The sequence below is a fragment of the Cynocephalus volans genome, chromosome 6, assembly GCF_027409185.1.
Source record: "Cynocephalus volans isolate mCynVol1 chromosome 6, mCynVol1.pri, whole genome shotgun sequence".
NCBI lineage: Eukaryota > Metazoa > Chordata > Mammalia > Dermoptera > Cynocephalidae > Cynocephalus > Cynocephalus volans.
In genome coordinates this window covers 114,214,681-114,284,141 of record NC_084465.1, presented here as the reverse complement: position 1 = coordinate 114,284,141, position 69,461 = coordinate 114,214,681, and the positions used below count along the sequence as shown (strand labels likewise).

The 69,461-nt window shown below is 45.1% G+C and overlaps 5 protein-coding genes across 8 annotated transcripts; 1 reads left to right on the top strand and 4 right to left on the bottom strand.

Moving 5' to 3' along the window:
* Positions 1-13,124: 13,124 nt before the first annotated feature.
* Positions 13,125-14,347, bottom strand: LOC134379568 (voltage-dependent anion-selective channel protein 3). The gene has a single exon (XM_063098527.1). It carries the CDS (start codon positions 14,254-14,256, stop codon positions 13,405-13,407), a length of 852 nt encoding a protein of 283 aa, XP_062954597.1. The 5' UTR covers positions 14,257-14,347; the 3' UTR covers positions 13,125-13,404.
* Positions 14,348-15,824: 1,477 nt separating this feature from the next.
* LOC134379567 (eukaryotic translation initiation factor 3 subunit C) lies at positions 15,825-36,121 on the bottom strand. 2 transcript variants are annotated; one of them, XM_063098525.1, is made up of 21 exons: positions 36,066-36,121; positions 35,787-35,926; positions 33,904-33,969; positions 33,613-33,802; positions 33,092-33,217; positions 32,842-32,896; positions 32,604-32,713; positions 32,077-32,204; positions 26,008-26,167; positions 25,767-25,870; positions 25,160-25,301; positions 24,869-24,994; positions 24,641-24,734; positions 23,362-23,552; positions 22,896-23,120; positions 18,489-18,852; positions 16,696-16,855; positions 16,527-16,592; positions 16,357-16,444; positions 16,095-16,257; positions 15,825-15,993 (listed from the first exon to the last, which is right to left on the bottom strand). In XM_063098525.1, exons 2-21 carry the CDS (start codon positions 35,885-35,887, stop codon positions 15,911-15,913), a joined length of 2,742 nt encoding a protein of 913 aa, XP_062954595.1. In that variant the 5' UTR covers positions 35,888-35,926; positions 36,066-36,121; the 3' UTR covers positions 15,825-15,910. The 2 variants fall into 2 exon arrangements, with proteins under 2 accessions (XP_062954595.1, XP_062954596.1); XM_063098526.1 differs by having other exon boundaries at positions 36,036-36,117.
* Positions 36,122-46,190: 10,069 nt separating this feature from the next.
* Positions 46,191-56,353, bottom strand: CLN3 (CLN3 lysosomal/endosomal transmembrane protein, battenin). Of its 3 annotated transcripts, XM_063099708.1 has the most exons (16): positions 56,257-56,353; positions 55,955-56,080; positions 55,723-55,801; positions 54,485-54,581; positions 52,991-53,062; positions 52,500-52,579; positions 52,291-52,376; positions 51,732-51,804; positions 51,506-51,649; positions 50,575-50,687; positions 49,587-49,633; positions 49,436-49,504; positions 49,284-49,339; positions 49,047-49,140; positions 46,658-46,798; positions 46,191-46,556 (listed from the first exon to the last, which is right to left on the bottom strand). In XM_063099708.1, exons 2-16 carry the CDS (start codon positions 56,001-56,003, stop codon positions 46,437-46,439), a joined length of 1,320 nt encoding a protein of 439 aa, XP_062955778.1. In that variant the 5' UTR covers positions 56,004-56,080; positions 56,257-56,353; the 3' UTR covers positions 46,191-46,436. The 3 variants fall into 3 exon arrangements, with proteins under 3 accessions (XP_062955778.1, XP_062955777.1, XP_062955779.1); XM_063099707.1 differs by lacking the exon at positions 56,257-56,353 and having other exon boundaries at positions 55,955-56,216; XM_063099709.1 differs by lacking the exons at positions 55,723-55,801; positions 56,257-56,353 and having other exon boundaries at positions 55,955-56,216.
* Positions 56,354-58,011: 1,658 nt separating this feature from the next.
* On the top strand, positions 58,012-61,557 carry APOBR (apolipoprotein B receptor). Its single transcript, XM_063098548.1, has 4 exons — positions 58,012-58,068; positions 58,410-61,055; positions 61,138-61,403; positions 61,488-61,557. Exons 1-4 carry the CDS (start codon positions 58,012-58,014, stop codon positions 61,555-61,557), a joined length of 3,039 nt encoding a protein of 1,012 aa, XP_062954618.1.
* A 1,007-nt stretch (positions 61,558-62,564) lies between these two features.
* Positions 62,565-66,879, bottom strand: IL27 (interleukin 27). The gene is made up of 5 exons (XM_063101115.1): positions 66,849-66,879; positions 64,714-64,886; positions 64,532-64,630; positions 63,587-63,745; positions 62,565-62,834 (listed from the first exon to the last, which is right to left on the bottom strand). Exons 1-5 carry the CDS (start codon positions 66,877-66,879, stop codon positions 62,565-62,567), a joined length of 732 nt encoding a protein of 243 aa, XP_062957185.1.
* Between the last annotated feature and the right edge of the window lie 2,582 nt (positions 66,880-69,461).

The window sequence follows — 69,461 nt, the reverse complement described above, 5'->3', positions numbered from 1 at the left end:
TATAGGGATGGCTGGTTCACTCACTGGCTGAGTGTGATGCTGACAACACCAAGCCAAGGGTTAAGATCCCCTTACCAGTCATCTTTTTAAAAAAAAAAAAAAGAAAGAAAGAAAATATGACATCACCAAAAGAATACAGTAATTCTCAAATACCAGATCCTATAGAGCAGGAAACCCTTTTTTCTCTCTCTCTCATTTAAAAAATTGTTATTTATTTATTTATTTATTCATTTATTTAGAGCAGGAAACCCTTGAAATTACTGAAAAGGAATTCTGAGCAACAATCTTAAGGAAACTCACTAAGGTATGGGAAGAATCAGTTAGAAAAGGTAATGAAACAAGAAAAAAAATCCAGGATATGAAGGAGGAAATTTACAAAAAGATTAATCCCTTAAAAAAGAAGGTAGCAGAACTCATGGAACTGAAAGATTCACTTGATGAAATAAAAAAACAGAACTGATACCTTAAGCAGCAGGCTAGAACAAGCAGAAGAAAGAATTTCTTTTTTTTTTCTTGGCAGCTGGCCAGTATGGGGATCTGACCCTTGACCTTGGTGTTACAAGGCTGGGCTCTAACCAACTGAGCTAACCAGCCAGCCCCCAGAAGAAAGAATTTCTGATCTTGAAGACTGCCTTTTCAAAATAACTCAGGTAGGAAAAAGAAAAAAAAGGAAAAAAGAATTTATTTTAAAAAATGAAGGAAATCTAGGAGAGCTATCAGACTAATTTAAGCACACAAGTATTTTCAATCATGGGTATTCCAGAAGGGGAAGAGAAAGGAAAAGGCATGGAAAACCTATTCAATAAAATAATAATAGAAAACTTACCATGTATAGGGAGAGACATGGACCTTCAGATCCAAGATCCCCAAACATATTCAAACCAGAAGATCCTCTCCAAGACACATTATAGTCAGACTAGCAAAATTCAAAGTCAAAGAGAGAAACTTAAAAGAAACATGAGAAAAGCGTCAAATCACCTATAAGGGAGCCCCTATGAGAGTAACAGCAGACTTCTGAACAGAAACTCTACAGGCCAGAAGAAAATGGGATGATATATTCTAAATACTAAAAGGAAAAAACCGCCAGCCAAAAATACTATACCCAGCAAAGCTATCCTTCATAAATGAGGGGAAAATAGTATATTTTCCAGACAGACAAAAAATGTGGGACTTCATCACCACACAACCAGCCCGACAAGAAATCCTCAAGGAAGTCCTGCATCTGGAATCTGAAAAATGATAATCACTACCACAAACACACAAGAAAGAACAAAATCCACAGGTAGAACAAAAATGCAAATGAGAAAGAGAAAGAAACTAAATCTTACCACCACAAATTAACATGACAATGTAATAATGCCCCTGCTTTATTTTTGATTTTAGTAATTTTGGTCTTCTCTCTTTTTTTCTTGGTCAGTCTATATAAAGGTTTGCAAATTTTGTTGATCGTTTTTTAAAAAAATAATAAATAAATAAATTATTTTTTCTGTTTGCACTGTTTGGGAAGTTTCTATTCACATACTCAAGCTCACTGATTCTTTCCTTGGCTGTGCCCACTTTACTGATGAGCCCATCAAAAGCAATCTTCATTTCTGTTATACTGTTATTTTGTTTTCTAGTATTTTTTTCTTCTATAGGTTAGTCTGTAGTAAAGTAGTTTACCTTGAGGGCAGATGGAAAACAGGATGCTCTGGACATATTTCAAAATGCTTATTTTTCTCCTGCCCCTGCTGGAAGCATGAGTGAATTTTTCTCTAACCTTCACCTTAAGAACCTGGTAAGGCTCCTAGAGGTGAAACTCACAAAAATGTGGGTGTTTCCCCAAGACTGAGCTACCTAGGAGTTTTTAACTCTCAAGCTTGTCCACACTCAGCCTCTAGCAGTTCATCAATTACAGTTTAGGTTTTCCTACCACTTTTTGGTTCCAATGCTTCCACTCTTGGTAAACTGTGATTCTCTGTGTTTGCCTTCTTTCCACCTTTCAAGGTGTTGATCAGCTTTATGGCCTCCATTCTCTGGTGAATCTTACAAGAGTTGTTGATTTTCAGTTTGTTCAGCTTTTTTCTTGTTGTGAGGATGAAAGCAATTACTTCCAAGCTCTTTATATATCAGAGTAGAATATAATCTTTTTTATATGGGGCTGGATTGCTTGCTGATATTGTTGAAGATTTTTTCATCTACATTAATAAAAGATACTGGTCTGTAGTTTTCTTTTCTTGTAATGTCTTTGCCTAGTTTTGGTATCAGGGTAATACTAGCCTCAAAGCATGCATTTGAAAATGTTCCTTTTTTTTGTTTGTTTTTAAACCACCTTAACCATTTTTAAGTGTACAGCTCAGCATTATTAAGTACATTCATAATGTGGAACTATCACCACTATACATCTCCAGAACTCTTTTCATCTTGTTAAACAAATTCTACCCTTGCTAAACAATGACTCCGCATTCTTCCCTCCCCCAACCCCTGGAAACCACCATACATTCTGTCTCTTTGATTTTGACTATTCTAGGTACCTTATATAAGTGGAATCATATAGTATTTGTCTTTTTTGACTGTCTTATTTCACTTAGCATAATGCCCTCAATGTTTATCCATGTCATAGCATATATGCCACATTTTGTTTATCCATTTATCCATCTGTGGAGAGTTGGATTGTTTCCATGTTTTGACTGTCGTGAATAATGCTGCTATAATCGTGGGTGCATGCACATCTCTTTGAGACCCTGCTTTCAGTTGTTCTGGCTATATACTTAGAAATGGAATTGCTGGATCATATGCTAATTCTATCTTTAATTTTTTGAGGAACCACCATACTGTTTTCTACAGTGGCTGTACCATTTTACATTTCCACCAACAATGCACAAGGGTTCCAATTTCTCCATGTCCTCACCAGTGCTTGTTATTTTCTGGGTTTTTTTTTGACGGTAGCCATCCTAATGGATGTGAGGTGATATTTCATTGTGGTTTTGATTTGCATTTTTCTAGTGATTAGTGATGTTGAGCATCTTTTCATGTGCTTTTTGGCCATTTGTGAAGCTTCTTTGGAGAAATGTCTATTTAAGTCCTTTGCCCATATTTAAATTGGATTGGTTTTTTTAAAAAAATAGTTGTTCAGGGCTGGCCCGTGGCTCTGAACCCTTGACCTTGGTGTTATAATAGCTCACTCTAACTAACTGAACTAACTGGCTAGTCCCCCACTACACTGCTTTTTTTTTTTTTTTTGTCCTTTTCGTGACCGGCACTCAGCCAGTGAGTGCACCGGCCAGTCCTATATAGGATCCGAACCCGCGGCGGGAGCGTGGCAGCGCTCCCAGCGCCGCACTCTACCAAGTGCGCCACGGGCTTGGCCCCCCACTACACTGTTTTGATTGCTGAAGTTAAGTTGTGAAATCAGAAAGTGTGAATACTCCAACTTTTTTTTCTTTTTTAAGATTGTTTTTGCTATTTGGGATTCCTTGAGATTCCATATGAATTTTAGGGTGGGTTTTTCTGTTTCTGCAAAACATTTTTGGGATATTGATAGGGATTACATTAAATCTGTAGATCACTTTGGGTAATATTGACATATTAACAATGTTATCCCTGAATACAGATGTCTTTTCATTTATTTATGTCTTCTTTCATTTCTTTCAGCTTTTTTAGTTTTCTGTACACAAGTCTTTTCCTTCCTTGATTTAGTTCATTCCTGAGTATTTTATTATTTTTGATGCTATTATAAATAAAATTGTTCTCAATTTCCTTTTTGGATTATTCATTGTTAGTGTACAGAAATGCAACTGATTTTTGTGTGTTGACTTTGTATCCTGATACTTTGCTGAATTGTTTTATTAGGTCTAATATTTGTGTGTGTGTGGAATCTTTAGTGTTTTCTCTAGTTAGAACTGCCATCATCCAGTAATTTGCCAAAATGACAAAAACAAAGGGTAAGAGGGGAGGCACCCCCTATATGTTCTCTAGACCTTTTAGAAAACATGGTGGTGTTCTTTTGGCCACAAACAAGGTACTTCAAAAGTTCATGGATGGGCCGGCCCGTGGCTCACTTGGGAGAGTGCCGTGCTGATAGCACCAGGGCCACGGGTTCGGATCCCATGTAGGGATGGCCGATTAGCTCACTGGGTGAGCGTGGTGCTGACAACACCAAGCTAAGGGTTAAGATCCCCTTACCGGTCATCTTTAAAAAAAAAAAAAAAAAAAAAAAAATTCATGGAAAGGGCCAGCCCCGTGTCTCACTCAGAAGAGTGTGGCGCTGGAGAGCGCAAGAGGCTGCGAGTTCGGATCCTATGTAGGGATGGCCGGTGTGCTCACTGGCTGAGCGTGGTGTGGACGACACCAAGCCAAGGGTTGCAATCCCCTTACCGGTCCAAAAAAAAAAAAAAAGGGTTCATGGCAAAATAGAATTAAAGGATAATACAAATATTTCCAATGACGTTTTGAAGTACCCTTGTATATGTGAATCAATAAGAATGGTGATATCGTAGATATCAGTGGAATGGGGACTACTCAAAAAGAAATGCCCTGTTAGTTACCATGGTACAAATACTAAGTCATATGATACAAATGTTAGTTACCATGACAAAACTGAAGGTGCTACAATGCATGCTATTGGCATTGTTTTAAACTAACAAAGGGCAAGGTTCTTGCCAAAGCAATTAATGTACATATCGAGCATATTAAGTACTCTAAGAGCCAAAATAGCTTCCTGAAACTCGTAAAGGAAAATGATCAGAAAAAGAAGGAAGCCAAGAGGAAGGTTTACTTGGGTTCAGTTGAAGCACCAGCTCGCTCCACCTGGAGAAACACACCTCATGAGAACCAGTGGAAAGGATCCTGGGCTGCTGGAACCTATTTCCTGTGAATTCATAGCATAATAAGTGTAAAAAGAAAGACTTCTGATTGTTAAAAAAAAAAAAAAAATCATACCACCTACCAACAGAGATAATTTTACTTCTTCCTTTTTCTTTTTCGTGCTAGAACTTCTTTTTCTGGCTAGAACTTTTGGTGCTATATTGAATAGAAGTGGTATAAGTAGGCATCCTTACCTTGTTCCTGATCTTAGAAGAAAAACTTTTCGCCTTTTATCATTGAGTATGATGTTTGATGTGGGTTATTGACATACGTGTACGGATTTTATTATGTTGAGGTAGTTTCCATCTATTCTGCTTGTTGAGTGTTTTTAATTATGAAAATAATTTTGTCCAATACTTTTTCTGCATCCATTGAGATGATGATGCGGATTTTTTCCTTAATTCTGTTAATGTGGTGTATTACATTGATCAGTTTTCAGTTATTCAATCATCCTTTCATTCCAATAAGTCCCACTTGGTCATAGTTTACAACCCTTTTTATATGCTGCTGAATTTGGTCTTCTAGTGTACTGTTGAGAATTTTTGCATCAATGTTCACAAGGGATATTGTTGCTTTGCATTGCTTCGCCCCCCAAGGATTTGTCACCCCACTTCCCCTGGGTGACGGAGATGCAAAGGATTACTCAAAGCCCATCTCTTCTGAGCAGTGAGAGGCCCCGAAGTGGTTAATCTCCCACAGGAACCCTCAAGCAAGAGGCAACCCTTCCTTGGGAAATTAATGCTGAATTGGGGTTCTCTTCCTGCATTTATTTTCCAGACCAGGAAATTACAGGAAGAGAACAAAGGTGGGGTTATAGTTTAACAATATAGGCTGGTACCTTTCAGTGAAACAAGCCCGATGGCATTCCAGTAAGGCAATTAAGTGGTCTTATCAACAAGTTTGATCTTAGCAAACATTCCTTCTTATGGCAATTTCTCAGTATCTTTACATAACAATCAGTAACTAGTCTGTCTCTGAGCCAGCAGCCTGCTGTGCCACAATCCTTATCTTGCAACAGAGACTTATATAGCCTGAGGGAAATTTCCTGTCCTTGCAAGGTCAATATTTGAAACTGCAAGGCTTTGGAAAACCAGGCCCTGTGAAGTACATATGTTTTTTAGTATATTCCACAGGATATTAGTTCGTATTTTTTGTTTGTTTGTTTTTTTCTTGCAGTGTCTTTGGCTTTGACATCAGGACAATGCTGGCCTCATACAATTAGGTAGAAAGTGTTCTCTCCTCTTTAATTTTTTTAGAAAATTTTGAGGATTGGTGCTCGTTCTTCTCTAAATGTTTGGTAGAATATACCAGTGAAGCCATCAGATCTGGAGCTTTTTTTTTTTGTTGGGAGATTTTAAGTTTCTAATTCAACCTACTAATTATAGGTCTATTCAGATTTTTTATTTCTTCACGATTCAGTCTTGGTACGTTTTGTGTTTCTAGGAATTTGTCAATTTCATATAGGTTACCCAATTTGTTGCCATGCAATTGTTCATACTGCTCTAATATAATCTCTTTTATTTCTGCAGAATCAATAGTAATGTCTCCATTTTCATTTCTGGTTTTAGTAATTTGAGTCTTCTCTTTTTTCTTAGTCCATTTAGCTAAAGGTTTGTCGATTTTGTCGCTCTTTTCAAGAAACCAACTTTTGGTTTTGTTGATTTTCTCAATTGTTTTTCTATTCTTTATTTCATTTATCTTTGCCCTAATCTCTTTTTTTCGTGACTGGCTGGTATGGAAATCCAAAGAACCCTTGGCCTTACTGTTGATCAGCACCACACTCTACCCTGTGAGCTAACTGGTCATCACCACCCCAATCTTCACTATTTTTGCTAACTTCGGGTTTATTCTGTTCTTTTTCTAGTGCCTTAAGTTGTAAAGTTAGGTTGTTACTTTAAGATTTTTTTTTAATGTAAATGTTTATAGCTGTCAATTTCCTCCTTAGCAGTGCTTTCACTGTGTCCCAGAAGTTTTGGTATGTTATGTTTTCATCTGAATTAGTCTCTAAGTATTTTCTAATTTCCCTTGTGATCTCTTCTTAAACCCATGGGTTAAGAGTGTGTTGATTAACTTTCACAATTTTGTGAATTTTCCAGTTTTCCTTCTGTTATTGATTTCTAACTTAACCCTGTTGTAGTCAGAGAAGATACTTTGTATGATAGTTATATTTTAAAAAATCTATTGAGTCTTAATTTGTGACCTAAAATAGTTTATTTTGGAAAATATCCCATGTGCACTGGAGAAGAATGTATATTCTGTCTGTTAGATCTAGTTGGTTTATTGCGTTGTTCAAATCTTCTATTTCCTTATTTGCTGTCTGCCTGATTCTTCTATTCATTATTGAAAGGATATTAAAGTCTCCAACTATTATTTGTAGAACTGCCTATTTCTCCCTCCAATTCTGTTAGTTTTTGCTTCATATGTTTTTATGGTCTACTATTAGGTATGTAAATGTTTTGTTATATCTTCTTGTTGCACTGACAAATATTAATGTTTAATGTCCTTGTCTCTTCTAACTTTTCTTCATTTAAAGTCTATTTTTATATATACATATATATTTTAATTCAATTTTATTTATTTCTGTGGGGTACAGTGTGTTGTTTCAATACATGCATATCCTGCACAATGACTCACTTATGGTAGATAGCATAATTTTGTTCCCATTAGTTCACTCTTAATCTTCCACCCACGCCCACCCCTCCTAGCCTCTGGTAATCTTTATTCTCTTTATACTCTATTTTAAAATTTATTTTTAATATATTTTATATATTATTTATTTATTATCCTCTTTATTTTTATTTTTTACTTTTTTATTTTTTATTTTATTTTTTTTCTTCTCATCCTCTCTTTAATATAGACTCAAAATACTTTTTTTTTTTTTAAGGAAACATTTCGTTTGAGATTCAGCTTGAACTGGCAGCTAAAAAGTACAAATTCAAACATGGAAGACAAAGTTTGTTTTCTACTGGACATTGGCAAAATTAAGAGAAATCTCATCAGTTAGAATAAGGCACAACTTTATCATGTTAGCCTGTTGTCTTATTCCTGCTTGTAATTCTTCTGTCCTGTCCCCCAGCCCAGTTTCTGAGGCCAGGAAGTCCAAAGTCCATCTGGTGGTGGCAATAGTGACCAAGGGGTCTCACATTGCAAGATGGTGGAAGCAGAGAGAGCAGAGAGCATCTTCTTGTTTAAAAACACCCAAAGATTAACATCCTTACTGAAAAAAGAACTCTTAAAAATGAATTAGAAAAATCTAAGCAGAAATTTGGTGAAGGACATGAGCAGATAAGTCACACACCCCAAAGAAACATGCATGGTTAATTAGTACGTTCTAGGATCCAGTTGTGGGTGGGAGCAGGGCTCTGTTGCTGGCCTGGATGTGTGGCAGGGGCGGGGCTAAGGTCCACAGCACCTGTCTCAGGACCTGGGGCTGGCATCAGGCAGGCTCTGATGCTGGCCTAGACTTGCACTTCTCTAATGATTAGTGATCTTGAGCATCTTTTCATGTGTGCTTATTGACTAGTAGTAGAGCTTCTTTGGAGAAATATCAGGTCCTTTGCACATTTCTTAACTGGGTTGGTTTCTTTACTGCTGAGTTCTCTATATATTCTGGATATTAATCCCTTAGACATATTTTACAAAGTTTTCTTCCCACTCTGCCAGTTGCCTTTTTGCTTTGATAACATCCTTTGATGCATGCACAACTGATTTTTTGTGTGATCTTGTACTCTGTAGCTTTGCTGAACTTGTTTCTTAGCTTTAGTAGCTTTCTTATGAATTCTTTGGGATTTTCTATACTGTGAATAGTTTACTTCTTCCTTTCTTATTTGGATGCCTTTTATTTCTTTTTCTTGTCTAATTACTCTGGCTCAAACTTCCAGAACTATGTTAAATAGTAATGGTGAAAGCAGGCATCTGTCCTGTTCTTGACTTTAGGGTCTTTCACCATTGGGTTTGATGTTACCTGTTTATTATAAATGTCTTCCTTCATACTAAGAACATTTCCTTCTATTTCTAGTTTTCTTGTGTTTTTATCACAAAAGGGCATTGAATTTTGTCAAATGCCTTTTTTTTTTTTTTTTTGCATCAATTGAACTAATCATGTGTTTCCTCTTTGTTCTATTAGTGTGATCTGTCTACACTGATTTCCTGTTGAACTATTCTTGCATTCCAGGGATAAATCCTATGTGGTCACAGTGTACAATCATTTTTTTTTTTTTTTTTTAAATAGATGACTGGTAAGGGGATCTTAACTCTTGACAACCTGTGACGTTGTCAGCACCATGCTCTTCCCAAGTGAGCTAATCAGCCATCCCTATATAGGGATCCGAAACCATGGCCTTGGTTTTATCAGCACCACACTCTCCCGAGTGAGCCATGGGCCGGCCCATCATTTTAACATGCTGTTAGATTTAGTTTGCTAAGCATTTTGTCAATGATCTAAGAACTTCTATCCTTCCATTCATTTCAAGTGTGATTGTATTTATTTTATGGAGTGTTGTTATAATAGCTACGTTATAGGCTTTGATATGGGTTCATATCTGTCAATACATTTTCCCTTAAGAACTGGTCACATGGAGAGTAGTTACAGATTGCATCCTGGACATTTTGAATATTATGTTGTCTCTAGATTCTGTTAGAATCCCCTGATGAATATTTCTTTCAGCAGGCAATTAACTTTTAGCCAGAAAGACAGGTTCTTTAGAAAGTTTAGCTGCCTGTGCCAGCACAACAGTTAAAGCCCTGTGATGACAGCCCACCCTCAGGCCAGCCCAGGAAGAGAAAAATAAACTGGTGATTACCCCACTTCAAACCAGTGTCCCCTTTCCTGGTTCCTCTGCCTAGAGTTTTAGTTACTAGAGCCGCCTGCTGTAGCCTTGCAACTATTCCCTGCCCTCAGGGGAAAGCGGGGGGGGGGGGGGGGGGGCGGGAAGGAAAAAGAATCTTCTACCATGTTCTCCAACTCACAGGACCCTTTTTCCTATGGCCACATCCAAGATGGGTTTTCTTTAGGGTTTTTTGCAGCCCAATCTCAGAGGTAAACACCACGAAAAAGGAAAAATACCAGGAAAAGCACTCCTGTATGGGTTGCTTCTTCTTCAAGTTTTGACTCTCCTCCCCAATCTGTTTTTTTTAATTATTTTTGGCAGCTGGTTGCTAAGGGGATTGGAACTCTTAACCTTGGTGTCATCAGGACCACACTCTAACCAAGTGTAGGCCAGCCCCCAATCTATCTGCTTTTATTTCTCAGTTCTCAGGTAGCTTTTTGTAATTTTTCTAATTTTTAGTTATAACCAGTGGGAAAGACAGGCTGTAGTGGGCTTAAATCTTGGTGAGCACCATAAGCTGGGAAGCAACTTTTGAGAACTCATGAAGCTGTGATTATTTTCACAAAAGCCATGCTGCTGTCTTCTAAATTTGCTCAAACTGATGTTGGGAAGTTACATTTGCGAATCTATGAATTTGAGCCTGTTTTCACAAAAAACAGCTGTATCTCAGCTACATTTGCTCAAATTCATGGTGGGAAGTTAGTTTTGCAAATTGATGAATCTGAGCTTTATTTTCACAATTTGTCTGAACATTTTTAAGATGATCTTTTATTGGTGGCAGCTGGCTGGATCCAAACCCTTGACCTTATTATTTCTTTAAATACTATCTTAGCCCCAGTCTATTCTTATAAAATTGTGATTAGATTTCTGTTAGACCTTTTCACTCTGTTCTCTATTTCTCTTAACCTCTCTTTCATATTTACAATTTTTTAAAATCTCTGTACTGCTTTCTGGATAATTTTTTCACTATAGCTTCCAGTTTTCTAATTCTTTCTTCTATTGTATCTAACATATTATCTCTTGAGAATCGTTTCCTGTACTATTTTTATTGTGACTTTAATTTTCTTTGAAAAATTAATTGTAAGAATTATTTGATCCTATTACAGGGGTGCATTCCATCAAAAAGGATTTGTGTTTGCTATGATAAAGTCCCTAGGCATTACTAATCCTAACCACTTTAAACTACATTCACAACTTGAAGGTTTTTAGATCACATAGGTGTTACGAATTTAGGCTGTAAATCTGCCTAACGACCTTTTCATAGTTGTAATACCTCCAAGACAGGCAATTATCCGCCCTCCTCATCCCCTTCCCTTTTCTCAATATTAAGGCAAATATTCTTGTAGTCCTCTGGGGCAGGACTGGTTGAGTCTCCTTCTGGCTCTGGCTTTGTATAGGAAGAATCTCCCTTTAGAGATTCTTAGATTTTGACTTTCAAACCCTAGACTTTGACTTCTGAACTTTGAGTCCTGGAAGGGCAACAAAACAGATAAATTCACCTTATTTGGAAATGGCCCTCTTACAGCAGCAACTTCAGTGTGCTGCTTTTTTTATTTTGAGAATTTGAAACTGGTATCATTTTCTCAAAAGGCTGCTGTTTCAGCTAGATTTCTACAAACTCATCTTGAGAAAGTTAATTTTAAGAACTCTTGAATTTGAGGTTATTTGCACAGTAATTATTGGGTTTCAGCTACAATTGCTTAAACTCCTGCTGGGAGGTTACTTTTCAGAGATCATTTTCAAAGCACTATTCTTTTTTCAACTAAATTTGCTTAAACTCAGATACTTTTAAGAATGTGCATCTGAGCTTGTTTTTACAAAAAATGCTGCATCTCTTCTAAGATGTGCTCAAATTCACACTTCTAAGTTTTTTTGAAAAAAATGTGTGAATCTGCATTTTGTTTACAAAAACTGTTACTTTCTCAGAACATGCTGAAGTTTCATGAGAAAAACTTCTGTATGTAAACTTTTCACAAAAATGAAGGGTGTGAATTGGGAGAGGCCATCTCTTTTGCTTCCTCCCAAAAGGCCACAGCTGAGGCAAAATCTTGTACAATATGTTCTAGGCCTGTCAGTATTGCCATGTTATACAATTCCAGGGGATACCTACCACTTGTAATTAGGGCAGGGTTCAGCAAATTATGGTCTATGGGCCAAATCTAAACTGTGAATTGTTTTTGTACAATCAGTAAGCCAAGAATGAATTTTACACTTTTAAAGAGTTGTTAGAAAGAAAAGAAATATGTGACAGTCCATATGTGGCCTACAAAGCTTAATATTTACCATCTAGCCCTGGACAGAAAAGGCTTTGAAGACACTATGCAAAGGTCACTATTTGTAGACTGGAAAATGAAAGGCACCCCCCTGGAATTGGGCAACGCAATGGCTCTGCCTTCTGCCAAGGAATGCTAAACTGGCCAAATTTGGTACAAGGCAGCCTAGCAGAGATATACAAGCTCTTTAGCCTTTCCATCACCTCTTCTCCCTGGTTCCACTACCTCTCGGACCACTCCACCCTCAGGCTTCCCTTCTACCAACCACCCACATATTGAGAATTCAGTTCTCAGCCCTCTCCTCCTCTATGCTGCCCACTCCAGAAATTTAAGTAGCACTAAGGTCGGCCCGTGGCTCACCTGGGAGAGTGGGGTGCTGATGACACCAAGTCAAGGGTTAAGATCCCCTTACCAGTCATCTTTAAAAAAAAAAAAAAAAAGAAATATAAGTAGCACTAAGTACAATGTTCAGAGCCAGAATCACAGCCAGGATGCCTTGGTGAGCATCTAACTCCCTTACTTCATAGTTGTGTGATCTCAAGCAAATCACTTAAGCTCGTTGGGCCTCAGTTTCCCCATCTATAAAATGGAAATAATAGGGTTACTCTAAGAAAATTAAATGAGATATGGCATGTAAAGCATGTAAATAGTCAATAATGCTGGCTCTGATGTTACCCACTTCCATATTTTGAACAACCATTTGTAAGTCAGTCACTTTAAAATCTTAATCTCTGTGCTTTCCCTTCTGTGGGAAGACTAACTGTGCCCCTCCCTCTGCTTCTTTCTTTTAGTAATGACATGCCCCAAGTTTTTTTTTTTTTTTTATGTTCCAAATGTGATGGGTTTATTTTATTTTACTCTGATGCAAAACCAAAGATTCCACTATAGCACAGAGACCAATATATTAAAAGGTCATGAAAAAGGTGTGGGACATGCAGGACATGATGTACAACTGGAGAGTCGGGTTGTTTCCTTTAACATGACACTACATTGTTGCTGAGGAACACATTTATTTATTTATTTTTTTTTTTATTTTATTTTTTTTAAAAGATGACCGGTAAGGGGATCTTAACCCTTGACTTGGTGTTGTCAGCACCACGCTCAGCCAGTGAGCGAACCGGCCATCCGTATATGGGATCCGAACCCGTGGCCTTGGTGTTATCAGCACCGCACTCACCCGAGTGAGCCACGGCCCGGCCCTGAGGAACACATTTAAATTAACACTGCAGAACTGAACTGAAATGTGGCACAAACATGACAACTTCCAGGCAGCCTTCAAGTACCTCCCTTAGGATGGACTTGCAATCTCTAGACTTCAGTGTGGGGAGGATTACAATTCTTTGGAAGAATAAAAAGTTCACACTTTTGAAATTTCACAGAAGAATTTTAAGGCTAAAACAGTGGGTTCATTTCTCTTCACTTCCAGGGACAAACCTGATGCTTTACTCAAAACCACATTAAGCTTCCAGTTCAAATCCCAACCCAACTTTGTGGCCTCCTGCATTGAAGTTCTTTCCATCAATTAAAGCTGATAAGGTCAGTTTGACTCCTGGTCGAAGGGTCTGAGTATAACCCAGTCCAATCAGGCTGGCATTATTTACTTTAGCAGATAGAGAAGTTCTACAGTCCAGCTTGTATTTAGCAGCAATGCCAAAACGGGTGTTGTTACTGCCAGCTGTCCAAGCAAGGTTTATTGATGTTTCAATCTTCTCATTCACCTTCTGGTAGATAGAACCTCCAAATTCAGTGCCATCATTCACATGAGTGTGCAGCTGGAAGTCTGCAGCCTTGTAACCCAGGGCAAAATTATTCTGTGACAGTTTGGATTTGGCCGTGTCAAAACTCATCTGATATCCTGCAAGCCAACCTTCAAAGGCCAACACAGCCCAACCATAGATGGTTGGTCCTGCAAAATCTATATCAACGTTACTGCCAAGACTGAAACAATCCCTTCTATAGGAGGCCTTCAATTTCCCACTCTTCTTTCCTGTATTCGGTACAAATATGGTATCAAGAGTCAGTTTCAACCCTTCAGCCAACTTATTCTCCCAAGAGATTTCTGTCCCAAGAGTATTGTCTGTGTTCCATTTTTGGGTGAAGGTAAGTCCATAGTTACAGATCTTATATTTGGTCTCTAGGTTGCCTGATGCTTTTCCTGTATCAGTGTAAGCATGACCAGACGTAGAAAATTCCACTCCACTACAAGACTTGGTTCTCAGATCTATTTTGACCATGCCAAACCCATATCCTTTGTTGAAGACATCCTTGGCAGCCTTTCCTAGGTCACAGTAAGTCGGTGTGTTACACATAGCTCCAGTCGCAGGGCCCGCGTCCGATCCGCCCCGGCGCCGCCGAAGGTCTCCTCCACCGACATGCCCCAAGTTTAAATGAACACAGTTATCTACCTACAGGGCTTTTAGTCTCCCCTCCAGGATGGTAAGAATATGAAGACTACATTCTGGCCAATGGGATAGGTGTAGTTTCCAGCCCCTCTGCTTCCTCTCCCTCTTCCCCTTCCCGTGGGCTTGAATAAGGCGGGCTGGTTATCAGATGATAACAACACAGAGGATGGTGGAGCCACACTGACAGCAGGGCCTGGGATCCCCAGATGATCTTGTGAAACAGTTGTTGCCTAAACACAAGCCTGGACCACTCACCTACCTCTGAACTGTCACATGAGAAATAAACTACTTTGTTTAAATCACTTTTTTTGGGGTCTCTGTCAAACCCTTATCTCCAATTGCCTTGCCTGTCCCAAAGGCACAGATGCCTCAAACTCAACACTTGTATTGACAAACCTCATCAGCCCATCCTGTCTACATGCTGTTCTTATATTTCTGAACAGAAAGAATGTTCCAGCTATTTCTTGATAACAGCCCTATTATCTGTTTATCCTCCAGAGAGAAGAATGTTCTTCTTGGTTCCTTCCACTCCAAGATCTAACTGGTGACAGAAGCCCCATAGCTTGTTATGTAAGTACCTCTTTAATTCCTCTCCACCCATCCACATTCTAACTCCCCTGGCTTTAGATACTTTTTGCTTTCTAGTTTGACTCCCTGCCTCCAATTTCATACTCTACCATGCTCCTTCATTATCCTTCTCAAAACTGGATCCATTCATGTTATTTTGTATACAAAAGTCCAAAGCATTTAACACCTTCCTGAGATGGCCCCAGCTGAAGTCTCTAGTCTATCTCCTGCACATACCCCACACACTTTACACCAAGCACACTACTCCTTTACTCCTCTAATCCTATGCACTTGCTTTTTTTTCCTTTGCCTACATCAATGCTTCTCAAATATGGTAAAGGATATATATTTTTTTAAATTTACAATCTATTGCAGGCTGATACATTTGTAAAATTTAATAAACACAAATTATACAAATTACTAGAAAAACAATCACATGCTTAAATGTCACAGCAATGGCAAAGTTTCTCATGCTTACAGTTCATTGTGGTAACTGTCTTATCGTGGACAGGTCAGAGAATCCACGCTGGTCCACGGACCACACTCCACACTGGTCTAGATTAACACTCCCTTCTCCCTACCTGGTGAGCCACCACCCACCCACCCCTCAAGGTCGAACTATCACTACTGGCTCCCTTATGCCTTCCCTGACATTGCGCCCCAAAGTCACATCCCGTTCAGTGTACTTACCACCCTTTTTCACACCTCTGTTGTAACTTAACATGTTATTACACTTTTCTGTTAAGTGTCAAAGAGCAACAAGCTCTTTGAAGTTAGGGATGTGTACGATTCATCTCTGCCTCTTGAGCCTTGTGACTGTCATGAGGTAGAAGGGCAGAAATATAATTGGCAAATGAATGGGTCCAACACACTTCTGTGGCGACATGCAGACAATCAGGGACTATAACAACTCTAAATAGACCTTTAATGACTGTGGTATGGTTTAGGACTTAAAGGTTGAATGGTCTAGGCCACGGGGACAGAAGTGGAGAGCTCAGTAGGCTGTCTGAGACTGCTGCTGGCGGTAGCCACCCCGGCGCATGTAGCCTTCGTTTTTGCGATAGCCATCCTTCTGGTCTGCAGGAGAGAGACAGGAAAGAAAGGAAGGAGGTGAGTGCCGGGGGAGAGGCAACAAGGGGCCAGGACCCTGGGAAAGTAGAGGAGATAGACCCACTCACCTCGGAAGTAGCCACCATAGGTGCCCTGCTTGTGGTCAAACACCCGCTCGTTATTCTCCACCAGGCTGCCCAGCTTCTCAGCCAGCTGCAGAGCCAGGTTCTGCTGGGCAGTGGGCTCAGTGCGGTGCATCACCACTGTCTGCGTTGGTTGGTCCAGGGAGGCCTGACAGGAGGAGGCAGAGGAAGGGGCATGACACAGATTGGACCCCCCATCCTAATCTCTCCATGACTCCCCTGCCCATTGACCACCCCTGGCCCTCACCATCAACTCCTCATTAATGATCATCTTGCTGATGATAGAGTGCACAGTGGGCAGATCCAGCTCAAACATGTCAGATAGTGTCTCCATGCTGGGAAGAAGGCAGAGAACAGGGGCAGTTAGAACGCTTGACTGCCAAGTTGAGCCCCTCTGCATTCCCAGGCCCAATCTACCTGATGGAGTCATAGACGCTGCTATAGGTGAAGAGGTAGGTCCTCAGAGACTCTTCCTGGATCTTCCTGGCGGGAGAGGAGAGAAAAGGAGAAAAGAGAGAGGTATTCAGGGAAGGAGACCAGCCAGTCTTTTCTTCCCCCACCCACCATGGCCTCCCTCTCTGCTCACCTAACCAGCATGCTGCGAACTTTGTCAGCCTCTGGGAAGAGGTCCCACACTTTCCCATTCATCTTCTCGTTGATGATAAAACTGTGGCAGGTCTTCCAGTCACCCATCTTCATGGCCTTAGAGGCAGCGACCACATGTTCCCTCATTGATTCAGGAGGACCTGAAAGATCGGGAATGAGGCAGGGCCTAGGGAAACCTGGGACCAGGGGTAACTGTGCCCATTAGCACTGTTCAAGGAGGAACAGAGGCCAGAAGATCAAACAACCAGACTAGAGACTCTCGCAGCCTAATATTAAGTCACTTAATACCTGAATAAATTTATTTAGGTTTGGACTAAATCAGTCCATACATGTGCTTCAGGCGATTGGCGAACCCTTGAAAATGTTGACAATCTGTTGTGTGCCCAGGCTTTCCTCAGGTTCTCACAGGTTCCTGGACCTAAAAAAAAAAAGTCTAACATCTCAACTGGAATGGTTTTTACTAAATTTCACTCATTCTTATATCACCTTCATGATCTTTGCCATATCCACAGATCAGTTACACTGTTATCAGCTTATTATTCTTCAAAGTGGCTCACTTCTTCTCCTTTAAAAATTTAGCCTCGGTCTAAATTATCCTTGCGAAATCATAGGCTGATTATGGACGTAGGCCCCCAAATACCATCACAGAGACAAACCGGAAGCTAGGACATGGCAAACAAGAGTAACTGGAATTCAGGGTAGACAGAGTGCAAAAGCTCTGAGACTAGATATGGGTGGCAGATGTAGAGAAACATGAACATGGCCGACCCTAGAACAGGCACAGCAAGCTCAAATGTGTGTATAGATCAAGCCCAGGTAGAAATGTGTGAACAGGGCTAAGTGTAAGGAAAAGCGCACAATCCTTTTGGATTAGCCTCCCTTTTAACACTTTTGAAAGAGCCAAAGTTAAGGCTCAAAGAATATTTCTCTACAAACAATTCAGTGCAAGGCTGAATAGAAATGGGCTTTTGGCCCCATTGCAGGGAGTAACTAAGAGAGGCAAAAACTGGTGAGCAGAGAGCCTTTCCCCACAGCTGCTACTTCAGCTCTAGCCACGGCTAGCTCTGTGGGAAGGCAGGCCCAGGTTTGCCAGATCCACCAAAACTCTAAGTCATGGAAATTCAGATTTTCATCAGAAATTGTCCCACAAAATAAAACATCACTATGTAAGCCAAACACAATTTGTCTAAGGGGCACCTGCACTTTAACATAACCACAAGCAGTGGAGGACAAATCTGTAAGGGGATATGGCTGTGGACAATAAGCTTGTCAAGTTCTTCTATGCACCAGCCTGACTGGACAGGCACAATGCAAATGCTTGAATCACAACTCACTCAACTCCTGCATGATCAGGTCTTCCAAAAGCAATCAAAGGAACCACTGTCAGGTTCTTGAATGATAAGGCTCTATTATAACTGGTTTGGCTTGACTATAATATGAATGAAGAGGAGAAATAGGAAAAAAAAGGTTAGAGGCACATATTAGCTGTGTTAAAGTTGGGCAAGTCACTTAACTTCTCTGTGCCTCAGTTTCTTCATTAGGAAAAAGGAGGTAAGTAATAATTGTACTTACATCACAGGATTATTTTTAATGTAGATTAAATGAACTATTATTTGTAAAACATTTAGAACAGCGCCAGAGAAGGTGTCATTAAATCAAATGGAATTACCTGGTGGGAGAGATATTCCCTTTAACTTCTCTTAATCCTTAATCTTAATTAGCCTAAATTAAGGAGAAAAGGATATTTGCTGCACTACAGAGCCCCACACTCACCCAGCAAGGGCTGTCGCTCGCCCACCCGCAGCTGGTGGTGGAACTGCTTGCTGATCATGCGCCGGCGGGCATCACTCTCATGGGCAGCCATGTAGGGGATCTCCAGGAGCATGGCAGACACTAGATAGACACATTCCAGCAGCTCCAGGTTGATGTGCAGATGGAAGGGTACCTGCCGGCGCCGCTCCACCTTCTCCTGCTCCTGGTTGCGCTCCTGCAGGCTGCGGAGCAGCAGACCCTGGCCCAGAAGCTCCTTGGCCCGGCCACTCGACTGGATGTCCAGCAGGGCGTTGTGTGCATCCTTGGTCAGGCCTTGGCGGAAGGCACAGATGCCCAGCTGCACCATGGTGCGGTTGTACAGGATCTGGGGGCAAAGGGTAACGCACTCTGAGGTGATGGCCAAGAGGCAAGTCACTCACTTATTCAACAAATATATGTGGAGCACCTACTATGTGCTGAGCATTAGTCTATGGGCTAGGGACACAGAATGAATCAGACAAGTCCCTTCCCTCCGTGGAGCTTATGTTCTAGGGGTGGGTGTATGGAGGACAAAATAACCTCACTTTGCACATGGTGATTCATGCTAAGGAGAAAAATAGGGCAGGAGAGGAAGTTAGGAAGGGAGTTCGCGTGGTGGTGGTGGCTCACCCACAATTTTATATAACTAGGGAAGGCCTCATTTTGAAGGGAATGTTTAAATAAAGACCTAAAACAGAAGAGGGAGAAAGTCATACAGGTATCTGAGGAAAAAGCATTCTAGAAAAAAGGAAAAGTGAATGCAAGGGTTCTGTGGAAGAACTGTGCCAGGTATATTGGAAGAATAGGGAGGGCAATGTGGTTGGGCTGGTAAAAGAGGTCATCATGGACTGGGGGATAGGCAAGTGTAAGCCATGTTAAGGATTCTAAAATGGGAAACCATGGGAAGATTTTGAGCAAGTAGGTATTATAGCTTGACTTAATTTAACAGGGTGACTCCAGCTGCTGTATTTAACAGCACAAAGGGACTGAAGGGATACAAAGGCAGAAGCAAAGAGAGATCAGAAGGAAGATGATGGTGGCTCAGAGGGTAGGAGGGGAAGTCTAAGGAGTGGTTGGTCAGATATGGATTTTGAACAGAAATGGCTGGGGAATCAGAGGTGGCATGTGAAGAAAAAATAAGAATCAAGGATGACTCCAAGGTTTCCAGTTTAAGCAACTGGAAAGATAGACTTGCCGCTAATTAAGATATGGGAGACTATACGTAGTACAAATTTTGAGGGAAAAAACTAAATCTTTATTAACAACAAGAACAAAAATATAGAGATCAATACCAGTCATGAACACAGATGCAAAAAGCCTTTAAAAAAAATTAGCAAATAAAATCCAGCAATATGGATATATCTCAGGTATGAAAGGTTGGTATAAAAACCTAAAATCATGGTTACTCATTATATGAACAGGATAAAGGAGAAATAACTGTGTGTCATTTCACCAGATGCAGATAATTATTTGACAAAATTCAAGATTTATTTATGACAAAAATTCTCGGCCAACCAGGATTAGAAGAGAGCTTCCTCAATCTGAGGAAGGGCATCTACAAGAAACCTACAGCTCACACCATAATGGTGGTGAAATGTTGACTGCTTTCCCCACTCAGCCTGGGAACAAGGCAAGATGTCTTCTCTTACTACTTCTATTCAGTACTGCCCTGGAGAATTAAATCATTGCAATATAGCACAAAAGGGAAATAAGATACAGATTGGAATAATAATAAAACTGCTTCTATATGCAGATGATATAATTATTTAAGTAGAAAATCCTAAGGAATCTATAAAATAACTAGAATAAATGAATTTACAAAATGGCAGGATGCAAAACCAATACACAAAAATTGTTTTTATATACTGGGAGTTAATAATTAGAAAATGAAATTTAAAAATGCATTTACATTAGCACAAAATAAACAGGAATAATTTTCTACACTGAAAACTACAAAACATTGTAGTCTTTCCGGCCAGTCGCCACCACGGCCACCACCAAAACATTGTAGGGGCTGGCCAGTTAACTCAGTTGGTTAGAGTGTGGCGTTATAACACCAAGGTCAAGGGTTCAGATCTCCATACCAGCCAGCTGCCAAAAATAAACATTGTACAGAGAAATTAAAGAAAAAATTAAATAAAGAGAAGGATTAAAAGCTTCAATATTGTTAAGATGTTAATTCTCCTTATATTTGATTAACAGATTCACCATAATCCCAGCAGGCTTTTTTGCAGAAATTGACAAGCTGATTCTAAATTTTTTTGTCGCTGGCTAGCTCTGATTCTAAAATTTATGTGGAAACAAAAAGGACACAGAATATTCAAAGCAATCCTGAAAAAGAACAAAGTTGGAGGATTCATGACAGTGTGGAGGCTGGCTGGTTAGCTCACTCAGAGTGGGGTACTGATAATACTGAGGTCAAGGGTTCAGACCCTGTACCGGCCAGCTGCCAAAAAAAATAAAGACAGTGTGGGACCCGCATAAGGATAGACAAAAAGATGAATGAATGGAATTGAATGGAGAGCCCAGAAATATACCCACCCTCATAAGGTCATGTTGTTTTTCATGTGGTTTTCCACAAAGGCACCAAAGTAATACAATGGGGAAAGAAAATCTTTTCTACAAATGATGCTGGAACAACTAGGTATCTGTGTGTGTGAATAAAAGAATTCTTTTTTTTTTTTTTTTTTTTTTTAAAAAAGATGACCGGTAAGGGGATCTTAACCCTTGACTTGGTGTTGTGAGCACCACGCTCAGCCAGTGAGCGAACCGGCCATCTGTATATGGGATCCGAACCCGGGGCCTTGGTGTTCTCAGCACCACACTCTCCCGAGTGAGCCACAGGCCGGCCCAAAATAAAAGAATTCTGATCCCAATCTCACACCATATGCAATAATTAAACAAAGATGAATCATAAGTCTAAATGTAAAAGCTAAAAGCATAAAAGCTTACAAAAAAAATAGAAAAAAGAACATCTTCATAAATAGTGAGTAGAAAAGTTTCTTTAGACAGAACCCAGAAAATAAATGTAAGAGAAAAAAACTGATAAATTAGACTTCATCAAAAGGCATGGTTAAGAAAATGAACAGAAAAACCACAGACTGTTAAGAAAATATTTGCAAGTGCCAGCCCATGGCTCACTTGGGAGAGTGTGGTACTGATTAACACCAAGGCCACAGGTTTGGATCCCTATATAGGGATGGCTGGTTAGCTCACTTGAGAGAGTGTGGTGCTGACAACACCAAGTCAAGGGTTAAGATCCCTTTATCAGTCATCTTTAAAAAAAAAAAAAAAAAAAAAGTATTTGCAAAACATATCTGACAAAGAACTGGTTATCCAGGATATATAAAGAGCTCCCACACTTCAGTAATAAAAAGATGAACAATCAAATTTTTAAAAAAACGGGCAAGAGTTAACCAGACATTTCATGAAAGTATATAAATGCCCGATAAACATAAAAAAAGTCGTCAATATCAACAGTCACCAGGGAAATGCAAACTAACACCATGTGAGATATCATTACACAACCAACAATATGGCTAAAATTAAAAAGACTGACAATACCAAAGTTGACAAGGAACTCTCATACATTATTGTTAGGAGTGTAAAATGGTATAATCAGTTTTAGTTTTCTATAAAACTGAACATACACCTACACTATGATCCAGCAGTTACACTCCCAATCATTCACCCAACAGAAATTAAAACACACATCCCCACAAAGAAAAGAATGTCCACAGCAGCTTCATTTGTAATGGCCAAAAACTACAAATAGACCAGGTGTCCACCATGAAGAGAACAGATAAAGTAATATGTTCATACGGTGGAATGAAAAAGAACAACTAAGAGAGCTGTTTAAAAACCACCACCACCACCAGACAGGTTCACCAAACATTCTACACATAAATATTTCCTAATTGTCTTGAACACACACTTAACAGGAGCTATACTTTCAGACACAGCTTTAATACTTCCTCCAGATGAAAAGGTCCTCACTGTACTGCCACACACAAAATTACTTGTTCCACTATTAAGTTCCAAAACATCACATTTCCTCTTAGTATAACAACTTCTTAAAGGGTCTTTTTCATCTTTCTAAAGTAAGATGATCTCTTAAAGTTCCAAACCAGATACACAGTAGGTAAAATAAATGTTGGTTAAACTCAAACCTCTCTCTATCCCAGAGGAATCTAATGCTGCTGAACAGTACAAAATATGTGTTAATATGCAGGAGGATCAAAGAATGCTGGCATCTGGGAAAGATCAAGCATCTGCTTAAATCGGCACTAGCCAGACAGGTGGCTAATCTGGTTAATCTGGTTTGCCCAAACAGAGGACCGGGGCCTGGCCTCTCTTTCACACCTGGGCCATTATGCCTCCTCATCCTACCTGCACTGGTGGGTCTGCATGCTGAATGTTGTCTTGCAGGTGGCTCATGAGCATGAGGTCACGGGCCTGGTACCAGCGGGAGTGCAGAGCATGATGATAGATGTGGCACAGAATGGCGCATGTGCGGATGCGGTCGGTGCGGTCCTTGGCATAGATGTACTTGCACAGTCTCTCCATCAGCACAGCTGAGTCCTCACCCTCATTTTCTGCTTGGTCTTGCTCAGACTGGGGGGGGGAAGGGAGGTGGTTGGAGGAGGATATCCAGGAAAGACAATGGCTTTAAAGTGGTTCAGACTCTAGCAACCAAAGATGAAACTCTATCCAGCCAGATTCTAACCCCTTGGTTTCCCTCTGTGTTCCACCTCAGGAAGTCCATAAAGCATAAGAGATTTTCTATAAAGTCCTGACAGACACACAGGACAGATCAACCCATCCCTCTCCCCCGACACGACTGCCAAGCACTCACCTTTGAGGAGCCCTCAGGAGGGGCAAGCTGCCGCTGATGGGCCTTGTAATCAAACTTGTAGTAGGTGTGGAGGATGCGCCTCAGGTAGACACGGCAGATCTCCTCAGTGGTACCCTTCTCCTCCAGGTAGCGTTGTACACGCTCGATGATGGCACACACCTGTGCCTCATCCTTCAGATGCTCCACGTACTCTGGCAAGGAAAGCATCCACCCTCATCTCAGCCAGGCATCCAGGCTTTTCCAACCATCCGTCCCCAAGAAAAATCTACTCACTGTGCCCTGAAAACACCATCCTCTCCCACAACCTACAACGTTCCCGTCCAAGACCTTAGGAATAAGGGCATGCAAGGTCTGGCCCTTACATCACCTCCCCTTATTGTACTCCAACCACACTGGCTTTCTTTTTATTTCTGGAACACGCCAAGCTCACCTTCTGTCAGGCGCGCTCTTCTTCTGACTCCTCTCCTAATTAACTCCTTTTCCTCATGGGATCTCACTTCAAATGGCCCCTACCTAAAGATGCTTTCTTCAACCATTGTCTAAAACAGCCACTCCCCCTAGTCACTTTCTTTCACAGGGCCCTATTCTAATTTGCTCTTTTCTTTTTTTTTTTTTAAAGATGACCGGTAAGGGGATCTTAACCCTTGACTTGGTGTGGTCAGCACCACGCTCACCCAGTGAGCGAACCGGCCATCCGTATATGGGATCCGAACCCGGGGCCTTGGTGTTATCAGCACCGCACTCTCCCGAGTGAGCCACGGGCTGGCCCTTAATTTGCTCTTTTCATTATCTAAAACTATCTCACTTATTATCTTGCCATTGCTATCTGTTGAATTGCCTTTCTCCAGTACCAAAGATAACCCTATAAGCTTGGAGACCTCTGGGTGCCTTGTTCATCACTACACCTTGACTTGATGAGCATGATCACATTTTTACTGAGTAAACTGTCCTGCACTTTCCCATCCCAATGCCTCTGATCCAATCTAAATAAGCCAACTGAATGTCTTACCCCAATGGTCTTCAAACTACAGTCCCCAGACCAACAATATCACTAGGAAGCATGTAAGAAATGCAAATTATTGGGCTCCACCCAGACCCACTGAATCAGAAACTATGGGAGTGGGGCCCAGAATCTTAACAGGTCCTCCAGTATAAATGCTGGGGCAAGGAAAGGCTGGCTTTCCAAACACTGATTTAGTATAATCCTTACAAAACCCTAAGGTCAGTATTATTCCCTGCACTTTTCCTCTCATCAAAGCCCATGCTTGCTCAGGCTCACCTTGGGAGTGAGGATCAGTATTTTGCATTATTTTGGTAAATTCTTCATCCATTCGTTCCACCAGAGTTAGGATACAGCCACGGACACGCAGTGGCTAAAGAGGAAGGCAAAGGAGGAATAAATAAATTAGCCCAGATTACAGTCCCAAACCTTAACTCTTCAGTCTCCAATAAGCCTTCCCAAAGCATGATATATGTCTCCAGTTATCCTGCCAATTCCTCCCTTTACCTGGTCAACATTTTGCAAGTTCTCACTCTCTTCCAGAATGTTCTCTCCAACAAAGATGTTGGGATTTGCAAACAAGATGTCCATCAGCTCATTAATGCAGTCCAGGCACTTCTGCCACATCTCCGGCTACCAAGATCAGATGGCAGAGTCAGAAGTGTTGGTGTGGAATAAGCGGACGCCTCCCAAGAGCCCCTTCACCAGGAATCTGTGGGGCCTTCAACTACCAAGACTGTTTCCACCTTCCCTGACCCACCAGCTCAGCCCTGACATGCCCCTCTTCGTTGCCCTCACCTTCATGTATGTGGCTAGGTTGGGGTTGTAGTCATAGAGAGAGGCAATGATATTGAACTTAATCTTGACAATGACGCCCTCCCCCAGATTGTTTTCCGAAGCAATCTGAACCAGCAATTGTAGCAGTTCAATCTGGGCAGCACTAGAAGGGAACAGAACTGGGTAAGGCAAATCAAAAAGTCTCATTTGGTCATAAAGGATGCCCTCTTCAGACAAGCAAGGCAGCCCATTCCTGATACCCCTATCCTTACTACCTATATACTTGCTTCTCCTCTATAAATCCCAGCAGAAACAGCAATAATGTTAACAATCCTGGAATGGCGTAAAATGCTTTCACATCCACCATTCTCCTCAGTCGCTTACTAAAGAAGGTGAGCAGTTTACAGATAGGAAAACAATCCCAAAAGGTTAAGTGATTGGTTTAAGGTCACACAAAGAATGAACAGCAGAAAATGGACAGGTATGTTCCAAGTAAACTGTGCCTCTACAATAGCCACACATAGATCCTCTCAAAACAGAACCATTTCCCCACCAACACCCACACTGTGTCATAGAGAAAAAGAGCTTTCACCCTGTAATCCCATAGCCCCAGGCCCATGAATCTCACCGATCAGTTCCTTTCTTGCCTCGTGCCTGTAGGATCTCATTCAGTTTCTTGATGACAACAGCGTGGGTAATCTCAGTTCCCTTGGCAAACATTTTTGGCTTCTCCTGGGCCAACACACATCCTCTGTCATGTGCAGGCCAAACAGGAACCCATTCTTGCCTTTTTTCCCACCCTGACCCAGAGGGTACCTGTATGCCCTCCCAAAGTGTTCCCCAATTCACTTTAATTCCAAAATCCTCACCTTCACGAGGGGCACTCCACCCCGGACCCTCTCCCACTCCCCGCCTTCATTGTCCTCTTCCTCCTCATCCAAGCGCTTAGACTTCCTATCATGCTTCTTCTTGGCTTTGTCCTCCCGTTTCTTCTCAGCTGCTCTCTTGTCCTCCTCTGTGGTGGGGGCCCTGCCAGGAGACATGGGAGAAGATGAAAGACCAGCCCCTTCCCACCTCTACGGCTCTATTTACCCAGGTCTGTCGCCACATTATATCCATTAAGATATTCTTATGAAGGGAATGGTACACCAGATGTAATAAGGCATAGGTGCTAAACAGGCCACTGCACTCATAGGAACAACCTGTCATGTTGCTCCAAAGTTAACCTCTAAGGTTTTCCAAAGAATCCATATACAACTTATTTTCTTTCATACTAGTTGCTCTGTCTAGACTCACCTTTTTACTAGTTACCAACTAATCGGTTTACCCAAAAAAAGTGCAAAATTTTTTTTTACTGTTTCCAAACAATCTGCCCTTCCCCCCTTTCTCCCCTCTAACAACTGATTAAATTCTGAATTTAAAAAAAAACAGTTGCTCAAAAGAGAAAAAGATTACTGGCCATCTCAAATGGTCCTAGGCCACTTGATGTTGCCTGAAATTACCTCTAGATTTTAAGACTTTTGTAACAAAATGTAAGCCAGATGACAGAGACAAATTATCTTAAACTTTACATAGATACTGATGAAAAAATCTTTCTAGAAAGACTCAACAAGTATTTGAATCCTTATCTGTAATTGTCAAAAACCACCACTTGGACATTTACAAATAAATTTCATTTTAACTGCTTAAAATGTTTGAATGTTTTGGTAATAGTTTATAAAGTTACCAGTTGGATTAAAATTTCTCCTTGCCAAAAGACTAATCCCATAACCATTAATAAAAGCTTATGGATTTTCTCCCTATATCACTGCAAGATTCTCTAATGATAAACACACTTTACAGATAAAATCCTTTGCAAATATGCAAATGTGTTCATTAAACTGAAACCCTTTGGTCCATATCATCCCCAAAGCTCTGAGAAGATCAAAGGATCTAATGCTATTTTAAAGTCAATGCTTCACAAGAACTTAACCTGCCTTGGTCTAAGGTTTTACTCCTGCCCTAAAGATACAGTAATCCACACCTCAAAAGCACACTCCCATCCTATGAAATGCTAACTGAAAGACCTAAGACTTGGCTTGACCTCTCTTATGACAGATTATACCTTGGTATATTCACATCCTGTTAGAAATGATCAGAAAATGGGTGTTTATGTTCTCAGTTATATATCCAACAAATGCAAGCTACATTTTTAAAAGGATATCACCAGAGACACCGCTACTTAACACACAGTTAAGAGAGTAAAGATTAATTATTAAGAGATACCAATAGAAGCCAGGCCTCAAACTACACTGAAAAGGACCATGCCTTTTTTCCATGCCTTCTTAACTGCAAGTACTGATCCAAAGCCCCAAGATATCCACCCTTGCTCAGGATCCTTGGATGTGCAGTCTCACTGGAGATCCTCAGGTTCATTTTTAAAAAGGCCTCTAGAAGCAGATAACTCTTAGAAGTAGACAGCATTTCTTAAGATTTCACAGGTCAACCAAGTATAGACAACTTCTTCCAAAAACCTTCAGATCAAGATCCATAATTGAGACATCAGACTTATGTTTTTTTTATTTATTTTATTATTTATTTATTTTATTATTTAATTTTTTTTTATAATTTATTTTATTTTATTTTTTAAAATTTATTATTATTTTTTTTTAAAGATGACCGGCAAGGGGATCCCAACCCTTGACTAGGTGTTGTCAGCACCACACTCAGCCAGTGAGCTAACCGGCCATCCGTATATGGGATCCGAACCCGGGGCCCTGGTGTTATCAGCACCGCACTCTACCGAGTGAGCCACGGGCCGGCCCAGACTTATATTTTATTATCTCTGTCTTCATCCTCTTCTACTTCTCTTTTTGTTTTGGAGGGTGTAGTGGATTGAATTATATCCCCCCAAAACTCACTGAAGCTTGAATTGTGTCCCTCAAGTTTTAGGTATTAGAAACTTAGACCCCATTGTGACTGTTAAGAGGGTGGGAAATCCTATTGTGGTAATTGAAAGGTGGAGCCTTGAAGAGGTGATTGGATTGTAGGACCAAGCCATAGTGAATGGATTAAAAATGGTGGTCAGGAACGTGGTTCTGAGGGCTTTAAAAGAAGAGGAGAGTCTCTCTATGCTCTCTCAGCTTCCACCATCTTGCAATGTGAGACCCCTGAGTCACTGTCGCCACCACCAGATGGACATTGGACTTCCCAGCCTCAGAAACTTCAAGCGATAAATTTTGTTTTCATATAAATTACCCAGTTCCACGTGTTTTTTTTTGTTATAAGCAACACAAAACAGACTAATATGGGGGGGCAGGTATCTGGTACAGGGATCTGAACCCTTGACCTTGGTGTTATCAACACCACACCCTAACCAACTGAGCTAACTGGACAGCCCTCTTTTCTATTTCTTTTATGTTAGTCTTTTTGGCTCTTTTTTCCACTAGCTAGTCTTTCCAATGGTTAATTACCCAAGTTTCAAAACAAAAATCTTGGTTGCTCACATTTGATTAAGAATCCAACAGTTACTTATCAGAAAGGGGCTAAGACCTCTTTCATCAGTTTGTTCTTAAGAACTTCTACCCCAACTACAAATTCAGAAACATAAATGTATAGTCTTTAACTTATCTCTAATGTGGCCCAAATAACAAGTTAAAAGATTTAAATATTGTAGCCCCAAACTAACATAAATTCCCTACTTAAAAATTAACCTTAAATAGAATTAATCTCAAATACTGGTCAGTTAACACTAAGTCCATGCAATAAACATCTTATTGTTCCTGGATAATTATTTTACAAAGAACATATCATTTAACCAATGAAGAAACAAGCCACTTGATTGAAGTTCACTAATCTGATTCTTAATTTTTTTTTTTTTTGGTACCTGTTTGCTACAGGGATCCAAACACTTGACCTTAGTGTTATAAGGCCATGCTCTAACCAACTGAGCTAACAGGCCAGCCCACTACGCTGATTCTTAAAGACATTCACCTAGATAGGCTTATCCTGATCGGAGAATTAAATATAGGTTCTAAATGTTTCTTATATCTGTGACTGTGCTATTTTTCTGCCCAAACCCACTAAAGCACATATCCAGGTGCTTTAATGTTGCCAGACAGCTTTATCCTGCATCAGAAAGAGACTGAAGCTCTCAAGAATAAACCTATTCCCTTTATGAGTTTGTTTTAACCAAAATATGAAGGCTGTGAAATTCTGATAAGGGAAAGGATACAGACTGGTTTAATATGGAGATGCTGAAAAAAGATACTGGCAGACATTATAGACAGCTTATCGTGTTTTCCATAAAATCCATCAACCCTTGTTGGCTTTTTACTTAAGCAGAGCTAATGAGTTTACACAAAAAAATGTGCAAACAAAATTCACTGTTCTGTAGGAGTCTCCTCTCCTTGTTCCTCTTTTTCCTACATAAGTCGTTTTTTGTCTTGGTTGGAAATCAATCCAAAAATTGGTCTCCCTTGTTATGCAAGTGAAATAGTGTATGAAGTATTCTTTGACGCTACAAAGGCATAAACTCTCAATGTCAAAAAGCGTTTGACACCTGAAATTCTCCTCCTGCCTCTTCCCCTCAACCCTTTTGTTCTTTTTGGGCAGCTGGCTAGTACAGGGATTGAACCCTAGACCTTGTTATCAGCACCATGCTCTAACCAACTGAGCAACCGGCCAGCCCCTAATACCTGAAATTCTAACCTTATTTCTTCGAAAGTCTTTCCTCAACACTTACTCAACTAATTTTAGATTTTTTTCTTTTTTGGTTAGGTATATAAGGTAAAATCTCACAGGTTTAAAAAAAAAAAAAAAAAAAAAAAATCAAGGGTAATTTCTAAAAGACTTGCATAGAACTCCCAAACTGGCAGAGAGGACACATACTAAAAAGGAATAAATGAATATAATCTAGAAAAATTTTTTTGAAAAAAAAAAAAAAGAAATAAAAGATAAAAAAATAATCTCAAAATAATCATGCTGAATGAAAGAAGCCAACCCTCCCAGTTATATACTGTATGATTCCATTTATACAAAATTCTTGAAAATGCTAATGTATCTAGTAATAGAAAACAAATCACTGTGCCAGCCAGCCACCCACACAGAAAACAAAAGCAAATCAGTGGATGCCCAGGAAAGGGCGAGGAAAGCAGGGCAGGAGTGGAGGTTTAAAAAGGGGCATAAGGAAATTTTTAGGTGTGATAGATATTGTTTTGATTGTGGCAATGGTTTCATGGGTGTAAACATATGTCACAACTTATCAAATTGTTAATTTGAAATTTGTACAGTTATATGTCAATTATATCTCAATATAGCTATTGAAACTTTTTATTTAAAAAAAGAGGACATGGGGCTGGCTGATTAGCTCAGAGGGTTAGAGCATGCTGTTTTAACAGTAAGGTAAAGGGTTTGGATCCCCTTGATGTCCAGCTGCGAAAAAAAAGACAATGATAAACAGAAAGTATAATACATAATAAAATGGTAAGAACAAGCCCAAATACATTAATAACTACAATAAATGTAAATGAACTAACTTGCCAGATAACAAGCAGAGTTCAAGTTCTAGAGAAAGTGGTGACTGGCACAACAATGAGAATGTATTTAATGCCACTAAACTGTACACTTAAAAATGGTAAATTTTAGGGCCGGCCCGTGGCTCACTCGGTAGAGTGCGGTGCTGATAACACCAAGGCCCCGGGTTCGGATCCCATATACGGATGGCCGGTTCGCTCACTGGCTGAGCGTGGTGCTGACAACACCAAGTCAAGGGTTAAGATCCCCTTACCGGTCATCTTTTAAAAAAAAAAAAAAAAAAAAAAAAAGGTAAATTTTATGTTATATACAAGAAAAAAAAAGCAGAGATGATATGAGATAAACAAAACAAATAAACCACAACACTTATAAGAGAAACCCCTAATCATAAAACAGAAAGTTCAAAACAAAAGGACAGGAAAAAATCTATGTGGGCCTTTTTCATAGATGCCCTTTATCACGTAGAGGAAGCTCCCTTCTATTCCTTCTTTGCTGAGTGTTTTTATCATGGAGTATTAGAATTTTTTCAAATGCTTTTTCTGCATTTATTGAGATGACTATATGGTTTTTGTCCTTGGTGACAAAGATGACTGGTAAGGGGATCTTAACCCTTGACTTGGTGTTGTCAGCACCACGCTCACCCAATGAGCTAACCAGCCATCCCTATATGGGATCCGAACCCATGGCCGTGGTGTTTTCAGCACCACACCCTCCCGAGTGAGCCACGGGCTGGCCCAGTGAGCTTGAGATTTTACTCCTTTGGGGTACACAGTAGCAGGTATCACCTTTATTTCAAAGGAGGAAGCTGAGACCCAAGAAAGTTAAGTAACTTACCCAAAGTTGCACAGCTACTAAATGACTAAAGGTTTGGGCCAGATTCCAGATCAGAATCCTTCCCCATTCCATGACTGTCCCAGTAAAATTCATGAAGGCTTGCTGCAGTCTATATACTAAGAGGTTCTAAGGAAGGGTGACAAGAGTGGGAACTACCACTGAGGGCTCACCACCTGCCAGTCCTGACCTGAGCCACCTCCATACATCAGCTCCCTACATTCTTGCAGCTATCCTGGGAGGCAGAGTCCCTGCCCCATTTTACAGATGAGAAAATTGAATTTTAGAAAGGTTAAGTAGCTTGTCCAATACCGCACAGCTAACAGGTGCCAAAGTGAGATTTACACCCAGTCCATGTGAAGTAAAGTAGTGGTTAAATATTTGGAACCTGGAGCCTTCAAATCACATCTTCAGGACACATTAGCTTTGTGGCCTTAGCCAACTAATATACTTGACTCTCTGAGATCTCTCTGTAAAGTGGGAGCAGTTGGCCTCTACAAGCTAAAAGGACTCCATGGAAGAAGCGACAAACTTCATGATTAAAGGCTTTCTACCCTCCCCACCAGAGCCCTCTGTCCCACAACTTTCCTTACTTTTTAAGGAATTTTGAGGCCAGTGCAGTTTGTTTCCCTTCTTCCTCCTCTGAGTCTGAATCCGAAGACGTTGAACCTGTGTCCCAGTCTTCATCATCTTCAGACTCTTCTGAGTCCTCATCTTCATCCTTAGAGAAAAGAGGATCAGCAGGAAGAATATAGGGAGACTGGCTGGTCTCTCTGCTCTCCCTGTTAACACATGTTCCAGAGACTTTTCAGGAGCATAACAAGAGTGGTTATTTGTGGAATCAAGGTTATCAAGAGCTGGAATGAACCACCAACACCCAGAGAGAAGTTGTAAGTTGCCCCAGGGACACAGCTCCCCAGGAGAAGACCCGGGCACAGCATCTAGTTCTCCAGATTCCAGTTCACTCAGTGCTCTAATCTAAGAAGTCTGGTCTCAAACCAAACTCTACTAAATCCCACACTTCCAAACCCTAAGGTTCTATAAGTCTTTTCTTCTTCCCAGGGACCCAAGAATGATCTCTGACAGGAGAATTACCCCTCAGTCTAACCTTGGCTCTTACCTCCATCTTTCTGAGGAACTTACGACTCTCCCCAGAAGGAGCCTCTGATTTCTTCTTCAAGAAAGTTGCAGCACTGACTCCATCCTCATCCTCATCCTCATCCGAAGAACCTGGTAAGAAGGGGGTGGGGGAGAGAAGCTAGAATACTGAAGAGTAAGACTGAAGGGAAACCAAGAAGCCAAGCCAAGGGAACCCCTAACTATGGACTTCCTATTTGCAATAGCGTCTCCTCTCTCACCTTCTGAATCCTCCTCATTCTTTTCAGCATCTTCATCTGCAGACTGCTCGGGGTTCTGGACAGAGGGAAATGAGAGAATAATTAAGATACCTGCCAACCACAACCCCATCCCATCCCTCCACCCCAGATAGTTTTGTAATGACTCCTTCTCCAGTCACACCCTCCCCCCCAGTTTGCAAATGCTTTTTTGAGTTTCAGAAACAGGGTCACTATTCCCACAGTTCAAATAGTCTATCTCTAGCATCCCCACCTGCTTGTAGCTTGTGATATGGGACTCAAAATCTCGGTTGTATTTTCGGATCTTCTGGCGCAGCGTGCTCAGAGCCTTGGCATTATTCTTGTTCATCTTCTTCTTCCCTTCCTTATCTTCCCAAAGCTAAAGGAAAGAGGGAAGAGAGAGAGAACAGGAACATGAGATGAAGTCGTACTTCCTGAACTGCAGACTTCACCACCACTTTTGTGAGTCTTGCTCTCTGTATACCATCTGTACTACTTATTAACTATGTCTGTTGACTTATTTTTTTAAAGATTCTTCATATATCATCACTAAAAGTACAAAACCATGAATAAGAGGTGGTAATAAACATAAATTCAATGAAGTTCTTGGCCAAAAAAGGTTCTTTTCCTTGCTTTATACCATTTCTTGTGTTCTGGGAAAGACTATATACAATAAGGCAAGGAACCCAGAAGAGACATGACCCTTGGAAGCAGATTAGGAGCAGGTCCAGGCCCATACTCCCTCCTAGATCCTCCCTCACCCAGATACCACACCTCATTAAGATAGTCCTCGAGGTCAGCAAGGATGCGGATATAGAACCGGGGGACACCTTCCTTGTCCACAATGCTCTTGGCCTTCCCATATGCTTTTCCCAGGAGCTCAAACTCTTCCAGGCACTTGGTGACATCCCGAATCTTCATGGCATTACGGATGGTCCGGATAAGATTGGTCAGCTCTTCGAACCTGGGTTAGAAGTCCCATACCACATTGGACATGTCCACCATGGAGAAAACTCACTACTGCTCCCAGAGATTTCCTATCATCCAGCCTCCCCATGGCCTCACCTCTTGTCCTTGGCACTTCGGACAACTCTCTTGGTATCTTCTTCATCCTCACTTAGTAACAATGGCCTGTTTGGAAGGAAGCGAGACCATTAACCTGCTTTCCTAGTTCCAGTCTTTCCAAATTTCCCTATTTCTCTTCTCAGATGGAGTAGGTAGAACTGAGTAACTCAAGCCATCCATACCACATCCATCCTCTTTTTGACTCTTCCTCTTCATAGCCTCATCCTATACGAGGGAACTTCAAAAAGTTCATGGAAAAATAGAATTAAAAGAGAATACAAATCATTTCCATGAACTTTCTGGAGACACCTCATACAACTCAGCCTTTTTTTTGTTTGTTTTTTAAAAGATGACCAGTAAGGGGATCTTAACCCTTGACTTGGTGTTGTCAGCACCATGCTCTCCCAAGTGAGCTAATCCCTATATAGGGGTCCGAACTTGTGGCCTTGGTGTTATCAGCACCACACTCTCCCAAGTGAGCCATGGGCCAGCCCTGCAACTCAGTCTTTTAAGTCTACTTCAAGTAAGGCCTTTCATAAAACATAGCACAAAGATGAGCATCCTCTCAAAAATTAATAAATGAAGGTACATATTTACTGTGTGAGACAACTAGTTACGTAAAAACACAAGTTACTATAGAAGTAAAGGAAAGAAGTAAAGGAAGGAAGTACTATAGAAGTACTGGAAGAAATAAAGGAAAAGGGTACTGCAGCTATAACGAATGGAAAAAGCCTTCAAAGAGGTGGTATCTGAACCAGGTCCCAAAGTATGAGAGGCCAACAGCAAGGTAAAAGTCTCAATGGCTATAACATGTTCATTGGTAGTATTTTTCTTTAATGAGAGATCAGACCAGACTCACAGTATTCAGCTGGCAAGAATACCTCCATCTTTTCTTTCCATTTTTAAAATTTTTCCAATTATTTTCTATTTTATGGCAAGTGATGTTGGTTTTCCATTTGTGGCAGTGATATGAAATTATATTGATATTGGCATATATATGTATACACACACACATCCCCACACATGAGAGTTCTTCAAAAAGTTTATGGAAAGATTTATATTATCTTTTAATTCTATTTTCCACGAACTTTCTGAAGTACCTGTGTGGGCGTGCGCATATATATAAAAAACATATACGCACAGACATACGGTAAAAATAACGAAGGTGGCATGTGATTGACAGATGTTTGAGAAACAACATTCTATTGTTTCAAAAAGTAAAAGAATTTTAGAGCCAGCCAAAGAACCCTCCCTTCCGCACTGTCTCTCTTGTGCTCAAGCATAAGCCCCCCAAAAGCCTTGCCTGTGACCCTTTTTCTGCCTGTTTAAAAAAATTTTTTTCTTTGTTTTAAAAAAAATTTGCAGAGGTGGGGGAAGGGTATTTAAGTGGAAGTAAATAACAAGAGAATAACACATGTTTAAGAATCTGCCTGCAGGGCCGGGTGATGGACTTCAGAGTAACACCAGAGGGCTCGCAAATACCAACCAAACATTTCGGGTTTCCTTCTGTAAGCAGTGAGAGGTCACTGAGGATTTTTTGGTGGTAAAAGTGGTTGTGACTTTTCTGAGTTTTGGAAAGACCAGTATGATGCAGAGCGTGCGTGAGAGGGCAGAGGGGAGAGGAGGAAAGGAAGGAAACAGAAGGTACTGAATCAGATCCGGCCAGTGGGAAGTCTCTTCTCTGTGACTCTATCCCTTGTACCTGGTGGGTGTACTCCGACAATTCACAGCACTCTAAGTGAAGGTTGTCCCTCCAACACTGCTCCGGTCCCTTAAACTCTCGCCGTCCCACCTCCACTCCCCTCCCGCATACGCGGCCTTGAAAACCCGGCCGAACCCCGTACTACTCGCGTGGTCACCACGGCGCAGTCCCTCCAACTCACTGTTTGCCGTAGTTACCCCCGACAGGCTTGGTGACGAGATCCTCCCCGGAGAGGGACGACTCAGACTCGCTGTCCGAACCGGTGGTGAAAAACCGCGACATGGCGACGGCGCTGAGGAGCTACGGCCGGTGCGGCCCGACCTGCGGGAGAGCCGGAGCGTCACGGGCCACGGGAAGGGGCCCAGGCCACCACCTCCCGACCCCCAGCCCCTCACCAATCCCCGCCCGTACCCCGAACTGGGGCTCCCACCTCAAAGCACGAGGCCCAAGAAATACGAACCAACTCGATTGAGTCCGCGAGTCACACCGCGGTACCCCAACAGCGGAAGCGCTGACAGAGGGAAAGGCGGGACCTGACGTCACTCCCGGGAAACGCCGACCAACTGCATTGGGCGACTACAAATCCCAGCAGCCTTCGCGCCACACAGGGGCGGAGACAAGCTGCGTAACAGGGCGCTACGACCGTGGCGGGAGGCTTCACAAGACCGACCGTTCTTTGGTGTCATGATTCAAAACACACAGAAACCCTGGCCTCACTCCTGAACGGTGGAATCAGAATCTAAAGAGTCATACAATTTAAGTTCGAATCCCAGATCCGCTGCTCGTGCTCCTAACTCTGTGCTTCGGTCTCCACAAGCTACAACATAAGGGCAATAATAGCACGTACTTCACAGTGTGTTATGAAAATAAAATGATTTTGTATATGTGAAGCATTTAAGACAGTGCCTTGTCCAAAATAAGCGAGTATTCATTCATTATTCCACAAATAGTTATTTAATGAGCATTAATTATGAACAAGCAATGTCTCAGACAAAACATAAAAGGTTCCTAATTCCACAAGGAACTCACATTCCAGTGACGTGACATAATTAACAAGTAAACGAATAAAATATAATTCCAGAGAGCAATAAGTACCATAAAGACATTAAAATGAAAAAAGAAAGAAATAGAAAACTAATTTAAAAAGTAATAAAAACAAATAAACAAAAAAATACATTAAAGTGACTGATGAGACAGAAAGATTATTTTGGATAGGAAAGTCAAGACCTCTCTGAAGAGATGATATTTGAGCTGAGATCCAAATGACAGGAAGTAGAGAGCCATAGGGAAGGTCGTTAGGGAAAAGAGCGTTCCCAATAGGCGCAAAGGCCCTGAGGCAGAAATGAGCTTGGCCACCTTCTAGGAATAAAGAGAAGGCCAGTGTGCTATTGATAAAGTGGGCAAGGCATTAATAGTATAGTAGTACACAATACTAGATCATGCAGGTCCTTGTGGGTGTGTGGATTTAAATCCAGGTGGGGAGAGAGGGAAAAAAAATCAAGGCAGGTTGGAGAAGCCGAAGCCTTAGGAGTGGTTTTAGCACAGGGACTGTTTTACATTTTTTAAAGATGGTTTCATTCATTCAGCATTTGCTGCTCCTCTGGCCCTGTGTTTAGCATTAGAGGCACAATGCTCCCCTGAAAGAAGAGTGGGAATTAGCAGATTGGGGGGAAAGAAGGAGGTAATTTTAGGTAGAGAAACAGTATAAACAAAATCCTGGTGGAAGAAAAACTCAGGACACATTCACTGGCTGGTGTATTGGGGTTAAAATGTGGCAAGGCCTCTACAAACCCTTGCCTGTCACCTCTGTTCACCCTCCTCTCTCCTCCTCCCCCTTCTCCTCTCTGTCTCTTTGTCTTTCTGTCTCTCTCTCTCCCTTTCTCTCTGTCACTTTGTCTCTCTCTCTGTCTCTCCCTCTTTCCCCCTCCCTCCCTCTCTCCTCCCTGCAGATCCACTAAGTTCTGACATCATCCCCTTCACTTCCCAAAACAGAAATTGAATGCACCGAAATTGCCAAGGGAGGCTAAGGTAAAGGATAAAAGAGGTTGAGTGAGATGAAGATCAATGTCACTGAAAATGAAGAAATGCAAGTTTGTACTGAAGTAAAAGCTACTGATTTTAAAGTGGTTTCCCATTATCCCAAGACCCTAATCATTTGCAAAGACAAGATCATGTCAAATTCTTAATTTTTTACTAATCCTTTATGAAGCCATTACGAAAATTTTCAATTTAACAGGAAGGGGACTCTTTCAGTAAAGTTTTTATTGAAGTATGACATAAACTCAGCTGAGTGATATCCTAAGTGCCCATCTTGGTGAGTTTTTACAGAACAAGCATACCTGTGTAACCAGTGCCCATGGCAGGAAACAGAATGTGACCAGACCCCCCCCCCACCCAGACTCCCTTCCTGTATCCCCTCCAGGCACTGCCCATGAGGCTTCTTAAATTTTATTTAATATTGTGAAATATTTCAAACACAGAGACAAGAATAAAAACTGTTTTATGTTTTTAGTTTTTGGAGGCTGGCCAGTTACAGGATCAAACCCTGGATCTTGCTGATATCAATACCACAATCTAAGCAATTGAGCTGACCAGCCAGCCCAAGACTATTCTAATAAACATCAATAAACTATTCTAATAAAACCCACAACCTACGCAGCATTGTCAAAACTTAGTATATCACATACTGCATTTGCTGTGGCTCATTTTTTTTTTTTTTTGAAAGAAAAAAATACACTTGAGACATGCTAGATAAATGGAAATCTTACTTAATGAACATGGTTCTTTGTACATCCACAAATATCTTTAAAGTATTCAGCATATGTCAGATAGTGGTATGAATGATCTCTCTTTATTTTTAAATAATACACGTACATTATTACAAAATGTAAATGGTGCAAAAGAATATTCAGGGAAAAATAAATTTCCCTTCCACCCTTGACGTCCAGTTCTCAGCTTTTCTCCCCAGAGGCAAGCACAATGATCAGTTTATAGTGTCATCTTACTGATGTCTCTTCCCCCCCATATAAATATATGAAAGGATGTAGATTATGTATTATATATGTATAAGGATTATATAGATAAGGATATTATTTATGTGTATATGTGTATATATATATAGGGCAGGCAGAGAGAGAGAGAGAGAGAGAGATCTGGAATATATATATATATCCCTATCCCTACTCTTTTTTCCTGCATCTTATTTCATTATTCACATACCTTGCAGCTCATTCTATCAATGCATATGGATCTGTCTCATTGTCTTTAGTGACGGAATATTGTTCCATGATATGGCACACTATAAGAAGTATTTCCTCATACTGCTATCGGTGACTGCCTCTTTTAAATACTCACGATAATCCTCATACCGGCCAGCTGCCAAATAAATACATATTCACAATAATCCTGCAAGCCAGGCATTATTGTCTCCTTTCAGAGAGGAGGATGTTGATGTCCTATGAGGCTGTGTGACTTGCCCAAGGTCACATTGATAGCCTATATTCCAACCCAAACGTCACTCCACAGCCATTTGAACTGTTGAGAGCTGTGTTGTTATGGAGCTAGACTCCAACCATTTTTGAGTTGATGCAACTTGGCCATGGGGACAGAATAGATGGGAATGAGGGCAACTGACTAAAGAAAACCTAAGGATTTCTTCCTTTATGAGCATTACTAAGCTCTGTAACTGGAGCCAAACATAACATGAGCATTTTTTTGTTGTTTTATTGTTTTATTTTTTGGCATCTGGCCAGTACTTAGATCTGAACCCGTGACCTTGGTGTTATAACACCTCACTCTTAACTGAGTTAACTGGCCAGCCCTTGAGCTTTGTATATATAGAATTATAAGGTATATCTGTCCTCTTTTGCATCTGGCTTCTCCTGCTAACCATAATGCCTCTGAGATTCATCCATGTTGTTACATGTACTGCTAAAAGAGTTCATTTGTTTTGATGGCTGAATGGTCTTCAATTGTATGACTGTGCCACAATGCATTCATTCTGTTGATTGGATTGTTTCCAGTTTGGGACTATTATAAATAAAGCTTTATCAACTTTTTTATACAAATATTTTTGTGGACGTAAATACTTATCCTTTTGAGTAAGATAGCTGGGTAATAGAATGAGTATACATTGTGCTTCAGTAAATACTGCCATGCTCTAAGTGAACTTATTAAGGAGAAAAAAGGAAAATATTTTTATTAGAAAGTTGTATTTAAATATGTAAATGCTGAGACATGATTTCCTAGAAGATATAAAGAAGTTGCCAGATATTTGCACCTACTTACAATGACAGGTTGGATTTATGAAAAAACAATTCTAGCATGAACAAATGTTGAACTTTTTCTGTATATTTGACACTTAAAAATAAGTATGTGTATATATACTTAGCATTTTTCTGTTTTTTTAATCTTTTTTTTTTTTTTTTTTAAAGATGACCAGTAAGGGGATCTTAACCCTTGACTTGGTGTTGTCAGCACCACGCTCAGCCAGTGAGCGAACCGGCCATCCCTATATAGAATCCGAACCTGGGGCCTTGGTGTTATCAGCACCACACTCTCCCGAGTGAGCCACAGGCCGGCCCAATCTTTTTTTTTACTTAGCATTTTTATACATACTTAGATTCATGGTGAATGAGGCAGCTACAGTGCAGCTGGAAAACAATGGGTATTGCCTTCAATGAAGGGATTTTCCAAATATAGTGAACAGTTCGTGGTGAATATCCAAACAAAACAAAATAAAAAGATTCAAATAAAACAAAATAAAATCTTCCTTTAAAGTACATGATGTCTTAGTCATCTCAGGCCACTATAACAAAATACCATAAACCGAGTGTCTTAAACAACAAACAGCTATTTTTAGCAGTTCTGGAGGCTGGGAAGTCTACAATATATGTGTTGGCAGATTTTGTGTCTGATGAGGGCTATTTTTCTGGTTTGCAGACAGCAGCCTTCTTGCTATATCCTCCCATGGTGGGGAGAGAGACCTCCTGTCTCTTTCTCTTTTTATAAGGGCATTAATTCCATCATGAAGTCCTCATGCTCATGACCTAATCTAACACCAATTGCTTCCCAAATGGCCCACCTCCAAATACCATCACACTGGGGATTAGGGCTTCAACATATGAATTTGGTGTGTGGGGAACGAACATTCAGTCCATAGCAACATGATGGTTGAATTTCTGAAAAATTCAGTGCATATTAAAACCACACAAGAAATACATTGGGTTCGTATGTAAAATGAAGTTAGATTCTTGGCACATATTGTTAGATTCTTGGTAGACTTTGAACAACCCCACAGACAAACTTCCAAATGACCCTAAGGGGCAGTACCATCCCACTGAGAACCACTGTTCAAGACCTGCCCTGTCCAGTGTAGTAAACAATAGCCACGTGTGGCTTGTTAAATTTAAGTTAACTAATTAATATTAAATAAAATTAAAAGTTCAGTTCCTGAGCCACATTTCAATCAGGGTCAAGGGTTCACATCCTCATACTAGCCAACTACCAGAAAAAAAAAAAAAGAATAGACCTAAGACCAATGGAATCTAATTGAGATTCCAGAAATAAAACCCCACATTTACAGGCAATTGATTTTCAACGAGGCGTCACAACAAATCAATAGGGAAAGTCTTTTCAACAAATGGTGCTGGGACAACTGGATATCCACATGCAAAAGAATGAAGTTGGACCCTATGTTGGGGGTCCCCAGGGTCACCCCCAGTTTCACTGATTTGCTGGGAAGACTCACAGGGCTCAGCATATAGTCATACTCAAGGCTATGATTTATTAAAATAAAAGCAAAATCAGCAAAGGGAAAAGGAAGGCATATGGGGCAAAGTCCTGGGGAAACCAGACAAGCTTCCAAGGGTCCTGTCTCAGTGGAGTCACACAGGATATACCTAATTCCCCTAGCAATGATTTGTGACAATACATGTGAAATGTTCCCAACTAGGGAAGCTGATTAGAGATTCAATGCCAGCCTTCTTATTGGAGGCTACTTGCATTGGCCCTCTGCCTAGCATGTACCCAAATTCCAGACTCCCAGAAGGAAAGCAGGTGTTCAGCATGAACCATACTGTTTGGGCAAACAGTTTAGGCACACCGAGCCATTCTAATCAGTCAAGGGTGGGGATCCTCCTGAAGTATAAATTCCCAGACTCCAGCCAACGGCCAATCTTGCAAGTAGTCCTGTTCAGTTAGTGGTTTGAGTCTGCTACATTAATTCTTCTCTTTACAGACCCCTACATCACACCACAAGCAAACAAACTAACTAACTAACTTAGAATGAAACAAGACCTAAATGTAAGAGCTAAAACTATAAAACTCTTAGAAGAAAACATAGGGGTAAGTCTTCATGACCTTGGATTTGGCAATGGTTTCTCAGATATGTCACCAAAAGCACAAGGAACCAAAGAAAAAAATAGATGAAAAGGACTTCATCAAAATAAAAAACTTGTGTATCAAAGAACACCATCAAGAAAGTAAAAGGACAACACACAGAGTGGGAGAAAATATTTGCAAATCATGTATCTTATAAGGGACTTGTACACTCAAAAATACAAAACAAATAATACAATTTAAAAATGAGCAAAGGATCTGAAGACATTTCTCAAAGGAAATATAAGTGTGGCCATTAAGTACACGAAAAGATGTTCAACATTGTTAGCCATCAGGAAAATGCAAATCAAAACCACAATGAGATACCACTTCACAATCACTAGAATGGCTATATTATTACAAAAGCCAAACCAACGAACCAACCAAACAAAAGGAAAATGGGAAGTATCGGTAAGGATGTGGAGAAATTAAAACTCCCATATCTGCTGGTGAAATGTAAAATCGTGCAGCCACTTTGGAAAACAGTCTGGCAGTTACTTAAAGGATTAAACTATAGTTACCAAATGTCCCAGAAATTTCACTCCTAGATATTACCCAAGAGAAATGAAAAACACACGTCCACACAAAAATTTGACGTTTATAACAGCATTATTTACCATAAGCCAAAAAATGGAAACTCAAATATCCCTCAACCAACAAATGGACAAACAAAATGTTGTATATGCATACAATGGAATAATATTCAGCCATAGAAAGGAATGTGTAACATGAATGAACCCTGCAAACATTAAGCTAAGTGAAAAAAGCCAGACACAAAAGACCACATATTACATGATTCCTTTCATGCAAAATGCCAAGAATAGGGAAATCTACCGAGACAGAAAGTAGACTGTTGGTTTCTTAGGACAGTGAGGGATTGGAAGAGTAGGCAGGGGATAGCTATAGGATATACAGATTTCTTTTTATTTTTTCTAAAATTTTTATTTATTTATTATACATTATTTATGGGGTATGGAGTTGACTATCAGTATTTGTGTACAGTATGTGATGATCAAATCAATATTATTAGCATGTTCATCATTACAAATCATAATTATTCTTTATGTTCTTTACCAAATTACCCCTAACCCCCCCTCCCTCCCCCTTTCCCACCTCTAGTAACTATAGGTCTGTTCTCTTCTTCTGAAAGTTCAACATTTTATTGTGGTCTGCCTTCCTTCCTTCTTTCTTTAGCTCCTACTTATGAGGACATGTGGTGTTTCTTTCCGTACCAGGCTTATTTCACTTAATATAATTTCCTCCAAGCTTATCCATGTTGCTGCAAATGGCAGAATTTCATTCTTTTTTTATGACTGAGTAGTATTCCATTGAGCATACATACCACATTTTCCTTATCCAGTTGTCCGTCAATGGACATTTAGGTTGGTTCCATATCTTGGCTACTGTAAACAGAGCTGCGATAAACATGGGAGTGCAGGTGTCCCCTCGACATGATGATTTCCATTCCTTTGGACATATGCCCAGCAGTGGGATTGCTGGATAGTGTGGAAGTTCTATCTGTAGGTGGTTGAGAAACGTCCATCCTGTTTTCCATAATGGCTGCACTAATTTACAGTCCCACCAACAGTGTAGGAGGATTTCCCTTTTCTCCACATCCTCACCAGCATTCGTTATTCTTTTTTATAATAGCCAGTCTAACTGGAGTGAGATGATATCTCAACATGGTTTTGATTTGCATTTTTCTGATTAGGAATGTTGAGCATTTTTTCATGTACCTGTTAGCCGTTTCTATGTCTTTCTTTGAAAAATGTTTATTCAGCTCCTTTGTCCATTTTTTAATTGGATTATTATTATTATTTTTTTACTGTGAAGTTGTTTGAGTTCCTTGTATATTCTGAATGTTAATTTCTTGTTGTATGTATAGTTTGCAAATATTTTCTCCCATTCTGTAGGTTGTCTTTTCATTCTGTTGATTGTTTCTTTTGCTGTGCAGCAGCTTTTTAGTTTGATATAATCCATTTGTTTTTCTTTTGTTGCTTGTGCTTTTGAGATCTTATTGATAAAGCCTTTGCCCAGTCCTACATCCTGAAATGTTTCCCCAATGTTTTTTTCTAGGAGTTTTGTAGTTTTAGGTCTTATACTTAAGTTTTTAATCCATTTTGAGTTGACTTTGGTATACAGCAAGAGATACAGGTCTAGATTCATCCTTCTACACATGGATATCAAGTTCAGGATTTCTTTTTGAGGTGATGATGGTGTTCTAAAATGGTGGTGACGGTCACACATATCTTTTTTTTTTTTTTTTTTTTTTGACAGCTGGCCTGTACAGGGATCGAACCCTGGACCTTGGAGTTATGAGCACCATACTCTAACCAGCTGAGCTAACTGGCAGGCCATTTTTTTCCTTTTCTTTCTTTTTTTTTTAGCATGGCACATAAGGATGCTCAGGTTACGTGTGAAAACCAATTGTATGGAATGTAAAGTTTATTTCAATAAAGTAGTTCAAAATAATTTTTAAAACAATCAATGTTGAATACTTTTTCATTCATTTACTTAGGAAAGAATTTTAAATGATTATACCCAATGCTTAGGAGGATGCTATGAAACACACACGCACGCACACACACAGAGGTGTGTGTAACCTGGTAAACAAAACCTTACAGAAAACAACGTGGTTACATACCAACAACCTGAAAGTGCTCATCCTTACAGATTCCACTTTTGAGAATCTCTCCTAAAGAAATAGTCCTAACTATAAAGAATAATCTAACTCGCAAAGGGTTATTTTGAATAATAATAACAAATGGAAACAAGCTAAGTATTTGGCCAACATTAACACGATGACTGAAGAAGTTGTAAAGATCCATTGCAATGAAAATTACACACCCAACAAAACAAAACCTATTTTTTTAGCCATGGCAAAAAAAGTTCTTGGCCTGTAGAAGATAATCAAAAGTTTGTTGAACTGAAATGAAAAAAAGGCCTATATAAAGAAATTTTTAAAGAAAAAGCATAATTTGGTGGCTCTCAAAGTGTAGTTCTGAGAACAGCAGCGTCAGCACCACTGTGATAGTAATGAGTGTTCTTGGTCCCTAGCTCAGCCTCCTCAATCAGAGGCCACCTGGGGGTGGGCCCAACAATCTGTATTTTAACAAGCTCCTGGTGTACACTCAAGTTTGAGAACCACTGGCATAATGCAATATAAAAGGTAAAAGGCAGGATTCAGATCCTAGCATGATCAGAGCTGACAATTATTGAGTGTTGACTAGGCTTTCCCATGATCTCATATAATTCCCACAAGTACCTTATGAAGTGTTGGTATGATTGTTGTCCTCCTTCGACAGACCAGAAAACTGAGGTGCAAAGAGGTGAAGGGACTCGCCAAAACTCATAGAGCTGGTGAATGGCAGAGCTAGGACCAGCAAGTCAGGTCCCTCCACCTCCAAAGCCCATCCTGTTTCCACGAGCAGTGTCCCCAAACATCACTGACAGTGATGGCATAGTCTCTGGGGTACCTGGATGTTTATTTTAAATTCCAAGAGTTATATATTTATTGAATGTATAGCATAAAAAATATATAACTAGCATTTTATTTTATTTTTTTTCTGACCGGTAAGGGGATAGCAACCCTTGGCACAGTGTGGTCTGCACCAAGTTCAGCCAGTGAGCGCACCGGCCATCCCTTTATAGGATCTGAACCCGCTGCACTCTCCCAAGTGAGCCACCGGGCCGACCCTATAACTAGCATTTTAAACTCATGATTCTTATAGCAATTGTTTCCGTTCAAAATAACTGAATTCATATTAAAAGTCAGTTGCTTTAATGAAAAATATGAAGTAGATAAAAGTACTGTTAGGCACAGATATGACAAATATGGTAGAGATGGCAACAATGAGTTACAGGAAACACTGCTCAGTCAGCCCCAGCTACTGCAAAGTATGTAACGATTTGTACATTTTACCATATGTAAATTGCACCTAAGAAAAGGACTGTAAAAAATGCTGGACTCTAGTCCAGCCCCCCTTTCAACCTCTCTGTTTGAAAACTTTCATGTTGGGGAAAAAAGTATATAGATTGTGCCATACAGCAAATGAATGAATTAATAAATAAAGCCTCAAAGACTGGGCAGAAATTTGCTGAAATGCTTTTTTTATGCTCTTCTATATATATATTCTAACGTGGGCTTATCTTACATTTATAGTAAAAGAAACTTTTATTTTTTCAGAGAGAAAAATGGCACGAGAAGTCACTGGATAAAATAGGCTTTTATTCAGAGGGCATAATACCAAGCAGCAGCTCCCTGAGACCAGATTGGGAGTGGGAGACACTGGTTGCCACGTTTGCAGGGGGAGCCAGGCCCTAGCACCTCCCTACCCCCAGCCCTGGGGGAAGGTGGAGCAGAGCTGTGGATGGGCTCTGGGGCGGGCCTGGGTGTCTGGCCTGCCCGCCTGCCCACAAGTCAGTGTGTTCTGTGTCCCAGGGAGCCTGAGGGTCAGGAAAGGTGGCAGAGGAAGTCGTGCAGAGGCAAGGCCAGGAGCCCCGACAAGGAGATTCCCAAGGTGTCAGAGATGCAGGTGGTTGCCATGGCAAATTCCCGGTGCTCATCACTGGTCTGGGAGGGCAGAGAGCAGGGGTCAGGCTTCAAACCTAGATATCCCCACCCCAGACTTCCCCAGAGAGGATACCCGTGGCCCTCGCCCAGCTGGTGCTGACCTCCAGGGCAATGTTGTGGAAGGTGTTCACATAGGCCGCGCCACCCAGAAGCCCCTCATACAGAATGATCAGGAAGACGAGGTAGATGCTTGGCAGGAAGCTGAACCATACATCTGCCAGCAGGAAGACCAGGTTGAGGCACTGTGGGCAGAGGCAGAGGGCAGGGCTGAGCCTGGGACCACAGCAGGGCAGGAAGGGAGGCCAGGCATCCCATCCAGCAGCCCCTGGTTCTGGGAGTTTGTGGGGGAGAGGGCTGAAAGGCCTGGGTAAAATCCCAATGTGGAGCCTGGCTAAGTGGAGCCTGGCTAAGTGGAGCCTGGCCAAGCGAACCCTGGCTAAGTGGAGCCTGGCCAAGCGAACCCTGGAACCTGGGGTAGGCCTTCTCCCTACTGCCCGCAGCACCCTGTACCTGGCAGGGCTCATTCCCCTTCCCCACTTTGCTCCCATCACTCCTGCCCCCTGGAATGCTAGTCCTCCTTCCCTTACTTGGGATCTCCATGTCGCCTTTCATGGTTCAGCTCGGATCAGAGTCACTCCCACTTCTGTAATCTCATTTTCTCCTCCCAAGGGCTCCTTGCATAGAGAGTCCCCTCCCCACCTTTTATTGTACTGAGACGAGTGGTTCTCAAACGGGGATGATTTTGTTGCTCAGAGGACATTTGGCAACATCTGGAGGCATTTCTGGCATTCTTGGTTGCCATAACTGGGGGAAGGGGGATGGATTGCTACTGGCATCTAGTGGGTTGAGGCCAGGGATGCTGGTAAACACTCTACAATGCACAGGGCAGGTCTCCCCACCCCCCAAAGAATTATCTGGCTCCAAATGTCAAGAGTGTTGAGGCTGAGAAACTCTGGTTTAGATGTTCCCACCTCTTGTAGGAAGCCTCCCTGACCCCCACCCAAGGGTGCAGGTCTCTCCAGGGGATGCTGCTATCCCAGCCCTGTGCATATTGTGTTGTCTCTCTACTGTGTAGGCCACCACCTGGCAGGTCACACTCTGCAGGGACATAAGAATCACCTGGGGATCTTGTTAAAAATACACCATTCAATCTGCCCACCCCACCCCCCATCCCCAAGAGGACCTAATGCAGTAAGTCTGAGATGGGCTAAGAGATCTACGTTAAAAAGAACACACCTCAAAAAGAAAAACAAAAAATAAAATAAATAAAAATTAAATTAAATTAAAAAATTGAAAAATAAAAAAAAATAAAGAACACACCTCACCATGGTCCAGGATTCAATTCCTGTACCAGTCAGCCACACACATAAAAAAACACACCCTGGTAATACTAATGTAACAGGTGAAACACTACAAACATTTTAATCTGTGGCGATAGACTAGGCACTTTCTGTAATGGAAACAAATAATTGTAAGCCCTAATTCTATGAAACAGCCTTGGTTAAAATTATAGCTAAAATCACAAGCTACACATTTCAGCAGCATCTAGAAGGATCCTGAGTTGCGAATTGTTGGCATAACAATTTGGGACTTTGTGAGTACAAAGCTCTGGACTGGCAGTACTGCTTAGATAAAAAGGGATAAAGGTTAGAGAATATTTACATGCTTTTGCCATAACATTAAAGTGTAATCTACACTTTATCTTGTTATCACAGAATTCAGTTCTTAAGTTTTAAGGGTAAAGGACTTTCCTGTAAGAGTTGAAGGTTTGTTTCAGGGACTGTAGACTTGTAACCATGAAACAAGAACACTGGGTACGTGAAACTCCTTTTCTTAGACTGTTGTGGTGAACAGTTATTTGAGCACTTAAAGTTGTAGGCTACTGTTTCCATGGGTAGTTGAATTTGCTCACCAGCCTTGAGATAAATTACCAATTAACTACAATGTCACTGATTCACTTTAATTAACCATTGAGAATAAAAGAACTGTACATTTTCTTATAGTTAGAAGCGTTATTGGAAAGTCTGTTTCTCTGCATAAGGCAAATGCAAATAATCATTAAAAGAATGATTAAAACACAACAAAAACCTTGTTCTTCCATTCTTCTTATCTCTATTTCTTATAACTGCCCTGACAAATAGATGTTGGCCATACCTGATACATAGATGAGAAAACTGAGGCTCAGAGAAGTTCAGAGACCTGCCCTAAGTCACCCAGCTGAGTATACAAGCTGAAATTTGTACCCAGGCTTGCCTGGCTTCTGAGGCTACACATTTTACACACAGCCCCGCTGGCCTTCGGTTCTCCGTGCTTAGAAATGATAGCACAAAAAGGACACAGGTTTGGATCCCCATACCGGCCAGCCACCAAAAGAAAAAAGAAATGATAGTGTACAATAGACACTTCCTGCTGAAGGAAGGAAGCAGTGGGGAGTGGGGAAGCTGGGATCCAAAGTGGGAGTGGAGTGCGGGAGGGGCAGGGGCTTGGTACCTGCAGAAAGGCCAGGGCCCATGTGAAGCGGATGCGACAGCAGCGGAGAGAAGAGCGGGAGGCAAAGACGCCAGCTTGGTACAGCATCTGGTACCTGAGGTGGGGCACGGAGTGGGAGGAAGCTCCCCTGGGTACCTACTCACTCCACCCAGGTGCCTACTGGTCAGGGTGGCCCCCCCCCAACCCCAGTCCCCATCATCAAGGGGACTGTCCTGCCACCCACCCTCATCCTCTTACCAGCGGTATTGCTGAGCGTGACTCAGGGATGTGTTCCGGAAATACAGGAGCTCAAACTGCAGCAAAGACCAGACAGGGGAGATAGACAGGAATGTGTGGGTCCCAACCCCGATCCCTAGTTCCACACACCTCCCCCAGCCCCCATCACTCACAAGTCCCTGATTGATGAAATACTCGGCAAAGTACACCAGGACCAAGGGGATGATGTACCACAGCAGGCCCTAGAAGAGTCAGAAGATATAAAGTGGGAGGCAGGAAGACAGGCACCATCCACAGGGGACACACCACAGCCACCATCCGAACCTTGAACACAGTCCACCTTTCCTGAAGGGAGAGGTTGGGGCTGGAGCCTGCAGGTGAACAGGGAGAGAGGGACAGGTGAAGTTTCCACTCTGAAGACTCGGCCAAGGGGCACCGGGTATGAGGATTAACACGACAGAATGAACTGGGCTTTGATGCCACTGGATTGCACATGTAAAAATGGTTAAAGTGGAAAACTTCATGTTGTGTATATATTTTACCACAATTAAAAAAAAAAAAAGAGTTAACCGTCATGGCTGTTGTGCAGCTCAATGGCTGTCTACCTGCCCACTTCTCTCCATTTCTAGAACATCCAAGCTCATTCCCACAGCAGGGCTAGCACTTCCTGTTCCCTCTGCCCGGACCCCATTCACCAAGATGTGCACAGGGCTGTCTCCCTGTCCGCCAAGTTTCAGCCCTAATTTTGTCTCTTCAAGAAGCCTTCTCTAGGGGCCGGCCCATGGCTCACTCGGGAGAGTGCGGTGCTGATAACACCAAGGCCACAGGTTCGGATCCCATATAGGGATGGCCGGTTATCTCATTGGGTGAGCGTGGTGCTGACAACACCAAGTCAAGGGTTAAGATCCCCTTACCGGTCATCTTTTTTTTAAAAAAAAAAGAAGGCTTCTCTAAAGAAGAACCTTCTCTAAAATAGAACCCCTCTACGTCTACCCCCAACTGTCATCTTCTGTCACATCACTGTTTTATGTTCTCCCAGTGATTAACAATATGTGAAAAGAACTTGTTTCTGACCCATTTATTTGTTTACAAATCTGTCTCATTTCCTCGTCTTGGTCACCACTGTGCCCCCAGTGACCGGAATGCCTGGCACAAGGTAATGAGTGTTTCAATGAGTACTCAATGAGTGTTTCTGGAACAGATGAAATGCTTTTACTGTGACCCCCTCCCCTCTCGGCTGTGTCCATCATAGAGATGTAAAGACTGAAACCCAGAGAGAGAAAGTGACCTCTCTGAGGTCTATGTCTCCCACCTGGCTTCAACTCCGGGGCCTCACTGCCTATCAGTGGTTGCCGGGCTGATGTCTCTGCCTCTCCTTCCCCTCCAGGGTCCTGGGGCTTGGGAGCCATGAGCAACAGGAAATAGCTGGGAGTGGGCAGAATGAAGACAGGGTCAAAGAGCCCTGCTGGTTTGTAAAGGCCCCCAGAGGCCATCTAGGTCATGCCCTCCCAGGGGTCCCTCCACATCAGTACAGTAGCTTGCTGCCTCTAAGGCACTCCCCTCCCAACCCCATGCTGGAGAGCTCCAGATGTGGAAAAATGCTTGCTTCTTCAGAGCTGAATTTGTCTCCTGCTCATTTTAATCAGTCAGTTCTGTTTTCAGTTATGATTATTATAACACTCGTTCTAGCTACTGTTTATTGTATGTCCACTCTGTGCTAGGCCAGAATGCCCCAACTTTTAGTCACTTAAGATCTGGCTTCACATAATTTGCCATATCCACATCCCTTCTGTAGATAATATTTTTTACTTAATATTTTCCTTTAAATTGACTCACTTTGAGCTTGTCCTAAGCAATAATCTGGAAGGTCCAGGTTTAACTGGTTAGTTAAACTTTTTTCCCAATATGCATGAAAACATACACAGAACTAATAAAACAAAGTCCACCCTTGCCTCATGTCAGATCATCTCAAGAGCCACACTGTGCCGAACAATTCCCGCTCATCACCTTCCAGGAAAGCAAGAACTACCACCCCTTGAGAAGGGGGAAACCGAGGGTCAGAGAAGTGAACCAACTTGTCTAATGCCACACAGCTGACAAGCAGCAGCTCCAGGACTCAAACCCAGGGCAAGGGTCCTGAATCTACATCCCCTCATAACAAAGCTGTAGGGATCTGAAGATTGGGATCATGATCAAGTTCTCTTTCCTCGAATCCCTCTTCCTCCTAGCCCAGGGCCGCTCACCTGGCCAGCAGCAGGGCAGGGACACCCAGCATGGACAGCAGGGTGTGCTGGGGGGAGAGGCCAGCCTGGGTGAGGCCCAGGTAGGACAGTGCCCCCAGCAGCCCTGCTCCCCCAGTCCCCGAGGACCACCAGGAGATTACAGCCCTGAGGAGGAGAACACAGAGTACTCAGGAGGGCACAGCCAGCAGTGGGACAGCCTCCCCGTGCTCCTTGCTTGCCTGCTTACCTGGAGTAGAAGGCGGTGAGTGAGAGGAAGGTGACCTCCCCTAGGCCTGATGAGATGCTAGCCAAGACCACACCTGGGAGGAGGAAGCACGGAGATGGCCATGCCCAGCCATTCCCCACTAGCCCTGGTCCCCTAAGGTGTCTGACCATGGCCTCCTCTGCATCCGCTCAGAGGGGCTACAAACAGACGCCCTGGACAGGCTGGGTTCCAGATCTGAAGAAGAGCCAACCCCCTCCTCCATGTGCCCACTCCCAAAACAGTACCTCCGTCCTCCTAGTTACCAAACCATGAGCAAGAACTCATTCCGACACCTCCTCAACCCATCACAGAGTCTTGGTGACTCTGCTCCTCTCGATCCCCATCCATCCACCCATCTCCTCCACCATCTACCCCTCCCAAATGCCCTCCTCTCCCATCTCTTCTGTGATAGTCCTAGCAGGCTTCTGAGGGTTACGGCAATAATCCCTTTTCCTCTGGGAAGCTGGGGAGACGGCCCTCCACAAATGCTTGGCTGTGGTTCCTCTGGGCTCCCCCACCTGACACAGAACCGCACACTCACCACACAGGCTGATTGCCACTGAATGAGAAAAGGCAACCAGGATGAAGCTCCCAGCAGCACAAACCCCACTGAACAAAACCCGAGGGCTGAGGGTGAGAGGTGGGCAGGGAGGGGGAAGGTGGTCAGCCTCTGCTCTCAGCTCCCCCAGCCCTCCCACCACCTCCTCTGCCCTCCCAGCCAGCCTCCCCAATCTCAGGTCCCACCCAGACCTGTAGGGCAGCAGATGAAAGCCAAAAGGAGCCAGCAATTTGATGACAAGGGTGGGGAGGATGTCTGCCAGGAGCACCGCCTGGGACGGGAGAGCAGAGTGAGACCCCAGACCTTCCCACAGACAACCCTCACAACCCAGTGGCCAAGAAAAGACAGGGGCCAGCCAATTAGACCTGCTACAAATACAGGCTCTGGAGTCAGAAGATCGGGGTTCAAGTCCCAGCTCTGCCTCTCCTTAGCTGTGTGTTAAGGCATTTACAATCTCTGAGGTTCAGTTTCCTCATCTGGAAAATGGGGTGATTACAGTGCCTAGCTCCTAGGACTGTCGTGTGGATTAAATGAGCTAATATATGCAACACATGAAAGGGCTCAGAATATGCGGGTCCCAGTCATGACAGTCCCAGCTGGGTGCTGAGGGGTTGGGATGGGGAGTGGTGGAGTCTACAGACACAGAGAGCCTGTGTCAGGAGAAAACTGGATTAGTACTCACAGCCGTGGAAACAGAGTTGCAGTCAAATCGAGATGAACTATTGTGGGGGATGGGCGTTGGGCCTGGGTCCACCTGACAGGAGAGAAGAAAGCCTTTCACCCAGGGAGGCAGGAGGTAGACAAACATAGTCTGGCTCCACTCTTGGCTCTGCTTCCACTTAAAGGATGGCTTTGGGTCAGCACTGGCCTTTTGGGGCCTCAGTTACTCTATATGCATGACAAAAGGTGGTGTGGATTGAATGAACTGTATCCCCCCAAAGTTCGTATATTAGAAGCTTAATTCCTACTGTAACTGTTGAGGGTGGGAAATGCTATTATGGTAATCGAAAGGTGGGACCTTGGAGAGGTGTTTGGATTGTGAGAACTGCACCTTTGTGAGTAGATTGATCCAATTTTGGAATAGTGGGAGTGGTTCCGAGGGCTTTAAAAGGACAGTGCATGAGGAACTATGTCTGCTTTGCCATTTTCTCCCATGTGAGACCCCTGGGTCACTATTGCCACCACCAAGACCCTCACCAGACGTGTTCCCTGCACTGTGGACTTCCCAGCCTCCGAAACTGTAAGCAATGAATTTTGTTTTTTTAGAAATCACCCACTATCAGATATTTTGTTATAAGCAATGTAATGTGCTAATACAGAGGGGTTTTCCATATAATGGAAATGGCTCACAGGCCAAAGATGGTGCTGTAAATGGACTTTGGGTAACACACACAAGAGCTTTCATATAAAATTTAGGGTTTCCAAAAAATCTGATCCTGGACCAAATTCCCTGTTGGATCTGCAAGATGGTGGCTACTCCCCTAGGATGGGGCACAGACCATCCATCTCACCACAGACAAGTGGTTCTCAACCAGGGGCTACACCCCCCCACCATGGAACATTTGTCAATGTCTGGAGACAGTCTCAGTTGTCACAACTGGGGGTTGGGTGGTATGCTACTGGCATCTAGTGGTAGAGGCCAGGGATGCTGCTAAACATCCTGCAATGCACAGGACAGCTCCACAAGAATCATCCAGCCCAAAATGTCAACAGGGTCCAGGTTAAGAAACCCTCCCATAGACCATAGTCCCACCCAGTCAACATTTGAATTTGCAAATCCGGCACCCACTGATCTTTTAAAGGCCATTCCTGCTCTAAAGGGTCTGGGGGAGGGGGGTGCTGATAACACCACGGCCACCACTTGGGAGAGTGTGGTGCTGATAACACCAAGGCCACGGGGTCGGATCCCATATAGGGATGGCCGGTTATGGCCGGTTAGCTCACTGGGTGGGCATGGTGCTGACAACACCAAGTCAAGGGTTAAGATCCCCTCACTAGTCATCTTTTAGAAGAAAAAAAAAAAGGGTCTGGGGGACTGGGAACTTTAGCCCTATTGCCCCACCTCTTGGCCACCCCATTCCATGAGTTTTTCAAGAGGGCCTCTGCCTCAGGGTGGGTCCCTCGTCTTCTCATAGGAACTAAGTGTGGTGGTGGTGGTAGAGAAGGGGTCACTTACATGGCTCTGGTTTCCAGGTGCTCTCTCCTGGCTAAGGATGTCATGGGCAGCACTTAGCATCACCACATAAGAGAAGTTGTTGCAAAGGCCCAGGAGCCTGGAATGAGCAGGACAGATATTAACTTTATCTCAGGCCTACAATCCAATCCATCCACAGTCCCTGCACTAAACCTCCCCCTTACCTGTACCCTTCAATCACCTCCTTCTTTTTTTCTTTCTATCACCAGATCCATCTTCATTCAGTGTTAGGGTCAGAAATAGGGGCTTTGGAATCACAGACAGGTTCACTTCCAACCTCCAAGATCTCTTCCGGAAGCTATCCTTGAACTCTCTCCTCTGAGCTCCCATTACAATTCATTTCCTGGGACATTTCTCATCCCTGATGTACTGTGGTACAGTAAAAAAAATCCCAAAGCACTATGTTCAGGCCCCAACTCTGCTGCTTCTTACTTTAGTGGTCTCAGTCTACTTGTGTGTAAAATGGGGATACAAATTTCTCTCCAACCTCACAGAGCACTGAAAGGATCAAAACAAGATAATACCAAAGCTCTTCACGATCCACGAAGGGTCTTGTTTGCTTAGTCTCACTTCCTAGAGCTGCGCTCAGTGATGGGAAGAACATTGGGCCCAGCACCAATATTTCCTAAGTGTCCTTTCCACAGTCACTACTTCATTAAGTGGTACCACTACTCATCCCATTTTACTGTGGAGCAAACCGAGACTCAGAGAGGTTAAGTGACTTTTCCGTAGAGTCACATGGGAAGCCACTTCCAACCCAATCTGCCACCTAAGTCCTCGATGTTCAGGTTAATGCTAGAAGTATTTCCCAAGGCTCAGTATTTGAGTGATTTTAGAAGGTGGATGCATGACCGCTTAACAGGATTTAATAGTGCATTTATTAAAACCTGCATTAGGAAAATATGGTTTTCCACTTGAAGTAGTGATTTAAAGTTTTCTTTTTTAAAATACGTGCATTTAAAAACTTTAAGGTTGAATTGGTGGGGGGAAAAACATGAAGTAAATAATCCTACAGGTGGTATGAGGATCTGGCCAAAACGTGAAGGTGGTAGGTAAATGAGTGGAGTTTGGAAGGTGTACAGGCGGCCTCTGGGAAACCAGTCAGTAAGCATTTGTGGATTCAGTTCCTTTCTGTAGCTAAACCCTTTCTTCCCCCTTTCTCCTGTCGCTTCCTTCTTCCCACCCTCGTTTTACTTCTGCTCAACTCTCAGGCCACTCACCAGAAGCCCACCGCGTTCTTCCAGTGGGCACCCTGATGGTCCAGCTGAGGGGCCCGGGGCTCCGGGGCGGCCTCCTCCCCTGGTAGGGAGAGAAGAGGGCATGACCTCCACCCCACTCTCAGGTGCACGACGGCCCCACGGTGTCCTCCCGGGGCGGAGGCAGCGCCCACAGCCCTCAGGTGGGTCGCAGGGCAGAGGTAGTCACTCCCTGAGGGCGGGCCGTAATACTCACCCTCGGAATCCGAAAGGCGCCGCCACCGCGAGCCCGCACAGCTTCCCATGGCATCAAGTTCAGGTTCCCCGAAGGGTCCGAAGTCAGAGATTGTTCAGAGTTAGCTCCGACGCGGCGGACGAGGGTCTGCGACAAGTGGGAAGGATCAACGCCCCATTGCCGGTCCCAGCTCCGGCAGACATGCTGCACTCGCGCCCCGCGATCCTTCAGGCGAGCCCCGGGCTCCATCTCGCGCCCTCCCACGCCCCATCCGTCGGGTTCTGCTCCCGCCCCCTCTAGAGCTGGAGCCCTGCCGCCTGTACCTTTAAGAGCAGCGGAGCGTTCCGTACCGAGGAGCGGCAGCTTGGGTCGTCACGTGACAGCATCCGCGGGGCCTCCATCACGTGCTCGGAGGTCCTCCCTACTTCCGGGTCCTCTCTCCATCTTCGCTTAGGCCTTCTCAGCTTCGGGGCGTGGGAAAGGAAGAAGCCGAGAGAACCCAGGAACCGCTGGCTTTAAACTGGAGAGGGCGGGATCAGCAAATAGAGCCGTGACGTCAGATTATCGGCGCCCGAGGCTGTGACGGCATTCTGCCAGCACTAGTCATGGCTGCGAGCGGCTTCAGCTCCCTCCTTGCCAGAAACAAAGATGGCCACTTGGTTACTTTAGCGACAGAAGTGTTCCTGGATGTGAATAAAGACGACGAGCTTTAGGTTGCTCTTACTCCTATCTGTTGCCCTTAAAAATTGTTGTAGACGCCTGTAATAAAGATAGCAACTATCTAAGGAGATTTCGTGAATTATCTATCGACGGTATCCCAGGTGTTGAGGTCCCCTTTCCCAAGTTATCCTAGAACCAAACAATTTCACGAAAGTAGTCTAACCCCTGGATTTACACATGAGACAAACGAGGTACCAAAAGAAAAGAAAAAAAAGTTACTGACGATCATACAAAGTTAGACCTAAAGGTGACCTTAGAGACCCATTTAGCGAAAACAGCTCCGGAGGCAGGGAGCCATTGAACAGGCTGCTGCAGGATTCCTGCCTCCGTCATGGGTGCTTAGACCCTCTGATTGTAAAACCTGAGATTCTGATTCTGTGATCTGATCCAACTGCCCTAATTGGAAATTAGGAAAGAGGGGCGGGGGAAGGTGGGAGGGGAAGAGACATAAATCAAGGTCACTTCACATAGTCCTAAATAGGAAGTCATTCCCTTACTTTCCTCTAGGCGATAAAGCGGCAAAGCGGCATCTTGGATTCTCTTCACCACGTCCTTCCCTGCTAATCTCTACTATGGGCTTCCAACAGCCTATGCCCACCCCTGTCAGCTCTTTCCCATCCCCAGGCTGCTGTTTGCAATGTGCCCCCTGTGGGGCGCTTCCCAGGTCACTCAACTAAAGAAAAATGGGGTCCCACTACCCATGCAGGGCTCTAGAAATTAAGCAGCGTTTCATACATGGCGTCTGCCGTCAAGGAACTCACAGGAGAGTGGGAGGTAGACACAAATAACCACAATACAAAGTTTAGCCACGTTCTCTTTTGCAAGAATAACCACAGATGAGGGGATAGGCGTTGGAGCCACCAATCAGCCTCTTTGTCCCTTTGGGGAAGAATTAATGACGCTGAAATGAGAAGCCAGAGCTCCCACCAGCCCCCTCCTCAGTCCCACTTCTTGTCCCCAGGCAAAACAGGAACCACAAACCCCAGCTTCCTCTCACAGAGTGGCTGTGGCTTAGGGGAGACGGAAATGGCTGAGGTGTGGATGTAAGACCTGAGTCACTTGAGTTCGCCACATGCCCCCTCCCCCATCCCTAATGCTGAGGTCTTCTGTTCTCACTTATTTTCTTTCTGGCCTCCCCCTTGGCTTTTGGCTCTACACGTGCACCTGATGCACACCCACTTCCCCGCCTGAGGTGGAGGCTGCTGTGGGCACTGGGGGGAGTGGGCAGGGCCTGGGGTGGGGATGTGTCAGGGAGAGATGAGGGAAGAGGAAGTGTCTTGGGTCCCGGGGAAGACTGGCTTATCTTGGTGGGTGGGGACGGTCATTGTCAGTTTTCTGGACACACAGAAACAGACAGGATGGACTTCCTCCGGATCCACCTCCCTGGGCTGCATCGGGCCTTGAGGGGGGCACTGGTGAGAGGGGCAAAGAGATGCCAGAGACTTACGCCAGCGGGGGCTCCCTGGGGCCTCACCTTCCCTCCTCTCTTTGAGCCTCTCCTTAGACTCAAAAATCCTTTCCCCAAATCAGGTAGCCTCCTAGCCCAGTCTTTTCTGGGTTTCAATCCCCCACCTCCACAAATGCATCTGCACATCTCCAGTCTAGGCCTTTTCTTATTCCTTCTGCAGATACTATTCTCCCCCTCCTCCCAGATCCCAGAACCCCCCTTCATTATCCTGAGCTTCTCTGGTGCAGGATCCCCAGGGAAAGGGCTGAGCCTCTCTTAGGGCCTTTGCCCCTCTCCCTTTTCCTCTAGGATTCCTTCAGCACCTTTGTCTCCTACCTCGTAGGAGATGACGTCCCCACTGTAGAAAGGGAGGCACGGGCAGCCGAGGAACTGGGGGAGGTAGCTTCAGGAAGGCCAGAGAAGGTTGCAGAGGAGGAAGCCCAGGAAGCCCTGGAGGGCCTTAGAGACAGCCACAGTGAGGGGGGTGATGGGTCAAGAGGGCCTGGAGAGGCCAGAAGACGTCAGAAGGGGAGCTCAGCTTCAGAACAGACCTGGGGTTGGGGAGAAGGCAGCTCTCACGGGTCGCAAGAAGACAGGCAGAACACTGGGGCCTGGGAGGCAGCCAAGGCTGCTACGTGTCTGGAGCCAAGTGCCCCCTTGCAGGCTGAAGCAGGGTCTGAGGATCACCGAGAGGGGAGAAACCAAGCCCAGGAGAGTCAGGAGCTCAATGTGCAGGAAGTGAACAGAGGGGAGACGCTGAGAACCTGGGAACAGGAGGAGGAGGAGGAGGAGGAAGAGGTTAGGGCAAGAGAGCCAGGGATGGCCAGAGGGGTGGAGTCAGAGTGGCCCTGGCACGGGGAGCCAGAGGGGAAGGCTGGTGCTGACGGGCTAAAGGTGGCAGGGGACAACAGGGAGACAGAGCCGGTAGTCAAGGAGGCAGTTGTAGAGGAAGCTGAAGGGGCTGGGAGGGAAGATGAGGTGTTAGTAGTGGTAAGGGGCAGCCAGAGCACAAGGGCACAGGGGACACAGAGCCCAGAGGCAGAGTCTGAGGACCGGGCAACTTTGGGCAGGGAGGAGGCCGGGACAACCTCATTCAGAGAGGGCACTGATCTCCCAGAAGTCAGAGAGACAGAATATGGGCCAGTCTCCGAAGAAAGGATCCCAGAGGCTCCTGGGAGAGCCTGGGTCCCAGAGGAGGCCCACGAGGGAGACCAGGAGGAAGAGGTGGATGAGAAGAGAGAGGCTGAGGTAAGCCTTTTACCCAAACAGATCCAGGCCCTGGGAACTGAGGGGTTGGAAGAAGCAGCTGAGGGCCAGACAGCAGCGGGGGAGGCTGCAGGAGACAAAGAGGCAGGAGAGGGCTTTGAGGGGCAGGCAGACCAGTGTGGGCGAGAGGCCGAGGAAAGGCAGGACTCAGAGATCAGGGCTGATTGGGCCAGTCTGGAGGAGCCGGGACAGGTGGAGGAGGCACAGGAGGAGGAAGGGCATTGCTGGGACACAGAGGCTGGGCTGCCCCTACACAAGGAGGCTGAAGGTGATGCTGACTTGGAGATATTTCCAGAGGCCGGGCCTGAGGAGGAGTTCACTGGGAAGAGGAATGAGGAGGCTCACACAAGCCGAGAAGCATGGCAGGTGCAGTGGGGTGGCCTCAAACACGAGGTCACTGAAGGCCAGGAGCCTGGGAAGGTGGGAGGTGTCCAGATTCAAACAAAGTACCCCAAGGAAGGGCAGGGGGGTAAGGAAGAGCTCTGGAGCATCCCATCCCTGAGCAAAGACGAGACCAAAAGGAGCCTGGAGGAATATCCTGGGCACACAGGGCATGGAGAGCCAGAGGCCTCTGAGGCAGAATCCTGGGAAAACTGGAGGAGAAGGGATGTGGAGAGAGGAAGAGAGGAGGAGAAAGCAGGTGCTGAAGAGGGTGAGAATGCAAGGGGCCAGGCACTGGAGGCCGAGGCCCAAGGAGGTCGACAGTCTGCACGACCAGAAATCCCAGAGGAAGGCGGGGAGTGGAAGAGGGCAGCGGAAGCAGGGTGGGGAGCAGAGGAGGGAGAGGCCTCTCAGGCAGAGAACCAGGAGCTGGAGGGAGGCCGCGGGGCAGAAGCAGGGACAGGCCAGTCACTGGGAGAGTCAGAGGCCAGAGAAACCAAGGATAGGGAGGTGGAGGCCGCAGGACCTTGGGCACCAGATGGAATGTGCAGGAGAGGCTGGAGGCTGGAGGTGGCGGCATTGAACGGGGACCCATGGCCCAGTTCTTTGGCTGCCGAGATGGTGGAGGACGAGGCAGGCCTGGGTGCAAGGGCTGCTGGGGCTGGGGAAGCTTGGCAGGGGGAGCTTGGGAGAGGCCGGGACTCAGAAGGGAGAGAGGAGGCTGGGGCAGGTGCGGAGCTGGCTGAGGCTGCAGGACAGCACAGAGGAGGTCAGGAGTTTGGCTTGGAGGACCCAGCAGAGGAGGAGGTGACCAGAAGAGGTGGCCAAGCTGAGGCTTTTGAGGCCACGGAGGGTGAGCCTGGAGGAGGGCAGGCGGAGGTTGGGGAACCTGCAATGGCAGAAGGAAGCTGTGGGATGGATCACTTTACCTTGGGCACCCAGGCAGTGAGGGCAGAGGGCACTGTGGCCACAGTGGAGGCTGAGGGGCTCCCAGGAGAGCAGGTGCTGTTGGAAAAAGAGGCTGAGGGATGGCAAGCGACAGAACAGAAGGAAGGCAGTGAGGGTCAGCATGGGGACCATCACCTCGAGGGAGAGGCACGGAGGTCCCTTGATGTGGAGGATGTTGAAGTGACTGGAGGCCGGAGGGCGGAGGCTGAGGAGACTGACCCCAAAGGCCTGGAGGATGTCAAGGGCCAGGAGGAGTGTCCCACAAGCCAGGACCCTGTGGAGGCTGTGCCTGGGCCACATGGGGACGCTGAGACAGCTGCGGCTACAAGAAGGAGACGTGCTCCCAGCAGCTGGAGTGAGGTGAGGGCTCATGTAGGGCGCAGGGTGGGATGGAGAAGACTCCAGAAGCCAGTCCCACAGTCCTCTGGGCCCTTCCTTGCAGGCCCTGCTCCCTGGGACCTGCCTGGATGTTTCCATCCCGAGGAGCCGTGTGCTCCTCTCACGAAGCTCCTCACAGCGTCGCTCCCGCCCCTCTTTCCGTCGGACCCCAGCCCCTGAGCAGCAGGAGGAGCCTCCCAGCCCCCAGCCCGCAGAGGGGCTGTCAGCCCCTGAGCAGAAACTTCTGCAGCCAGAGGAACCCCCAGAGCCAAGACCCCTGAGACCCGAAGACATCCCAGTGCCAGCCAGGAGAAGGCCCTTGGGACATGGGTAGGAACTGGGTGGCTGGACTGGGGCTGGGAGGAGGCTGTGGGCACTGGGGACCAGCTCCCATGGCCTGTCTTCCACTTCCAGGTTTGGCCTCGCACACCCTGGCATGATGCAGGAGCTCCAAGCCCGACTGGGCCAGCCAAAGCGCCAGTGACCAGACCCTCACACTCTGGGAGCCAGTCCCTGAGTGGGGCTCAGAAGGACCAGTAGGGCCCTGTGCCCCTGACACCCTCAGCCACCTTGCATGCATCCTTCCACCCTCTAGTCCTTGATTTCTTGGTGTGTCATTCATGGAGCAGACACCAGATATCTGTGAAGACCCTGAACTTTAGGAGTCTGATTCTCCAGTGCTGGCTGGTGGACCACCTACCCCACTGGGACCCCTCTCATGGGTCCCTGCCCTGGATACCTCCCCAACCTGTCTCAGCTGTCCAGTAGACTGGGAAGAAGATGAGAGGGGACAGGGACATTCTCCCACAGCCTTCCGTTTCTAACTTCCTCCCCCTTCCTCCCCACTTCCCACCTGCCCAGCCCCTCAGACCTGTGCGGGAGTAACACCCACCTCTGGAGCTGAAGCCAGCTCTAAGGGAAGGGGTTAGGAGGGCCTGAGGAGCGCCACTTGCAATCAGAGGTTGATGGGTAGCAGACCAGCTGCGCTGAGCTTCCAGTAGGGTAGCTCAGCCTCGGAACTCTGCTAGTTACTATGGCAAGTGCCAGCTGAGCAGGCCAGAGTGAGGAAAGGCAAGCCAGGAACCCCAAAATGTAGGAGCAGAGAAGCATCCAGGGTGGCCAGAGGCTGCCGACTCCTTTCGAGGCCACCCTGCCCTTGGGATGTCAGGAACACTTTCCCTGAAAAGAAGCTGAGGCGTGGGGGTGGGGGAGCATGCTTTATTAGGCACCTAGCATGGTGGCCTCACCTGAGGAGGAGTAGCAGGCTCCGAACAATAAATAAACCAACATCTCCCTAAACAATAAATAAATATCCAAGCAATAAATATCTGCCAAGGATTGAGGGGCTTTAAGTTATTGGGTGGGGTCTGGATCTGGGGGCTGGTGGATCCCTGCCTTGTCTAAGGCCAATGAGCTGGAGGCTGTCCTGTTGGTCACAATGCCAGTCCTAGAGTCCTAAAGGGTGAGGGGAAGGACTGAGAAGTCACTCTGTCAGGGCTGGGAGCCAGGGATGGGGATCCCCAAGGCCTGGACTGTGTGCCCAGGCTTGGACAGCAGCAGCAAGTCCCGCACGGCCCGAGCCAAGACGAGCTCCAAGGAGTGCAGCAGCTGGTAGGTGTAGAGGAGCTGGGGCCAGGACACCTGCACCAACACCTTGGCAGGGCCGCTCCAGGGCCCTGGGAGCAGCCCCTTCCCCTCCTCATCCTCCTCCTCCTCCTCCTCCTCTTCCTCCTCAGGGAGGTTGGATCCTGCAGCCAGCACCTGTGACGAGAGGCCCATGGGTCAGAGAGAACCAGAACCAGAGCGATCCTCGTTCCTTGAGATGACATCAGTGACCGCGAGTCATGATTCCCCTGGACAACCCCTACTTCAGATCTTCCATTATGTCATCAACTCACGGGTCCTGCCTGACTTTTTGGTTCAAGAAAATGGAAGTCACAGAGCAAGATGATACTCAAAGAACCGGGTCCCTACCCCAGGATGGCCCTAGAGTTGGGATTCAGGAAGTGCCTCTCTGCTCTTAGGGATTGTCTCAGGATCAGAAATGGGCAGAGGGAAGGGTGACATAGCTGGTTCTCGGGCTGCTTGCATTTTCTATTCTCTTTTTGTTAGGGGTGAAATGCAGATTTCCTTTTGAGGTGTTCGGGAGGACCTGGTGATGTCAGGGGGCGAGAGGAGAAAGGGGAGCGACTTCACTGTGGGGCTGCCCTTGCCAGCGCTATCCCGGATGCTTCTGAGCCCTTCTGTCATTTGACACCAGCCCCCCAGCAGGCAGAGGTTCTGGGAGTGGGGCCGGGCCTGGTGCCGCTACACACTCACACACACTCACACACTCATGCGCTGTCACGCTCACACACTCACTCTCACACTCACACACATTCACTTGGAGGATCTGGAGCATTCCCCTCCAGACTTACCCAACCTGTGGGCAGGGGGTGTTTTACAAAGGGACCGATGAGCCTGACTTTTGTGCGTTGGTCTCCGGGGTCAAGGAGGGCGGGCGGGCACCGTACCTGGAAGCGGAGATGATGCTGCAGATCCCGGAGGTCCAGCCTCATGGCCCACAGCCGCGTCCTCTCAGAGCTGGTCCAGCCCCCCTGGCTCCCCAGCCCTCCCAGCAGGGCATGGAAGGGCCGAAGTGTCCTGGAGAGGAAGCAGAGTCTTTCTGGGTCCTATGCAAGGGGAGGGAAAGGGTCAGGAGAGGCCTGCAGGCCAGGAATGCCCCACATCAGACCCAACCCCACCTCTATCCAGGTCTCATTCCCATTCCCAACTCCGGCCTCCATTCCGTCCCCATCCTCAACTCCAACCCCTTTCCCTTCCTGTGCTCATCGCCATTCCCAGCTCCACCACCTTGACCTCTGTCCCATCTCCTTTCCCAGCCTCATCTTCAGTCCCACACCCAGACTCTTCTCTGACTCCAACCCATTCTCCGTCCCCGCATTGCTCCCCCTCTGCAACCCCACTCCATTCCCTTCTCCACCATCCCATCCTGTCTCCTGCTCACTTGTTTTCCTATTTCCAACTTCTTTCCCATCCTCATTCCCATTCCTAATCCCAACCCTATCCCTCCTTCATATGGAGACTCATTCTCACCATCTTTCCATCCCACCTCCAGCTCCATCCCCAGCCCCATTCTCTGCCCATCCCCACCAGCAATCCCCATCCCTTCTCCACCCCCCACTCAATTTCCACCTTCATCCCCAGCCTTCTTCTCATCCCTAACACCAGCTCCATCCCTCCTCCATAGTACTCTATCCCCACTCCCATCCCTCCTCTTTCCATTCCCAGCTCTTACTCTCTTCCTAACCCCATTTCCTTATTCTAGCTTCATCTTTGTATCCAACGACATACTCAATCTCATCCAGATTCTATGCCCAAATCCATCTTCAGCTCAGTCTTCAACTTCATCTCTATGCGGCCCAGTCCCTGCCCCATCCCACCAGCCCCGCACTCACAGAGAGGTTGCGCCAGGCCTGGAAGGTCAGGGAAACGTTGGGGAGCTGCTCTCCCAGCGGCAGCAGGTCCAGGCTCACTCCCGGCAGGTGAGATTCAGCCTGTGGGACAAGGTCTATTAATGGGGGCCAGAGGGGTTGGGGGTCTGCCCATCCCCAGAGCCAGCTGCTTTAGGAGAACTCACAAAGCGGTGGGCCTGGCCCCGAACCTCGGAGAGGAGCTTCCTGGCAAGATGCAGGCTGACTGTGAACTCCCTCCGCAGCTCCTGAAGGTTCAGGGGGGGCTTTCCTGGGGGCCTTGGAAATCCCCAGACACCAGCTCGCACCAGGAGCAAGGAAAGCAGCAATAGGCTGAGCCCTGGAGAGATGGAGGGACAGACAAAGGAAGAGCTTGAGAAGAACTTGGGAGAAGGAAGGAAACAGGGCTTTTCTGAGCCCGTGTTATGTGCGAGCACTGTGAGGCCACTATCATAGGCATGCTGTCCCCTCAAAAGCACGATGGGGCTGTCAAGGCAGCCATATGGCATAGCTGTGCAGAGTGCCCACCTTTGCAAGCAGACAGAAGGCTGGATCTTGACCCCCACTAAACCCCTTGCCAAGTTCCTTTTTCAGTGAACAGCCTGCACAAGTGCATGTGGCAGCCTGTGTGCTGTTTATTCTCCCCTATTTGCAGATAAGGACAGTGAGGCTCAGTGAGGTTGACTCACACAAGGTCAGATAGCCAGAGGGCGGGGGAGCCAGCACTGGATTCCAGATCTGTCCAAATGCAAAGCCCATGTGCTTTGCCCAGGGAACTCAGAGGAGCCAGCCACCTGTCCCAGGAGTGGGCACACTCTGTTCTGCTAAGGATTCCTTGGGCTCAGCCAGGCAGCTCTGATGGCTCGAACTGGCCACTAGGGCCCCAGGGGTGGGCTGGCAATGCCAGAGGCTCTATCCCAGGGAGTCGGAAGGACAGGTTAGTCCAGCCCCCACCAGGCAGGTGGGTCACCATGCAGTGGAACCTGCCTGGGGCACCTCTGCAGTGTGGGAGGGAGAGGGATAGGGGGCCTCTGGGAGACGGAGGAGGGCCTGGAATGGGAGGCAGAAGATTTGTTTGTCACCCTGGTCTACCCTTGAGCAAGTCACCTCATGTCTGTGCCTCAGGGCCCTATCTGTAAAATGGGGGATTTGACTGGCTGACTTCTGAGAGTGCTGCCTGCCCTGTGTTTTCCTGGAAAGAGGGGACAGGGGCCACGGGCTCGGGCTCCGGCAGAGCGCAGTGTTCAGCAGTTTCTCTCTCAGGGAGAGGAAACCTAGCAGTCATGGGAGTTACACAATTCTCCTCAAAACACAAACCAAAACTGGCCACTAGGTCCTCCCTGTCTCCCTCCTCTCCAGGTCTTTTTCCTGTCCATGCTTGAGCTCAAACCCCTGAGCTCTCTTCCTTGAAATCTCCCTCAGTAAAAGTTAAGGGGAGCTTCTGGGGACAGCCACTCCCTTCATGAGCTTCCAGAGGTGGTAGGCAAAGCCTAAGATCTCTGGCATTCAGGTTCCCTGGCTTGGGGCCCACTCTGACCCTCTGGCATCCTGGAGGTATAAGGCAGAGTGGGGTTCTTCTTAACTCTGGGATCAGAGTGGTTGCCCCCAAGCTGTGGTGGATATCGCCCACCCAGAATTGAACTGTCCCACCTCCTACGTACTCCCACTTCCTACCTGAGCTCTGGAGCCCCCAGTCCCCTCCCTACCCTGAGTCCTTGGCCCTGGACTTTGAAGGCTCTGTCCCCATCCTCCAGTCCTTGGCCCCTACGTGGCCCAGTCACCTGCTTCTCTGACTACAGCTTGGGTTCTAGCCCCTGAGTTCCTCAGCCACTGACTGAAGATTAGATCTCCTTCCAAGCTTCAAACTGCAGACCTTTGACCGAGTTAGGCTGCTGATTCCTTGGCCTCAGCCCCCACTGTCCACTCCTCCTGCTTTTCCTCCATCCGGCCCTACGTCTCAGTCCTAGCTAAGCTGTCTGTTCCTGCTCATTCACTCCAAACTCCTCATTTATCTGCATAGTCCTAGTCCTGGCCAAACCGCCTGTCCAACCCTCCCTATTCATGCCGGCCAAGGCTTCCCACCCTCTGCCCAGCCCTGGCCAAGCCATTATCCATCTACCCCTGCCCCCGCCCCATTCTCGCCAGCCACATTCCCAACCTCTGCCCAGCTGCATCCTTAGTCTTGGCTGAGTTGTTGCCCCCCAGCCCTCGGCCCCCACCCCCACCCGTCAAGCCCTCCCATCCTCTGCCCAGTCCCTACCGAGCCTCCCACCGTTTCCCCCTGCCCTAGCCTCAAACTCACGCCAGCCAAGGTTGCCTGCCATCTGGCCCATGTCAGGACCCAGCGCCTTCGGCCAGCCATCTCCTGGGTAGGGGGAGTCTTATACTGGGGGCTGCACCCGGTTTCACTTTCCGTCCCACTTGTACTTTCAGCTTTGCATTTACTCAGTCTTCCCTCCTCGCCACCCCTTGCTAAAATGGGGAAATGTAATTTCCCTTCCCAGAGAGGGTGGGAGGTATGGCGGGGGGTGACGGGAAGCTGGAGTTTCGGTCAATCCAAGCTCCTGACCCAGTGCTGAGATCCCAGGACCAGCCCTTCCCACAGGTCCCTGATCTCGGGTGCACTGCCCAGGTCTCCTCACTGGTAAGTCCTGAAGGCTCAGCCCCCTCTGCTTCTCTGCTCTGTCGCCACCACCCTAGAGCCATCACCAACTCACTGTCCTTCAAAAGATGGATGGCCAGGTAAGGGGATTGCCCACCAGAGGGGAGTTGGGGTTTTGAGTCATCATCCGTACTCTTCTAGTTTACCAGACGGCTGAGGGAGGGTTCAAGAGAAGTCAGAGCCCACTCAATGGGTGCTGGGATGAGTCTTTTTGTGGGGCAGGCAGGGGCTCAGTCTGATGGCATCAGGACTGGGATTGGGGTCTAGGGTCAGGGCTGGATGAGACCAGGCCCAAAGCCAAGTCTGGGCAGGGTCAGGTCTTGGTCTTCAGCCAGAGGCGGATATAGGATTAGAGCACAGTCAATGGCTAGGATTAGGGCTCAGCTTGTGAGTAAGCTGAGGTTGAGTGAGGTCAGGATCAGGGCTCAGCCAGGACCCAGAATAATCCTGGTGTTTCTGCTTTGTGGAGACCGCTGTCAAGGCTGAACTGGATGAACCACAGATCTCCCTTCCAGCACAGCCCTGCCCCCAGCCCCACCCTGGATTTCCCATCTGTAGGGACAGGATGGGGGTTTCTTGGTCTTCCCCAAGGCCCAGTGCTGCTACTTTCCTTTTGGGACCTGTGGGGTTTCCCTGCTGGGTCCCTGTTGTGAGACAGAAACCAAGGGGGCTTCCCCTTCCTGCACTCTGACTCCTCGCCCCGCCTGGGCACTGCCCACCAGGGCCGCCTGGAACCAAACACCAGGGAAGTACCAGCATTTGCCAGGGAGCATCCCCTGAGGGCTGCAGGAGGAGAAGGAAAGGAAAGCCCAGACAGGGCTCCCTTGCAGCGCCCCCCAGTGGTGGCAGCTCATTTCCTACATCCCAATGCTGGGAGGAGTCCCATACATCCTGAGACAGATGGTGAGGACAGACAGAGGGCTGGCTGGCTGGTCTTCTGCACATCCCCCAGTCCAGCTGTCATCCTGGCGGCATGGCCACCCCACTTATCCCCTTGACCGCATGGGTACTCCCTTCTGCTCTGTCCACAGCCCCTCCCACCTTTGCCGTCACCCAGAAATGCTGTACCTCTTAAATCCTGAATCCCATCTCCCACTCTCTGACCATAACCTCCTGGCCTCCCAACCTTGTCTTAAGGTTCCTTGGGCCACCCGTCCCTTGCTGCTTTCTCTGCCCTTCTCAACCTGCCTGCAGCTGATTCCCCCAGCCATGCCCCTCACCATAACCCTATTCCCACTCCGGGAACTTTGCACTCAACTTTTGAATACAATGAACCATCTTCCTTGCCTTTGCACAGCTGTTCTCTCTGCCTAGGATGCCCTCACCACCTTCTCTGGTCTTCCCTCTCCCCACCCTTCTCTGCACTTGTTGTCACTAGCTTCCTGCCATAAATCTTATCTCAAGTGGAGATTTCATATTTTTCTATCTTGCTAATGCTCCCCTTGCTCACACCACTCCAGTCATACTGGCCTCCTCGTTCCTCCTAGAACATGCCAGACACACCCCTGCCTCAAGGCCTTTGCACTAGGTCTTTTTTCTCCCTGGAACACTCTTCTTTCAGATATCTGCAAAGCTCATGCTCTCCTTAAGATCTCTGCTCAAATGCCACCTTCCCAAATGGGGTCTTCCCTGACCACCCTACCAAAAAATGCAACTGTGCCCCTGGAACTTTCTATCCCCTCCCCTGCAACATTTTCTGCCTAGCATTTATAAATTTCAGACATCTAACATTTGCCCATTTGCTTTTTGTCTGTTTTCATGCATTAGAATATGGGCTCCACAAGAGTGGGGATTTTTGCCTGTTTAGGGGCTCTTGATAAATCATGGTTGAACAAAACCATTTTCTGTCTCCATGCCTGATCCAGGTTCTGCTCATGGCCAGTGGATGGAGCAGCAGGACTGGGACTAGCGTGAGCCCTGAGGTCTTACAGTCAGCCTTCCAGTCCAGCCCAGGCTCTGGCCACATGCCACAGGGGTGGAAAGTGGGCACCTGGGCTGCTGGGTGTGGCCCTGGGATCTAGCAGATCTCCCCAACAGGGGGCCAGTGAAGGCCATGCCAGCCTCTGTCCATATTGCACGATGGACCTGGGCCAGTCTCTGGCTACCTGGGCCTCAGTTTCCACAAGTGGGTCTTAGCTGATGGGCTGAGGTATGGGCTGGAGCCAGTGGGAAATGGAAGGGATTTTGTGAGGGGTGAGAATGGGTAGAAAGGAAACCAGGAAGCCTGAGGTGTAGACTCTAGTGAGTAGCTAA

Bases quoted from the DNA above. Each gene is read 5' to 3' on its own strand.
- LOC134379568 (XM_063098527.1), bottom strand. From the start codon at position 14,256: ATGTGTAACACACCGACTTACTGTGACCTAGGAAAGGCTGCCAAGGAT.
- LOC134379567 (XM_063098525.1), bottom strand. From the start codon at position 35,887: ATGTCGCGGTTTTTCACCACCGGTTCGGACAGCGAGTCTGAGTCGTCC. The intron at 33,803-33,903 runs GTGAGGCCATGG...CTTCTAACCCAG, and splicing joins CGAAGTGCCAAGGACAAGAG to GTTCGAAGAGCTGACCAATC. The intron at 23,121-23,361 runs GTGAGTGCTTGG...TCCCCCCCCCAG, and splicing joins CTCCTGAGGGCTCCTCAAAG to TCTGAGCAAGACCAAGCAGA.
- CLN3 (XM_063099708.1), bottom strand. From the start codon at position 56,003: ATGGGAAGCTGTGCGGGCTCGCGGTGGCGGCGCCTTTCGGATTCCGAG. The intron at 51,805-52,290 runs GTGAGTGTGCGG...TCCTCCTCCCAG, and splicing joins AGTGGCAATCAGCCTGTGTG to GTGTGGTCTTGGCTAGCATC. The intron at 49,634-50,574 runs GTGGGAGACATA...GTTCACCTGCAG, and splicing joins GGCCCCGGAGTTGAAGCCAG to GCTCCAGCCCCAACCTCTCC.
- APOBR (XM_063098548.1), top strand. From the start codon at position 58,012: ATGGACTTCCTCCGGATCCACCTCCCTGGGCTGCATCGGGCCTTGAGG. The intron at 58,069-58,409 runs GTGAGAGGGGCA...CTTTTCCTCTAG, and splicing joins GGGCCTTGAGGGGGGCACTG to GATTCCTTCAGCACCTTTGT. The intron at 61,056-61,137 runs GTGAGGGCTCAT...CCTTCCTTGCAG, and splicing joins CTCCCAGCAGCTGGAGTGAG to GCCCTGCTCCCTGGGACCTG.
- IL27 (XM_063101115.1), bottom strand. From the start codon at position 66,879: ATGGGCCAGATGGCAGGCAACCTTGGCTGGC. The intron at 64,887-66,848 runs GTGAGTTTGAGG...CCATCTCTCCAG, and splicing joins GGCAGGCAACCTTGGCTGGC to GGCTCAGCCTATTGCTGCTT. The intron at 62,835-63,586 runs GTACGGTGCCCG...CTCTCGTCACAG, and splicing joins AGCATCATCTCCGCTTCCAG to GTGCTGGCTGCAGGATCCAA.